This window comes from Colossoma macropomum, unplaced genomic scaffold (genome assembly GCF_904425465.1).
Source record: "Colossoma macropomum unplaced genomic scaffold, Colossoma_macropomum, whole genome shotgun sequence".
NCBI classification, from domain to species: Eukaryota; Metazoa; Chordata; class Actinopteri; order Characiformes; family Serrasalmidae; genus Colossoma; species Colossoma macropomum.
In genome coordinates this window covers 36,085,670-36,146,617 of record NW_023494805.1, presented here as the reverse complement: position 1 = coordinate 36,146,617, position 60,948 = coordinate 36,085,670, and the positions used below count along the sequence as shown (strand labels likewise).

The 60,948-nt window shown below is 39.8% G+C and overlaps 1 protein-coding gene across 2 annotated transcripts; it reads left to right on the top strand.

Annotated features, from left to right (window-relative positions):
- Positions 1–1,901: 1,901 nt before the first annotated feature.
- On the top strand, positions 1,902–54,425 carry uggt1 (UDP-glucose glycoprotein glucosyltransferase 1). Of its 2 annotated transcripts, none has more exons than XM_036596691.1 (40): positions 1,902–1,966; positions 3,052–3,184; positions 4,569–4,648; positions 4,802–4,932; positions 5,286–5,398; positions 6,301–6,475; positions 6,857–6,953; positions 7,038–7,116; positions 7,209–7,309; positions 10,859–10,958; positions 11,660–11,720; positions 13,740–13,831; positions 14,409–14,559; positions 15,469–15,588; positions 17,714–17,799; positions 19,823–19,958; positions 20,362–20,493; positions 21,155–21,319; positions 22,805–22,925; positions 23,397–23,495; positions 26,970–27,064; positions 27,919–28,125; positions 29,648–29,779; positions 29,883–30,013; positions 31,184–31,279; positions 31,399–31,501; positions 33,231–33,310; positions 33,627–33,816; positions 34,201–34,359; positions 34,484–34,569; positions 36,467–36,551; positions 37,648–37,736; positions 39,255–39,359; positions 39,915–39,999; positions 42,226–42,408; positions 43,841–44,001; positions 46,415–46,529; positions 47,531–47,647; positions 49,408–49,567; positions 52,050–54,425. In XM_036596691.1, exons 1-40 carry the CDS (start codon positions 1,924–1,926, stop codon positions 52,073–52,075), a joined length of 4,620 nt encoding a protein of 1,539 aa, XP_036452584.1. In that variant the 5' UTR covers positions 1,902–1,923; the 3' UTR covers positions 52,076–54,425. The 2 variants fall into 2 exon arrangements, with proteins under 2 accessions (XP_036452584.1, XP_036452585.1); XM_036596692.1 differs by lacking the exon at positions 1,902–1,966 and adding an exon at positions 2,755–2,938.
- The last annotated feature ends 6,523 nt before the right edge of the window (positions 54,426–60,948 follow it).

Genomic DNA, 60,948 nt, shown 5'->3' with positions numbered 1-60,948 from the left:
TTGCTCTGCAGTGATTCCTCCCTCTGTTTTAGGACGTTTCCTAGTATCCCAGTCTTGGTTTGAGTCCAGAAAAAGACATGCGGTTTGAATTTATCAAGTGACGGAAGTAGTAGTGAGTATTTTGCCAACTGAGACTCTATGGTACTGTATGGTGTTGCCATATGGCAACAGTGACTTTCTTTGCCTGAACACAAGTAATTTTTTTATTTTCCTTTGGGGAAACTGAAGGCTTTCCAAGTAGCATGGCATGCCTTCCTGTTGCAGTCCGTACTACAGTTTTCTCACTCACATTGCGTGTTGAGGGCGGCCTCTGAAGCCAACTCCAAATGTGCATACAATATTCATACACAGCAACTTGTGAAGAATGTAAACAGAAACTGCAGGAGGTTAAAATGACTTCATCAATAATAAAACCACTTTAGCTTGAAGGGGTTTTATACAAAACACTAAGATATAATTGAGCCCTTCCAATAAAAAACAAGTATTTACAACTATGTACAACTATTCTACCCTTTTTTGGATTGTCAGTTATGATAACCTTTTACATTAATATATACTTTATGTTTTAATGAAGCCTTTATTTTAAATACATGGCAGCAGACAATGCCACACCATGCTTATGGTATACTAGGCAGCTCCGTGAAGGAGCGCTATTGCAGATCCTTCCTTCCTGCTGCTTTTAGACTGTACTGCTTCCAGTAGAACACCCCCCATTAGGCCTCACACACCTACAGAACATTAACAATGAATTCATCACCATACCCATGTGAAATATAAACAAACCTCACGTGCAATAATTATACATATCCTTATAGTGTACAGATTATTTTGCTTTTTATTATTTATAATGTTTATATTGTTCATTTTTGTGAAGGATAGAGTTTTTTATCTTTAGTTATTTTTTATTTTTATATATATTCTATATACGGTAATAAGTAACAAACTGTACCCTTGTTAAGAAATTACCATGGTTAATATGTTGTTTGTTAATTCTCTTCTTGTTACTCTTTCTTGAGTGCCTTGCTGTCCCTTTGCTGCTGCAGCACTGTAAAATCCCCTGTGGTGGGACTAATAAAGGATTATCTTACCTTACATGATTTTTACAAAAAATGTCATGTAAATAGTTTTTCATGGCAAGGGCTCATTTGTTGCCATATGGCAACAGTATGCAACAATGGAACTTCAATCTACATTCCAAGTTGACGGTATTATCAACAACAATAACATAATAATAATAACAATAAAACTTTTACACATACTTTGCTGTTCTGCATTTATGCTTGGATGATGAAAGCTGATGCACGGCAGACTGCTGTTCCCATATGGCAACAAAATGGAAAATTTGTTTATATTTTGTAATTTTGTAATTGTTTTATTCTATATACTTACAGTATTTTCAATATGAATTATAATTAATGCTTAATTTGTGTGTATTTCATAATTCATAACATTAAAAAAGTTTTTGTATATATATTTATTTGTTTTTTTATCCTGACTGATTCAGTAGGTGAAAATTCATAAACTCCAGATTTGATCTGAACATTCAAAACATTATTTTTTTCATATGTTTTGTTTTTTTCCCTCAGAATTGTACACCCTAATCTGCCTGCATTCATTTCTGAATCTACTATATTTTTTTTAATTCACCAAAACACATCAGTAAAACTGCTACTGTCGCTCTTATTCTTTACATTGAGCCAACATGGACGTTCCCATTGAGCAGCCCGGTCAACTGCCTTTATAAATGCTATGACTAAGTTGACCCTCTGCCTTCTCAGGAATTGACCGAATAAAGCATATTTTACCATTTTCCCTTTACATTAATCACCTCTACAGCCATATAGACGTTGTTTGCCATGTGTAGTTGGATTTTTCTGACCGGCACAGCGGTCTGTCAGGGATTGTCGCTGTGAAGGACCAAACATGGCTCTTCACGGAGTGAGCTGTGAAGCCGGTGGTGGTGGAGGTAGGAAAAATAAGGTTGCTGGTTGTTAGTCATGTGTTTGAGTGGGGTATTTTGCCTATTTCACTCAATTTGACTGAAACCTGTCGCAGGTTTGTCCTGTTTTGAAGCAGTAATGAGCGGCTAGGGAGCGTTAGCTTAGGTCAGCTTCCTATTCGCCCGCTTCATGATCGAATTGTCCCGTTCCACCTTAAATGGAGCAGCAGTTACGTTCTGGCGCCTCAACCTGAGGCGCCAGAACGTAACTGCTGCTCCATTTAAGGTGGAACGGGCGAATTCGACTAGGAAGCCGACTTCAGCCTCGTCCAGAACTTACTGTCTGCAGCCTCCTCCTTTCTTCTTTCTCTCTATCCCAGAAGAAAGCAGAGAAATGTCTGGAAGAAATGAATTTAACAGTCAAATCGGTGATGAGGGGTGAGTGTTTACTCACCAGTAAACAAGTAAACAGTAAACAGCGTTTTGCTGTGTTTTAGCTAGTGAACGTTAGCCGGGCCGTAGCCGGACTCCACTTTTTCACCTGCCTTTAGAAAAGCACCGCCACGAAGACGTTAAAGATGTCGTATATGTGTCTTTTTCACTTTTCTGAACACATTTTCGATTCTTAAACCCGACATTAAGGTCGAAATCTTCGACTTCTGTCCGGCTCTATTTGAATGAACCGAAGCTGCTAAGCTAACTCCGGCTGAGCCGGATGTGCCGCTCGAGCTCACAGCTCATTGGATACCGGCTGCGCGGACGGCCACGCTGAGGCTTCTGATTGGCTGCAGCTCTCAGCCGAAGTGGTGCCGGCGAAAGCGAAAGTGCCAGCGATGTCGAGGAGTTGTTGACGGTGTTTGACGAGCTTAATCTTATATACAGTATCAGATCAGATCAGTTATATTGTGCGTTCAGAATCTTCTCCAGACTGAAGTTTATATGCAGAAAACCAAAAATCTTTAGTAGTGTTTACTGTTAAAGTCATTTAAACCGAACTGGGTCTGTATTTTTTTTTTAAAAAACTATCTGTGAACATCATCACTGTTTTGAAACTTCTTAATCATTCATTTGATTCCACGTATGTTGTGCTAAACGTGTTTTCTCTGCTGTAGGCGTTAAGATGTGGATGCTGTGCGCATCTCTGGTGGTCCTGCACTTTGTGGCCTCTGCTGACGGGAGCTCAAAAGCTGTGACCACAACGCTGACCACCAAATGGCCCTCCACACCTCTCCTGCTGGAAGCCAGGTAGGCAGTAGTAGAGTAGAGGCACGATACTAGTTTATCTTTTACAATACCGATATTGATCCACTACCTCTTCTTTAAAACTGCTAAGCTTTAAAATGAGCTGTTTTTAATGGAAGCACTTCGCTTCACTGGATTGGATCAGATTCATTATTTTCCCCTCCTATATGATACAACATGTTGTGCGTGTATCAGCCCGATACCCTTTGATACCAATATGCTGTCTCTATTTGTTAGTGTGATGGTTTTAACACTATTTAAAGGCCATGTTTACACCGATCACCTCCTTGTATCTACACTCATTGTCCATTTTATCAGCTCCACTTACTATATATGTGCACTTTAGTTGTGCAGTTACAGACTGTAGTCCATCTGTTTCTCTGCATACTTTGTTAGCAGGTATTATTTGGGTGGTGGGTCACTCATTGTCCACTCTATTAGACACTCCTACCTTGTTGGTCCATCTTGTAGATGTAAAGTCAGTGAGGATCTGGTGCACAGTTTGTGTTGGTCATCCTCTAGTCCTTCATCAGTGGTCACAGGACGCTGTTGGCTGGATGTTTTTGGTTGGTGGACTATTCTCAGTCCAGCAGCAACACTGAGATGTTTAAAAACTCCAGCAGCACTGCTGTGTCTGATCCACTCTGACCAGTGCAAAACACACTAACACACCACCACATCAGTATTACAGTATTACCACCCAAATAGTACCTGCTCTGTGGTGGTCCTGTGGGGGTCCTGACCATTGAAGAACAGGGTAACAAAGTATACAGAGAAACAGATGGACTACAGTCTGTAATTGTAGAACTACAAAGTGCACCTATCTGGTAAGTGGAGCTGATAAAATGGACAATGAGTGTAGAAACAAGGAGGTGATTTTAATCATAATGTCATGGCTGATTGGTGTATAAGGCTACATGAAACCTTCATAAGCCCTTCATAAGGCAGCCAGCCTAAACCTACAAAAGCAAGTATGAAGTCTGATTCTTTTGTCAGCTGTCATAAAGAGTGCTTTAGTCAATTCTAATGTCAAGTTGATTGTATACAATGTTGTTGACATAAGGTAGAGCTTGGCGTACACTTATTTGATGTACTTGATGGTAAGATTACATAGATGTTATGCAGCCTTATGAGCCCTGCATTTGGATAAAGTGTAAACACATAATGTTGCTGTCTCCTCATTAAGGTTGTTCTGGAATATTTGACTAATTATAGCAAGAGAGCCAGGGAATTTTCTTCTGTCACAGGCAAGATTAGTACTATAATACATGTGAAGGTTATTGGAGCAATATTAGTCATAAATGTTGATCTTTGAAAGCTAAGATTGTCAGAAGAAGTCATTTTGCCGTCATGCATAAGTCCTGATGATTAATTCTTTGTTTACCAGTGAATTCCTCGCTGAGGAGAGCCAAGATAAATTCTGGGACTTTGTGGAGGCTAACCAGGACATCACAAACGAGCATGATGGTAATGCCCTACCACCACAGCGTCATATTCCTGCTTTCAGTTTCTCTGTCTAGACTACAGCCACGCTAGTAGATCACAATATACATCTTTCGTGAAGATTGAGAGTGCAAAACCAGCAGAAAAAAAGCTTGCTTGATGTTTTGTTTCCTTCAGACACTGACTTGTCCTACTATGAGCTGATCCTGAAGAGAGCAGGCCAGCTCCTGAGTCCTCTGCAGCTAAGGATGCTCAAATTTGCCCTGTCGCTGCGCTCCTACTCGTCCACCGTCCACTCTTTCCAGCAGGTCAGAGCCCAGAACAGTAATGTATCTAGCAGTAAAAGTTAGTAGAGCCCACTTGGCATGTTTAAGTTAACCAAATGCTAACAATATTTTACTATTTTTTTTATTAGTTATTAGCAGTGCTCTAATTTCTGGTTGAAATGCTCTCTAAGACACACTGTGTGCTGGTGTTTACTGTGTTAAGGTCTACATATGCCTTTAGTCCTTGCTGGCTTGGAACTTATGAGTTGTAACATGTCAGTAGTTGTCATGATCTGCCAAAGAAGACCATTGAATAGCAAACCGCAGTTGGAGGAAACCTTCTCCTGCTATGTAATTACACTGCATTTAACTTTGTTGTTTCTCATGCTACATAGATTGCATCCAATGAGCCTCCTCCGCCTTGGTGCCAGGCTTTCTTCAGCGTTCATGGGGAAAAATCATGTGACCCAGAGAGTCTGAAGACCCTGATTGACACAGCGTCAGAACGGTAAATGCAAAAGCCTGTTCACCAGCATAAGTGTTACGTTACGGTTTTAAATTTCCGTAAGTACACAAAGTTCTTTGCTATAGTCAACTGCACACATACCCTTTTCTGTGGGAATTTAACAGTGATTAAATGGGAAGGCTTAGGAACCAAAATTGTTGAAGGGCTCAGGTCTGAACAGAAGCTGATACATTACTAGGAAAGTAGTGTAAAGTAATGTAAGTGACACAGCATCGCCGTAAAAACACGGGAAAGCTGTGTGTTTCTGTCTGGGGGAAAAAAAAAAACGTATTTTGCATATAAGTATTTAAATTAAGTATGCCAGTAACATACTGGATTTTGAGTGTGATGTCCTTTTTTTTATTATTTAAAAATTCTTATTATTTATTTTATCAACTTTTACTTTTACTGCCTAGGCATTGTTTTACATTTTCCATTTCTTTTATTTGTTTTATTATCAGCATTTTCATTATTTTTCCCCATTTGGATCGTTATTTATTATGTTGCAGCTTCATTGGTTTATTCAGACTTGGTTTGTTTTTTTACCTCCAATTATGCCATTATTATTTATTATATGTTTTTTAACATTTGATATGCTTTTACAGTTAATTTGATACAGTCTAATTTGTATCAGTCCCTTCTTTATGTATAGCTCGGTTATATTGTAAATGATGGTCACCCTCATTGTGCTCCAAGTTTAAATAAAGGTTGATTCATTAAATGATGGTGTCTTAGATAGCTTGATAACTTCTATGTTAGCTCATTTTCTAACCACAGCTGCATACAAATCACCCCATTGCTGCTGACCACACCAGTTATCTACATTATCTACAGTGTGCCCCACTACGTAAAAATTTCTCACAGTCGTCTAATTGTTACTTATCCTTTCTCCCCTGTTCTTACAGGCCAAAACCGTTCCTGTTCAAAGGCGATCACAAGTTTCCTTCAGCCAATACAGGGGCTCCTGTTGTTATTCTGTATGCTGAGATGGGCACCAAAGAGTTTGCCAGCTTCCATCAGCTTATGCTCTCCAAAGCAAACAAAGGGCTGGTTAACTACGTCCTGCGACATTACCTTCCAGTAAGAATAGAACATTTACTCTAGTCCCAAAGACATAAACATGATTTCTCTGAATCACATGAAATCATACCAATGTAATGTACCAATTTGAATGAAATCATTGATTCAGTTGAACAGCATTTATCTGCAAATATTAAATGTGTGTGATTTGATATACATTCAGTGGAACTTGTAGATGCCCTTGGGTGACACAGCCTATAGTGTGAACCATCACACCAGTACTGCTCTCAGAGCAGCTTAAAGGGACCTATAACTGCTTTGCTTGACTAGAATTTAGCCCTTCTGGGAGTGGTTTTGACTATTTTTCAGTGGTAGCTGAGAGATGTTGATTTTGGTTGTGTCTGTATGCTAGAAGCCTTTCATCATCTCTGTTTCCATCAGCATCCTAGTAACAGTAAAGTGTTCCTGTCCGGCTATGGGGTTGAGCTGGCCATCAAAAACCAGGAGTACAAGGCCAAAGATGACACACAAGTTCAAGGTTCGATAACACGACCAAATGAGCTCAGTATGATTTTTGGCTCTCAAAAACAGTGTCAGTTCAGAGTCTCCCTATAACCTGTAGGTGCTGATGTCAACGCTACCGTGATTGGTGAGAACGACCCAGTGGATGAAGTCCAGGGTTTCCTGTTTGGGAAGCTCAAGTGAGTTTGTGCAGTTCAGAAGTGATGGTGTTACAGATGGATTATTGTATGTAAGTGAATTAGCTGAAATGTCTGCTTGCTTTCTATCCCAGAACTATCTACCCTGAGCTGAAGGAACAGCTGAAGGAGCTGCGGAAGCATCTAGTCGAAAGCACCAATGAGATGGCCCCGCTCAAAGTCTGGCAGATGCAGGGTGAGTATGCTTGGATGCGTATCTGACAAACAGACAGGAAAATATCGCTGTTGTTGGAAGAAAGCCTTGTATCTCCATTATTGATGTTTTTTCATTTTTCTGACATAATATGAAAATTGTTGCCCTTTACGTTGTCTGTAAATTTCGTGATGAACGGACTAAAAGAAATGACCCAAAATGACTTGGAAGAAATGTCTGGTTCCATTGACTTACATTAAAAGTACGGTAGGTTTTTTCCTTCTCCTGTAAAGTTATCATTTTGGAGAGTTTTCTTCTGACAACAGCGATTCTCCATCAATCTGCATGTATGAACTGTATGTCCAAAAGTATCCAGACAGCCTCCCTCACTGAAGTATTCAGGTCACACAAAAGATGGTTCTTCAAGGGTGCTTTAGTAAGAAAAACGGTACTATATAGAATTATGAACACTCAAATAACTCGCGTGATTAAAGAGTTCTTTGCATCATGCAATGGTTCTTCAGATTGATGGAGAATGTGCTGTAGATGGTTCTGTGTAGAACCCTTTTGGAAAGGGTTTCATAAAGCACCAAAAAGTGTTCCTCAGTTGTTACAGGCTTGACATTGTGACAATAGCAGAACCCATTTGGGTGCTATATCGAACCCTTTCCAAGAAGTCTATAGAGCCATCTACAGCACATTCAACGATCAGTCTGAAGAACCATTTCATGATGCAAAGGGTTCTTTGAGGACTCATGGTTCTGTACAGTACCATTTTCCTTAGTAAAGCACTCTTGAAGAACCAGTGTACTTTAAGAAGAATACATTGCTTGCACAATCATTCAGTTGCACATACACAGAAAGCCGCACATGAGCCTAAGGACACCGTGTCTAATGTTAAACGTAGAACAGAGGGGCATAAAGCCCCCAGCATTAGGCTGTGAAGCAGTGGAACTGCATTCTCTGGAGGCATGGAGCTCCATCCAGTACCTGTGGGATGACCATGACCTCACCTGGCCGCATACTTCTTTAAACAAAAACTACGCAGTGGTTTGGGTTCGTATGGTGTGGTTTGCACGGCTTGCGGAACGGCGTGTTGTTTGTTCCGAGTTTGCCCAACTAGATTCACACTAAAATCATTTGCTAAATGGTTTGAATGAATAAATCTAAAGAAGAACTTTGAATTTCGGCAAGCTAGGAAAGTATGTTCTGCTAAAGTCTTGCACACTATGTGGCGAGTTCCTTTCTTTACTAGGATACCTTTAGGATATTCAAACAATGCTGTAACATTAATGCTGTACCAAGGGACACATGAGCTGATTCCTCTGTCCATGTTAACTGTGCCTACACCTCAACTCTATTCCCTTGCCTTTTATTAGCTATGTCTCTGTTGGCCTACTGTGTACAGATCACATCACCTGAAGCTCATTAGAGCTCTGTTTGGAGGAAATCATTGGAGACTTCATCCACACCTTCTGACTGTTGGAAATATGCGTACATATTGTCTCAGTCGTTGTTAAATACCACACAGCTGGAAAACCTGATGCTTAGTCTTAAATGAAATTTTACTGTCAGGGAGGATTCTCCATTAAATTTCTTTGTTTAGACTTAGAACTTCTAGCTTGTACTTTTACTTGTTTTGTGTAGTTCCGACTGTACGGGTAAGTGAATGGATGATCAGTTAACCACAGGGAAGTAAAACGGCACAAAAACAAATTTCGGCATACGCTAATGTAGGGCTGAGGGTGTCCCTTTTTAGATGGAACTAACTATGGTCTGCAAAAACTGACTGCTGATGAAGAGCTTGTGCATGAACAGATGGGCCATAGTCTCTAACTGTACACCAGCAAAGTGGAGCTTCTAGGTTGGGGTTTCTAATAAAGTGGCCGCTAAATGGATGTAATAGATATCAAAGCCAAAGCTGTTCCTAATCAGAGATGCTACGTGCAGTTCGGATTACACTGGCTGACTCTTTGTAGACGTGAACAATTTGGGGAAAACTGTAATTTGTTTGATGAATATCGTGCCTGTAATTTAAATTGTGATTATTTTCTATAAATTAAAGTCCTTTTTTTCACAAGGAAGACCAGAACATGCTAGTTTTCAGGCACTTACTTGAAGCTGTAGCACTGGGCTGCCAAGTTGGTGAGGTTGTATAAGGACTGAACAATTACTTGTTTTTATATGGGAATTGCAATTAGAAAGAGTGCAGTTTTAAATCCAAGAGCTGCAATTATACTCTGCCTTTTTTCAATATGGTGGGTAAAGTTAGTCTAATAACTTGGAGTTTAAGAACTGACAAGCAAAAAAATGGATGTGCTGGGCATTATGAAAGGACAAGGCCTTAATTTATAGAAAATAATCTAATTTAAATCACAGTATTTGCCAGAAAAATCGCAATTAGATGTTTTCCCCAAGTTCTTTGATCCTTCGCTGTAGAGGTTTGGATCATGAATTTGATGACTTGAGACTCGACAAAATCAAAAAGGACTTGTGACTCAAATTTGACTTAAACACCAGTGACTCGGACTTCGACTTGGACTTGAGCCTCATGACTCAGAAAGACTCTACACAGTTACTTTTCATGTGAATGGATTCGTCTCCTGACGTAAATTTGATGTACAGCAATGTCATCAAATGTCTTTTACTGTGTTTATGCTTGGTTTATTTTATTTTGGAAGACAAGTGAAGCTTTAGAGTTCAGGTTTGCCTTTATAAGCTAGAAACAAGTGAAGCATCAGTAGCACTAATAAGCCCAGCTCAGCGCTTACACTCCACTCATACTTACCAGAAACTTACTAGGAGAAACTCACCAAGTGAACTGACCGTTTTCCTCTCCGTGGTAAAACAAAAGAAACAAAGCTCTCACTGTTTGACTGATTTTAACAGCATCTGCAGTTTAAAACAAGCGCAACATTCACCACAAGGCTGAAGTTGACTTTGTATTCACCAGTTTGATGTTCAGATTTGCTGTTCCACCTGAAACCGAATTTGCATAAGAAGCCAACTATATTACGGTTACCATTGTTTTTGGCATCTAGTGTTGAAGTGACCTTAAATTAGCAGAAGAATGCATAATGACTTGTTCAGAACTTGAAGATTAGGACTTGGGACTTGACCTCAGAGTGGCCTGTATTGACTTGGGACTCAACTTGAGACGTGCCTCTAATGACTCAGGACTTGAATCAGGACTCTACTGTCTTGACTTGGGACTTGAATGTCAAGACTCGAGACTTACTTGTTACATGCAGCTCGTGACTTGTTCCCACCTCTGCTAGGTTGTGTTATGTACACAGCACATGATTGCTTTTCAGTGGTGTAACTACAGACAATTCAGAAGCTCCAGGTTATTTGGTTAATTTTCCTCAATTAAAACGTGAGACAAAGCTGTTGGAAATCTAGGCTATAGTTAACATTGCTGCTATTGCAATTTAAAAATGCAGTATTTGCTCATTTTTTGCTCAGAATAATCTATTCTACTTGTTTGGACAATCTATTGAGCTAAATTTAGATCCCGTGGACAGTTTCACTCTTTCAGGTTGTGATTTTGATATAAAAATGATTAAGCCCTAATTCTGTTTCTCTCTTTAGATCTGAGCTTCCAGACAGCAGCCCGTATCCTGGCAGCCCCCTCTGTAGATGCCCTCAACGTTATGAGGGATTTGAGTCAGAACTTTCCCACCAAAGCCAGGTACGCACACTTCCCACAATCACCAGGAGCGACATTTTTCAAAAGAGATCTGTTTGGTATTGGTGCTAAATGATCAGTATGGTGTCACTGGACCTAACTTATGGTTTATAGGCTCCAGAAACATGGAAAGAGTCTTCATAAAATGTGTAGCGCTTTATATGTTTTAAAAATACCGTGCTTAGTGCTGCGTACATTTCAAGTGCATATTTATCTGCTCTAAAATCAGAAAATGAGTGCTTGAACTTTTCATGTATTAATTAGAGCCTTATGTTGTATTTACTTTACTCCAGTATTTGAGAAGTTTTAGAACAAAATGACACGCAGCCTGATTTATGTCTGGTGCTTGTGGCATAATTGTTAAAAGGTTGATTTAATTAACGCTTTGGAAAATAGTACCCAGCAGCAGTTGTGAACAAAGATTGCACTGGTGTATTGGGAGCTAGAGAGGTTTAAAAGAATGCTTTCAAAGAATACTTTACATGTTATCCACAGTAAAGCAGTCCTTGTGAAGTACTGAATGATGAAATTTGTATTTAGTAGTGTCTGTCAGTTTGCTGCAAATATTGGCCGATACACGTTAAATGGGAAAAGCTTCCATTTATTAGTTGCATAATTCACCTAGAGTTTATGTGGAAATGGAAGATAATAAAAGAACCAACATTAATGTTATTCATTGTATCTAATTAAATTTTGCTTTTCAGGTCCATAACCAAAACGGTGGTGAACTCGGAGATCCGTAAGGAGATCGAAGAGAACCAGAAGGTAGAGTGTTTTTTTGTTTTTTTTTCACCTCTCCGCCATCGTTTTCTATGCTTTTAAGCCATTCTGCTAGTCTGTTCTCCAGAGCTGGAGTTCTAACTGAGTGCCATATTAGCAATGACTAAGCCCTTATGAGTCCCAGCGGTGCTGCTGCGCTGTGCTGCAAGGCTACGATAATAGCCGTGAAAAAGGGCCTCAGTCAAACCTTTGTTTACGCCACATAACTCACACAGAGAGAAACCGTTAAGACTCAAGTTTTTTTTTCCCCTTTTCATCTTCCTGCAAATTGTAAGCAGCGTCTGCAGTGAAAGGGGACCCGCGTCTTCAAACAGCGGCTTCGGTTGTGCGTGCTAATGAAATGAGTGATGACTCTTTTGCGCTTCTTCACCAGCAGCCCTTCCATTCCGGTTTTATTTTCGAATGCTTGGATGTACTTCGTGTTTGTCCTTGATCCAGAAGGGAGAAGAGAATAAATTAAGCAATTACGCTTTTCCTGATTCGTCCGAGGCCTCCGTCATTGTGCTCCTCGTTAAAGTCTTATTGATCCAGAGTCATTTCTTGGTTGCTTTAATGAAACCTTTGGTGCATCTGTTTCCCATCCCTCAGTGTAATTGCACACACTGAGACATGACAAACAGACATCTCTCAAAGGAAGCACACGTGTTTACAGGCTAGCGAGCATGAGTGGGAGGGGTAAACATGAATATGTATGCGAGCACAGCCTTAGCCCCCTAAAGACGCCATCTTTTTATGGATGTGGTTTGTTTTTGCTTCCACATTACATATGAAGTGAATGTAACTTTGGGGATTTAGGAAAATAAATTGGGCTTTTTAGTGTTATATACACAATTTCCCCCTTCCTCCAAATATAGTCGATCAACCAAGGTGGAGTCTGAAGTTTGCGTCTGAAGTTTGCTTCTGTAGGTTTGCTCTGGAACTACCAGGCTAATGTAGCTAACAAGTAATGAAGACGTAGATCCCAACAATTAGTAATGGGCAAAAAGTTTATACCATATTATAATAAAAATTTGTGGCAGCTTCAGTAAATATCACAGTGTACTCTGATCAGCCACTTCATTAAGTACACCTTCTTGTATCTACACTCCACTGTCCACTTTATCAGCTCCACTTACTATATAGGTGCACTTTGTAGTTTTAGTGTGACCATTGATGAATCACTAAAGGACCACCAACACAAACTGTGCAGCAGATGAGCTACTGTCTCTGTTGACACCCTAAACAAGGTAGGAGTGTCTAATAGAGTGGACAGTGAGTGGACACAGTGTTTAAAAACTCCAGCAGCACTGCTGTGTCTGATCCACTCGTACCACAACAGCACAACACACACTAACACACCACCACCACGTCAGTGTTACTGCAGCGCGAGAATGATCCACCACCCAAATACTACCTGCTCTGTGGTGGTCCTGTGGGGGTCCTGACCACGGAAGAACAGGGTAACAAAGTATGTAGAGGAACAGATGGACTACAGTCTGTAATTGTAGAACTACAATGTGCTCCTACATGGTCAGTGGTGCTGATGAAACGGATGAAGACTGTAGAAACGAGGTTTATTGAGTGAAGTGGCCAGTCAGTGCATATATTTTATGAAATAAAACAATTTTAGATATTTAAGTAAACTGAAAATATCTAAATACATAAGGTTAACAGTAGCTTATTGTTCTGTCGTCATGTTTTAAAAATGAACCTAAAATATTTTTAATGTACAGAATAGTAAAAACAGTTCAGTTTCAGGAACATCCCTGATTCAGGCGTGCAACTAAACAGGATAACGTTAGCATGGTTTGCCCTGTTTGCAAATCGCATTATCTGCACTATTTTGTGGCGTACTGCTAATGACTATGACACAACTCTCATACCTGAGAAGGAATTTCAACCACTGTTAGAGTACTTTGCATTTCACGGCATTGCTGTGTTTTGCCATAACCAGGCAGAGAGTGATTTGCTATTGGACTGTTGTGATTTTATACGTTAATCCATATACTGTTTTCTTTGCTGTAGTATTTTAAGGGGTCATTGGGCCTGCAGCCGGGAGACTCGGCTCTCTTCATTAACGGACTCCACATTGACCTGGATGTGCAGGACATCTTCAGGTGGGAAGCGTTTATATGTACATACCCATTTAAATAGTAACATACATATCCAGACATATTTTGGTGTCATATACAAAAATATCTGACTGTGCATGAAAAACAAGCAAGTCCCATTAACTTCTATTGTAAGTTAAGGATGCATTTTCGTTCTTCTGTAAAGTTACTATTTGGAGATGCAGTAATTGTTACCCATATCGGATTAAGGAACATAACAATATAGATACTGAAAAATTTTGATCATTAGCATTGTTTTTATTGTAAAAGACTAACAAGTATGCTACAAATATATCACACCTACTGTAAGCTATTAAAACATGTTACTTCAAATACAAAAACAATTTCACCCACCAAACTTACAAACTTAATTGCACTTACAAATTCCACGAATACAGTGAGAAGTAGAGAAGATGACTGAGTGAAAGACTTATTATGCCATGTTTTAATACCATAGCAAACACCTGCGTGACGTGGCAATTCATGAACTGTTCCATATGCAAAAAGACATAGTAATACACTAGATTCATAAGCATGCTGCAGAAGTGTGAGTGTTTCTCTCTAATTGGGCGTTGTGTTGTAGTGTGTTTGACGTGCTGAGGAACGAGGCGCGTGTTATGGAGGGCTTGCGCAGCCTGCTTATCGACTCGCCCTTCATTCACGACATCCTCAAACTCAACGTGCAGCCGGCCGACTCGGACTACGCCGTAGACATCCGCAGCCCCTCCATCTACGTAAGTATGCAAACTGTCTTTTGTTACCTCCAATTAAAATAATGCTAATAATGTTGGGCCAGATCATTTGGTAAATATTAACAAACAATGGTGATTTTCTTGTTTTACAAATTATGTATGTTATATGTAAACTATCTGCAACACTTTTACAGCCGGGAATCTAAAGTGAAAGCAGTTCAGTTTATATAAATACAAACATTTAAACATAAATTACCAACATTTTACTCTAGAATAGGCGATATTAGCCCATAATAACCTTAACAAACACTCATATGCACTAGAGAAGACAATATTAGTCCATAAACAATGTCAGTAAACACGCTTGTCCATCCTGCCTTGACGCCTCCATTTGTGACCATAGACCAGAGCACCTTTAAAGATTTTTTTTTTTTTATTTGGCCAAAAACAAACACCCCAAACAAAATATGAAGAATAAGATGAGCCAAAGACAAACCGAAATCTGAGAGCTACTCATACCAAGAACAAGAATAGCAACCACCTGGGAAAAGGAGGGTAACAAACTCCACATACTGTACTGTTAATATATTAATTAACGATGAATAACTGTAAACGCTATATTAGTTGAGAATTAGTCAATTATGTATTACATATATATATATATATATATATATATATATATATATATATATATAATGGCTGATGGATACATTTTACAACTACTGTTATTATTATTATTAAGTGTTATCCTTATATTTATGTTTATTTGCATTTGTATATAATATATATACGTTATGATGATATATATATGTGTTTACAAACAGGAACACTCTTACTGTGCATATAAATGGTTTATATGATGTGCCACAGACTTTTATACAGAACTGTATGTATGTATGTAAACGCAGATCCATACATATTTACACCATATCATGTTCTTTCTTTCTCCAGTGGATAAACAATCTGGAGACCGATGGCAGGTACGTCTCCTGGCCCTCCAATGTGCAGGAACTGTTGCGGCCCACCTTCCCAGGGGTCATCAGACAGATCCGCAAGAACTTCCACAACCTGGTGAGCACTGCGTCAATTTTCTGAATCCTCTGCGCAAATTCACACCGCGGTGGGGGCCGTTTCGAAAATTACATTGTCTTTACTGACATGTGAGAAATGAGTGCTTCATTGCTTCCACTCTGCATCAGTCGAGCTGTTGGCGGGATGATGTCGAGTGCCTCTGAAAAAGAACGTGTGTAGAAGTGCTAAAGACAAACAGTTGGCTGCGCGAGAGTGACAAATTGGCTATCTGTCCCAATATATCTGTGAGCGATGAGTCATCAGAGAAGATTGAAGCAGCTAATTCTCTGACTCTTGAGCAGTTGAGCCAGAAGGGATTTCGTCATCTGATTAGATTTGCCTTTTCCGCTAATGTCTTCCTCTGTCGCCCACTGCTATGGTAATAATTCACAAAGTTTCCTGTCACGCTTTAGTCTCACATCCAGATTTAGACTTCAGATGAAGCGTAGTAAGTAGGACTGCACAGTATATCGGCAGGAGAAGTGATATTTATCGATAAATAGGTAAATGTATTTATTACCAGTCCTATATTAGGATTACAGGCCTGATATTGTATTGTTAGCATCTTTGGGCTGGCAGTTTCAATACTGGGCTGTTGATAATAACAGTTTTGTCTGTTTATTGATGAATAATACATGTGCTGCTGATATATTATGCACTCTTATCCTGTGTGCACACTGACGACGTAATTGGCCCAACAGCAGGAAGTCATTCATTTTGATGTGAAGAAGTTCAGCTGTGCTCAGTCCAAATGATGCAAACGAGCAGTGACACAGTGCAGCGATAACCAATCGGAAAACATGTTATTACATCCTGTGGAGAACACTGCCGCTGAATATTTGTTGATGTTGTAATGATGACCATAACTATGAAGCCTTAGTATAGCTTCATTGTGAACTGGGCTTACATTATAGGCCAAGTTAACTATTTTGTTTAATGTATATTGAAAAACATATATAATCCACTTTCCGAGACAGTTGCAGGTCACTCGTGATCGTGTTAACCTTCCTGTTATGTTCAACTGTAAGGAACAGCAGCAATGTTCCTGGGTCAAATTGACCCGATGCATGTTCAACTATCCATAAGTAGTTCATATCTACGAATTAAACAGTATCTTTGGCTCAATTAATATCAATTTAATAGTGTTTTTGAATTTTTCACCCATTATAGATTGGGGTTTACTTGTAATAGTTCACTTGTTTTTCATTAAAAATAACTTTTTTTCTGTACATTGTCAAAGTAGACATTGGTTTTATTTATTCCTCTTTAGACTTTTTCAGCATTTTTGATATTTTCTGTCATGGGGCATTGAGTAATACAAGCATCTGTTCTGCGTCAAACTCACCCTTTCAATTCAAATCACACTAAATGAGCCGTAAGACCAGCAGAAAAGCTTACATGCTCCAAAAATTATTAAAAATATTTCTCCTGTATTTTAAAACTTTGAAACGGATCAGATTGACCTGCAAACTAACAGGAAGGCTAACACTGTGAGCGAAACGATTTAGCCTGCTGAGCATTTGTGCTTGGCTTGGGGTAGAAATTAAAAGAAAAAAACGCTAAGAAGCCAAATATTATGAATTTATTATCTTAATTTTGATATCCACTTTCAGTTCTTTTTAGTTAATTAACTAAAGTTAAGTTAGGTGACATTAGTTAATAATTATAGGCTATGCTGGGTAAGTATGTTACCGGCTCCCATGCTTTTAAAAATGTCAGTCAAACTCTGCCTGCTCTTGCTTCGGAAAGCCACCAGTGTCAAGTGGATGCTTTCATTGTCAGCAGTGCACCTGGAGGATTACTAACTGCGCTTCGTCCGGAGTCTTAATCTGGGGTGAGTTTCCTGAAAGTGTTGGTGAACAACTACCTTAGTTAAATGATAGAGAGACTATCATTTTGAACACTCTCTCTCCACAGTTACCATGTTGGTTGCTCAGTAATGCTTTTGGGAAACACCGTCCTGGATGCAAGACTAAAGGAGTAACTGCATAATTGAGAAAACATGATCAGTTCCTAGTGTCAGTATTGGCCACAGTGAGGTTAATTATTGGATGTTGTTGTTGTTGTTGTTGTTGTTGTTGTTGTTGTTGTCTGAAATTCCAGTATTTTGGGGTTCGTTTTGTAGGTACTCGTCTTGGACCCCACTCATGAGAACACAGCAGAGCTGCTGAGCGTGGCAGAAATGTTCTACAGCAACAACATCCCTCTCAGGTAAGTCATCATTTCACTTTGAGAACTGGTCCTCAACATACAAGGGCTTTCTGGCTTCATAAACAGCACCTGACCACAGGCTCTTATTTAATGGACTTTTAACTTGAAGTAATGGTGACACTTTATTTGGAGTGGTCCTTTTAGATGAAACAAACACTCAACAGACTCTCAGTAACATATCAAAAGGGTTAGGATTAGGTTTTGGGTTGAGGTTAAGGTTAGGATTAGGGCCAGGGTGGGGATTAGGTTTTAGGTAAGGTTAGATTTTGTAACATAAGTAACATATTAACAATACATCTACTTAATATAAGTAATGTATCAACAGAACATCTTCAAAGTATTCAGTGTATTCAGATGTTTCACTACTGCTACTTCAATGATATGTTGTTGATGTGTTACTGATAATCTGTTAAGAGTTTATTAATCATCTACAAAGGATCACTCCAAATAAAGTGTTACCAAAATAATAAGTTTTATTAATCCTACAATAGAGAAATTCCCCTCCGCATTTAACCCATCTGTGCAGTGAAACATGCACGCTAGTGAACACACACACGAGGGGGCATTGAGCACGCTTGCCCAGAGCAGCGGGCAGCCCGATCCACAGCGCCCAGGGAGCAGTTAGGGGTTAGGTGCCTTGCGCAAGGGCACTTCAGTCATGTCCTATCAGCTCAGGGGATCGAACCGGCGACCTTCCGGTCACAAGGCTGGTTCCCTAACCTCCAGCCCACGACCCCAAGAGATGACTGCATTGCCCGGGGAATCGAACCTGGGTCAAGTGCTTGGAAGGCAGCTATGCTAACCGCTATACCACCAACGCCTTTTAATAATTCAGCAACACTACATACCAAAAGCATAGAAGCAAGCAGTTTCAAGAATGTTTGGTTTATTATTAAGCCAGTTTGCCAACAACCAGCACACCACATATTTACAGTTATCTAGTTTGAAAGAATCATTCTGCGTAAAATCCAGTGTTCAGTTTTCCACTCACCGCAGATGTAGTCGATCAGCCAAGACATGTTTGGTGTTTAAATTCTGCTTCTTTAGTGTAGTGCTGGAGCTACGAGGCTGATGTTGCTAACATACTGGAAGTCAACAGTCACTCAAATCTTTTCTGTAAATACATCTCCAAATCATCTCTAATCCAGTGACAAATGCATCCAGGTCTTCATAAAGGTTGGGCTGAACTTTGTATGGTATAGGACAGTGTTTCTAAACCTCACTGCCCTACACATTTTAGTGCTGTTCCGGTTTAATGCAGCCACTTTAACTCAGTAATGGGCTGTTAATGAGCTGATTCGTTGTATTAGGTGTATTGGTAGCAGGGGAGACACTAAAAAGTGCAGGGCAGTGGGCCTCCGCTACCAGGCTTGAGAAACGCTGGTACAGGACACTATGAGCTATAAAACATTAGCCAAACTTGGCTGGACGCAGACTTTAGGCAATAGTTTTTGTGCCAGATTTCACTTCCTTCTTCTTCCCTTCTTGTTGACGTGGAAATATAGATACTAGATTTCACTTATGATGTCTGCTGTTTCTGTTTTTAAACATATAACATGAACATATATATTTAAACAGTAAGATTAACAGTTTAATGAATGTCGTCTGTGGCTTCAAAATGCCTGCATGATGGGAGACGAAATTCACACAACATCTGTTGTCTAAAGTGGCCGTTACTTTTGACCTAAATGTCAAAAGTAACGTTTTAGGGATGTATTTATGAAAAAGAAGCAACATTTGGACCCCAAGCATGTCATGACTGATTGAACACATTGGGCTAAGTGGAAGATTGTGTGAATTTGTGATTGTTTGCCTTATGGAAAGGAGATCATGCTTTTATTCATCGTGGGCATTGTTAGCATAATAGTTGAGTTCTCCTTTAACTGTCCAGTGCGTTTCATTGGCTTGTTTTGCTGTGTTGAACAAGGTTATGATGAGCTGATTGCACTAATCCCAGCAGTAGAACGTGTTGATGTATTACTCATTAACTACATGTCTACATTTGTTTTACTATCCCCTGCAGGATTGGGCTGGTGTTTGTGGTGAATGATGCGGATGACATTGACGGCATGCAGGACGCTGGAGTGGCGATGCTGCGAGCTTTCAACTACATCGCCGACGAGGTGGACAACCAGATGGCCTTCGACGCCATCCTATCAGTAAGTCGATTGCCGTTACTGTACACAGGCAAGTTTGCTATGAAGTGGTCGTCAATGTCAGTCTTTTAACCAAACATTGAACTGTTTGGGCTTCGTTTGGAACTGACAACTTTAATGAATATTATTTGTGCAACACTTTTATAAGTGTAATTTTATAAATGTTTGCTGTATAGTTATGTTGAAAGACACCTTCAGAAAGCCTTGTCAAAAAGTTTAATAGAAATAAAATACATTTAGCCAACAAGACAGCACGAAAAAATGAAGATATTTTGATGATCATGAAATAAACTACACATTTAGAAATATTGCAGGTCAGAAGTTCGGCAGCAACACTAAAAGGCATGAAAATGTCATGTAAAATATAATTGACAGCTTAAAACGTGAGCGTGTTTGTTTTAATCAGATGCTGAACCGAGTGCCCAGTGGAGGAAAGCTGAAGGTGGAGCATGTAGTGGGGGTTTTGGAGAAGCGCTATCCCTACGTGGAGGTCAGCAGTATCCTGGGAGCGGACTCGGCCTACGACAGCAACCGCAAGGTACGCAAAGACTTCTTTTTAGTTGTTGTCATGTTTTTTTTCTTTAATGACACCACTTCTCTGTCTGAATCATGCTTCACTATAAGAAGTTAGCCTTCTGAAAGTATATCTTCATGGCATCAGGAGCCCGACAGGCTTTTGAGTATAACAGAGTTGGTCCTGGTGATCAGCTGCCCTGGAGTGTTTTGTAACTGAGCTGCAACTGTTGACTATTTTCATTTTCAGATATTGTATCGAATATTACCTCGAATGTAAGGGATGTTGAAGATATGTCTCACTTTAATGATGAAGTTATTTTGTTAAATTACCTTTTATTAATCCCACAACAGGGAAATTCACCTCCGCATTTAACCCATCTGTGCAGTGAAACACCCACATACACACTAGTGAATGCACACACACTAGGGGGCAGTGAGCACACTTGCCCAGAGTGGTTGGCAGCCGTATCCGCAGCTCCCGGGGCGCAGTTGGGGGTTAGGTGCCTTGCTCAAGGGCACTTTAGTCATGTTCTGTCAGCTCGGGGGAACGAACCAGTGACCTTTCAATCACAAGCCTGGTTCCCTAACCTCCAGCCCACGACTTTTATCTTATTGTCATTTTTTGTATTATTACAATTATTAGTGAGATGTGATAGACTTTCGTGTTGTCTGTATTGGTGCAGGAAGGGAAGGCGTACTACGAGCAGACTGGAGTGGGGCCGCTGCCTGTGGTGATGTATAACGGCATGCCTCTGCAGCGCGAGCAGCTTGACCCCGATGAACTAGAGACCACTGTCATGCACAAGATCCTGGAGACCACCAGCTTCTTCCAGCGCGCTGTTTACTTGGTAAGAGCAGCTTCTACTTCTCCTGTTTTTCCATATCATTATAGATCGTTATCACTGCCAGCTCTTAGTGCACAACTTCAAGTCTGAATAAGATTTTGAATCCTAAAAAAAATTTAAATATTCTGTTGTAATTTACAAAATTACTTAATGAAGCATCAAATAAGGAAGAATAAATCAAATCTGAAAGGGAAGTTTGTAAACGTACTTTTAAGTTGGCGGACAGAGCCAGCTAACAATGCTTCAAAAGCAATGCGTTGCTATGGTATTACAGCTTGTTGTTAGGGCATTGCTTGATGATTACTAGGCTGGTGCTGTGGTATCCCAGGTGGCTGCTAAGGTGTTGCTAGGCTGTTGCTACAGTATCCCAGGTGGTTGCTAAGGTTTTCCTAGGCTGTTGCTACAGTATCCCACATGGTTGCTAAGGCATTGCCAGGCAGTTGATATGCCATCCTAGGTGGTTGCTAAGGTTTTGATAGGATGTTGCTGCGGTATCCCAGGTGGTTGCTAAGGTGTCGCTAGGCTGTTGCTACAGTATCACAGGTGGTTGCTAAGGTGTTGCTAGGCTATTGATATGCCGTCTCAGGTGGTTGCTAAGGTTTTCCTAGGCTGTTGCTACAGTATCCCAGGTGGTTGCTAAGGTGTTGCTAGGCTGTTGATATGCCATCCTAGGTGGTTGCTCAGGTGTTGCTAGGCTGTTGATATGCCATCCCAGGTGGTTGCTAAAGCGTCGCTAGGCTGTTAATATGCTATCCCAGGTGGTTGCTAAGGTGTCACTAGGCTGTTGATACGCTACCCCAGGTGGTTGCTAAGGTTTTGCTAGGCTGTTGATATGCCATCCCAGGTGGTCGGCAAGGTGTTGCTAGGCTGTTAATATGCTATCCCAGGTGGTTGCTAAGGTGTCACTAGGCTGTTGATATGCAATCCCAGGTGGTTGCTAAGGTGTCGCTAGGCTGTTGATATGCCATCCCAGGTGGTCGCTAAGGTGTTGCTAGGCTGTTGATATGCCATCCCAGGTGGTCGCCAAGGTGTTGCTAGGCTGTTGATATGCCATCCCAGGTGGTTACTAAGGTGTTGATAGGCTGTTGCTACAGTATCCCAGGTGGTTGCTAAGGTGTTGCTAGGCTATTGATATGCCATCCCAGGTGGTTGCTAAGGTGTTGATAGAAAAAGGTGCCACTGAAGTAGCAGGAATTGAAAGTGCAAGTCTTTACTGCTGATACTGAATCAGGCAATGGAAACAAAATGCCTCAAAATGTTTGATTCTACAATTAGCGTTAACTTTTTATTACCCAGGCCTGCTATGATGTAATGCGTTCTACTGTTCAAAGACAACATAGTCAGGAAAGAGCTTTAGCTCAGTGGTGATTTTGCAGATATAACAGAGGACACAGTTACTCCTGTGTTTCTTCTACATGTATGTAATGGAGGTCCCCACTAATTGTCAAGACTGTAGCTGATGACCTGGTGTTCTAACTACTTTCTCAGGGAGAGCTGGCAACCGACCACGACGTGTTGGACTTCATCATGAATCAGCCCAATGTGGTGCCACGGATCAACTCCAGGATCCTGACCACAACCAGGACCTACCTGGACCTGTCCAGCACCAGTCAGTTCACTTTTCAGTTCACAATTTAACAATTCAAATGAGACCAGGCTGCTTATCTCACTTCCAACCATCTATTTTCTGTTCGTGAAAAGCATTGCCCTGCTAGTCTGAGCCGTCGCCTGGTGCTTGGCTGGCGCTGGGGAGTGCCGCCTCATTCTTAATTCCATGCTAAATGTCTTGTTTGTTCTTGAAAATCCATTTATGTACAAAGAGTGGGAGAAAATGAGGCGCTGGCAATGATATTCATAACCCATTTTGTTTCCTCAAGGAGATGAATTTTGATCAAGTTTGCGAGTGCGTGTTTGCACGCTCTGGGAGGCTGAAGTAGGAACATGAACTCAAACAGTCGATGTTCTGAATACAAAACTGCATCAGTTTGATTTGAAGCGTGTTAAAAAAAGGACGTGTACTACTTCTGTAAGCTGTTTTAACTATGTAATCACTTTATTTCTGTTATGTTTCTCCCTCTAGACAACCATTTCATTGATGAATACTCCCGCTTTCTCTTCCTGGACACCAAAGAGAAGAACACAGCTGTGGCTAACAGCATGAACTACATGACGAAGAAAGGTAAGGCGATAGCTGTCATTAACCTGTGAAGTGGGAAAGGCACCTAATTACATTTGGCTCACGTAAGGAGTGACATGTGCGAGACTGGTCATTATCGGCTAATATCAGGAAATAGCCTGTCACCACTGAGCTGTAGCCAGTATAGGAGCTTCAGCATATTTTCAGCCTCCCTCATTTTCCTGCTCTCTTAAAGTCTGAAGCTGCTGCTGTTCAAAAAGCTTCCGATTGGTCAGGAGATGTGCTTCCACTCACTCGCCACTTTACGAGCTCCACCTACTTTTGTAGGTCTGCTGTACTGGACACACTGTAGCCCATCTGTTCATGCACAGCTTGTCAGCCATCCTTCAGCCCATTCATCACTGGTCAGGCTTACTATTGACCAGATATTATTTGGGTGGTGGACCATTTTCAGCTCTGACACTGACATGGTGGTGTGTGTGGTGCTGGTATGAATGCTGCTGGGTTACTCAAAAATACCCAGCCAAACTGTCCATTGATTAAGGGCTAGAGGATGGCCAACACAAACTGTGCACGGGTTGGTTACAGTCCAGTCAGGAGGAGTTACAAGGTAGGTATTGTTGGTGTATAGTACTGTGCAAAAGTCCACACCTTCATTCATTTAATTTCCAGGCAAAACAGCCATTAAATACAAGTTATTCATTTTTCAGGAGCTATTTCTGAGGAGATTCGATATAAGAAAAAGTAAGGAAAGGGCGAGTTAAAGGAAAGTAAGCGAAAAAAAAAACAAGAAAATGGGACTCCTAACAATCATGCAGGTCCTGGTAGACCACTGAAGCTGTCACCATCAGATAAACAATGCTTAAAGTTTTGAGAGATAGGAGAAAACGTCTGTGAGAACTCAGCGCTGTGGGTCTGGAAAGATGTGTAGATGTCAAAAAGCTGTTTATATAAGAAAAAGCACAAGAAAAGAAGAAATACAACAAAGAAGCTGTTGGTGTTTCTATTCTCAGAGCAATGGACTGACCACCCCAGAGTCCAGATTGAATGTGTTTGGATCGTGAGAAGAGAATAATGCAAAACCAACGTCTGAGGCCAGATTCACACATGCTGCGTCTGTCATGCTTTTCATTTCGGCGCCCATGTTAACTGGTCAGCGCTTTCGCACAGGCTGCGTGTGTGAAGTGGCAGAGAGTCCCAGACGGCGCACTGAAGCACCGCTGTGTTTAGAGAATAGATCCCAGCGCCGATTTTTTTTCCTCTGCACGCCGTGCGCGTCACACAGCAAAATACACTGAAATAAGCCACGAAACTGAGTGAAAATTAAACAGAAAACTGTATGTTAACTTAAAATCGCTGTCTTTTTTCCATTTTATGTAATTCATGACAAAATGTTAGTTAAACGTTTTGTGTTTCCCGGTTGGTCTACCAGGCCTCAAACTTTTGCCTAATCACGTCAGAATGCTTTCGAGGATAAACAAACATACTGTGTACTTTTATAAATTATAATTTTATTGAGCAGAGTCCTGACGTGACCATTTATCCATCTGGAAACAGAAATGTCTGTATAACTTTCTTGCTGCTCCGCTCCACAGCACAAACGCTGTATGTATGTATGTATGTATGATTTCTTTGGAAAACTAAAGCAAGTCTCCTGAAAAGAATGGACACTGTAAGAAAGGCAAAAAGTGAATGCGCTAAATACTGAAAAATATGCAAATGCCTTATGCTAATTTGTACAGCATAATAACCTGTACTTAATGGCCGTTTTGACTGAAAAGTGAATGAAGAGTGCTCTTTGACCTTTGCACAGTACTGTATACTGTATATCTAACCTCAATTTTTTTACCTTTTAAGGCCAAATAAGTCAAATGATGCCCATAGTGCACTGATTCCAGATCAGGATGCAGATACATATCCTAATGTTTTTTCACTCTTTTGCACTTTTGCATGTTTCTTTCCTCCCGACTGTCTGTGTTCCTACATTTTCTCTCTTTCCCTGTTTTTCTGTTTGTTCACATTGGTGGCTGCTGTAGGAATGCAGTCCGGTGACGCCTCTGGTAATTGTCTTTGTTTGCACTGTGAAATTTGGTTGGACTGCGCCAGATTTGTTTCATCTTAATAATGCTAATTGTCATAAATCTCATCCCAGCATCTTGAACATCTTGTGTTGGAGGGAAAGCTTAATGTCTTGCATCATCTACATTAGCATGCGTCTGCTCCTGCTGCAGTTGTATTTATTTATTTTTTTTCTTTTTTGGTCTCAGGCTGAACTGAACTGCAATTTCCAGTTTTCAGTTTTGTCTTTTGTGCATGTGTATATGTGTGTGAAGGGCTTTGTTGGCTTCATGTATGGATTTGAACACAGCAACACATTTGTCATCAGTCAGAATGTCAGTGTTAGATGGATGAGCGGCAGCGTCTCGATATTCCCCCCTCCTCTTTTCTGTTTCTCTCTCACCACACAAACGGTCTCTTCTCAGTTGTTGTCTTAGTTGACGGAGGTTCTTTCAGGGCCAGGTTTTAAACTGATAATGGTATTTATGAGAATCAGGTATCAGCAAAAAGGCTTGAACTTTGAACAGTTTCTACTGCAGCACTTTGTGAGATACACTTTTACTTGCTCTGTGGGGTGGGAGAAGTCTAGCCATTCACTGATAACAGCAAAAACCAGCAGCCTCTTCCGAAAGGCTGGCTAGCCCTACCGTCGTTCTCTACACTTGAACAATTGATGACAGCGTGACTGCTAGTGCACCGATTTGGACAGTGCTTTAGGAGTGTTAGCTGTCCAGCTTTTCTTAGGCCGTTATTCTCTTTTTGTGTGTCTAGTAATGCAGTTTTAAATGTAAAAACCCAGTAAAAAGCGTATATACTGAACGAAATACTGGAATACTCAGTGCAACCCTTAACAGTAATATTTACATTTCATTTCAGAAATGTTCATTAGTTCATGTTATGTAGTTCGTTTTGTAATCCAAATATTCCGGTTTTTGATTTGTAACAAAGAGTTACTCATTTACACATCCCTAAATGTAATGTCAGATGAGGAAACAGATATGTCTGGCTGGATTTCTGCTTACCTAGTCAGCAGAGATGACGCAGAGCTAAGTTCAAGACATACGTTGTTTAAAATCTTTGTGATTTTAAGTACTGACGATATCCATGATACTTTAAAAAAGCAAACTGTGATGTAATTTTTCATGATAGTAATAAATATTATCATATCGTCCAGCCCTAAGCCCTGCTTACTTATTTTATATTCTGTAATTAGGAAATGCATGTAATAATTATCAATACTGTATGGTATGTAAAAAGATATCATACCATTTTTGGCCACCCAAGCCTGGGTGTTTTTCTATGTGAACTACCATTGCTGAAGGCTTTTGGCCTGCAATGCCCAACATAACTAATGGTGTCTCTTGATTTTGACTGCTGGTTTGCATGGAGAAGGCCTCCATGTTGTCTCTGCCAGGTAACGGCCCTCATATACACACTCTGCGGCTCTCTGATTTACAGATGATGGCGTGATTCGTCCTGTGACGTTCTGGGTTGTAGGAGACTTTGACCACCCCTCGGGCCGACAACTGCTGTATGATGCCATCAGACACATGGTAACTATTACTGCAACAGTCTTTCAGACCCCGTTAAAGAAATGTCTTGGTTCAAAATTGATTTGTTGCACTCTTTTTCTCTTATGCCAAATAGCAGATGGGATTAGGAAGTTTGCTTCTTGTTTTGTGCTGGTGATATGAGGCAAATGCCGGTAACAAGTAATGTAAGCTTATACTTGCATGCCTAAATCATCTCACGCTTGTTACAAAGCATATGAAGGTATCTCATATAGGCTCATGTGGTTTCTGATACTGTGTGAAATGCTATCAAAGTAGATTAAAGTACAGACAAAATTAAAGCTACAAAAAGGCTGCTGCTACTGTTAAAGAAGCAGTTTCACCAGAAAGACAAGCCTAGTGTTAAGTGTCAACCAACTGGACCAGTTACCATTATGTACATATGAATATCGCTGTTGTCGTGACAAAACCTCATATCTCCAAAATGGTAGCTTTACAGGCGAAGGAAAAAACATACTTTACTTTTAATGTAAGTCAATGGAACCAGCCTTTTTTTTTCCCAAGTGATTTTGAGCCATTTGTTTTGGTCCGTTTATCATAAAATTTACATACAACAGAAAGGGCAACTGGCATTTTCAAATCATGTCAAAAACTGAAAAACGACAGCAGCGATATGATAACTGTCCCAGTTGGGTTTTGCACTTTGTTAGTAGCATTAGAGTGTTTTTGGTAAGTCTCATACTTAGAGAGTGCAGGATTGGACCGGTTGTTGAGTTGGATATGGAAGTGCGTTATGGCTTTGTTACTTAGAAAATGCCTGTGCTTAATTATCTAAAGTCAATCGTTCGTTTTGTAATTCAACATGTTAATTATTCATATGTGTCTCTCTTGTTCAGAAAACCAGTAATAATGTGCGCTTGGGGATGATCAGTAACCCGACTGAGAGCCCCTCCAGTGCAACCACCCTGATTGCCCGGGCCATCTGGGCAGCCATGCAGACGCAAACGGCCAACAACGCCAAGAACTTCATCACCAAGTTGGCCAAGGAGGAGACGGCCCAGGCGCTTTACGATGGGACCAACATCGCTGAGTTCGCTGTTGGGGTAAAGAAAACAGCTGTACCAGTTGAAAGTTTGAACACGCCTGAATAAATATAAAAAGGAAACAAGTATTCAGAGCGAATAATACGGCAGTAACACGTTTGCTCATTCTTAAACAAGGATTACGGGCGTGTTTTAATGCTTACGTGATGTGTGTTCACACAGTTACTTAATTTACATATGATTGTAGTGATTCATTACACAACATAGTCCCACAAAAAATGTACACGTGATTTAGCCTGATGTAAATTTTTCCAGTAAGAAGCTGATGTGGATTAAATTGTATTTGACAGTGTTTCCAAACATGTTTGTTCACACAAGCAACAAATCACAAATACACACACAAAAGACACTATTTAGTCTGTTTGGACTGAACATTATGATAGACCTTCTAACTTCTGTTATAATAGAACACGAGGAGAAAAATAGAAAAATAGGGATTGTGTCGTGTAATGAGATAAAAGCTGAACAGTTTGCCGCAGTAATTAAAAGAATTTCAGTTTAATTTTGAATGGTAAGAAAAAATACTAAATGTTGAAGTTTTATTATTAGTAGTATAATCATTACTTACAATATTATTATTAGTATTATTATTAGAAAAAATACTAAATGTTAAACTTCATAATAGCAAAAATTATTATTGTATAATGAATTGGAAAAGGCTTGAAATTATTATTATTATTATTATTATTATTATTACTATTAGTAGTAGTAGTAGTAGTAGTAGTAGGAATAGTAGGAGTAGTAAAAGTAGTAGTACTAGTAGTATTATAAAAAAATGCTAAATGTTAGACTTCATAATAGTAATAATTATTACTGTATAATGAATTGGAAAAGGCTTGAAATGATAGTATTATTATTATTATTTAATTACTTAATTAAAAAGCGTACACGCTAAAATATAATTTCTACAGATAATTTTAAGATTTAATAGTTCTTTGTAGATACTCTTTCGGATAAGGAGCTTTGTTTCTTTATTAAAAGTTAACAGCATGTTTACCAAACAATTTCCTATTATTTCTCAGCAGTTCTTCCCTTAAAATTTGTAGCTCTGTTTCTGAGAATTTAGATTTTAATGTATGACCTCATTTACATACTGGAGGTATATAAAATAATCAGAAAAGTCTGAATATTTGTTTCCTTTTAACGTATGTGAGGTAGGGTGGGTCTAAATTAGGACTGGGTATCATTAAAATGTTTTGTACAGCTACAAATAGCACTAATTTAAGCACTAATAGCACTAATCTAAGCTATACATTTCAGTTTGAAATGTGGTATTGAATGACCTGTTGTTGGGACTGTATCATTGAATTAATTCAGAAAAAATGGTATCATAAAAATCCTGAATTCCTGTACACAGCCCTAGTAGCAAAAGTAATGCACAACCCTTTTCATGAGGTTATGCTGCATATGTGAACATATTTTATATGATATTCTTATTAGTAATATCTGCAGATCTTGCATCATGAGCTGCAGAATGAGTAATATTCTGGTTGTAAAGTGCTTCTCTTGTGCTCTTCCACAGGGCATGGATGTACCTTTGTTTAAGAGTGCGTACGAGTCGCCTAAAGTGGACTTCCTTTTGGCTCACGCTGCTTATTGCCGGGACGTCCTCAAGCTGCGCAAAGGCCAGAGGGCTGTCATCAGTAATGGACGGGTGGGTTTAACTTAATCGATTTAAGGAGGCCCTCAGGGTTACTGACATGCATGACTTTGCATACTCATCATAGTTTTTACTCTTCTATCTTTTACCCTTGCAGATCATTGGTCCACTGGAGGATGGGGAGGTCTTTAACCAGGACGATTTCCTGCTTCTCGAGAGCATTATTCTGAAGACCTCTGGAGAAAGAATCAAAAACAAAGTGCAGCAGCTTGGTGTGGAGGAGGACAGGTATGGCAGCTATGGCTTCATTCCTGATGGCTCCGCCTCCTCAGACGTACTCTCTGGTTCTTATTTTATCAAAGTTGCAGACGGTTTAAAACCGTTTGAGTTTAAGTCATTCAATCTTTAGGCAAAACTCGGATTCACACAGTTTTGTTCTTATTCATAACTTCGGTATGTGAAGTTTGCTTTTCTTATTTTGCACTGGAGCTGATGTAGCTAAGGCAAAAGTAGCTAGTATGACATTAATTTGACAATTTTTGTAGATAAGATAAAAATGTAAGTGCGTTTCTGAATAAAGTTTCACTTTATTTATCGTTTCTGCATCTATAACATAGCAAAAACAGCAGAAAAATATAATTATTAAATTAAATCATTTCAACCATCCGAAACCTGAAAAAAAAAATAAAAATTTCGGTCACAATTTTTTTCACTGCTGTTTGAAAAAATATATTGGGTAACAATTAATACGTTACACCAGGGGTCACAAGTCGAGACATTAGGTATACTGGTTGTCCCCTTACACAATTGACAGTTCACTGATTATAAATAAAAAGAGCCAGTGGGCTTTCTGGTAAAGACGTAAGTGGAAAAAGCCCAGCCCCTTGTTGTGGAGATGCAGTAGCAGAACAACTTATAAAAGCTTATAAAACTTTTTTTGTGCATTATTTGAGCCAAATGCTACAAACTGTTTCTATGATTTTCAGATTTTAACAGTGATTTCATATTTCTGGAATGTTAATCCTTTAAGACCAGTTTAAAAATGGCCGTTTCTTCAGTTTTATTGATTCTTTTTTGTTAATGACGTAATTTCTGAATGCCATTGTTGCGTTCTTTTAACGTGGAAGGAGCAACGTGAGCTACCAAAACTAATATTTTTCTTTAGTTTATGCCACAAACTACCTTGTTAAACAAGAAAACACATTTATCAGTGCACACTTTATCAGTACTCTGATTAAACAAATCAGTAATAAGCGTTAAATGGTCTGATCTGTGCTCTGAATGCGATCTCATTGCAGTGCATCAAGACTTTAAGGCTTGTGCTTCTTTTAATCTTTTACAGTGATAGAGAAATAGCTCCAGTTCTGCGTGCTGAAATTGCTAAAGTGCTGTTTCTGTAGAAGTGCAACTGCAATATGTCTTATAACATTTACGTCTTTGCTTGTGTGGCTTTTTCAGAGCCAGTGATTTGGTCATGAAGGTGGACGCGCTGCTGTCCTCGCAGCCCAAAGGCGAGGCGCGGATTGAGTACGGCTTCGTGGCGGACAGATACAGGTAATTCATTCTTTCTCTCATATTGTGGGAACAAATGAATTGAAGCATTGACTATTGGAAGTGGTTTCATCATCTCCAGGTGGTCCATTCTGTCAGTAATTTGTTTCTCATCTCCACAGCGCCGTGAAGATCCGGCCCAAGGAGGAGGAGGTGTATTTTGACGTGGTGGCCGTGGTGGACCCCGTGACCAGAGATGCACAGAAACTGGCCCCTCTACTCTTGGTAAGAGCAACAGCACTGTGACTTATTTGGCAGTCTTACATGTCCCTAATGACTTGGCTTGTATTGAGAAGTCTGAAAAATATAGGATATTAAAATATATAGTGCTGCACTATATTAAATATATAGTATAGTACAGCAATGGTTCCCAAACTTTTTACAGTCTTGTACCCCCTCAGATATTAAGGCTCCTCCTGTGTACCCTCTCTCACTCCTTAGGCCACACTTATGGGCATATTTGCCATAATGCATATCATTAATGCCAAAAAAGACATGTATATCCATTTGTGTTGATTTTTTTTATTTTTCTGTGCTATTTGAACGTGGCAGCTCGTTTACATGGTGGGCCAATAGAAATGCACCAAAATCACTTAAAATAAAACTTTATTACATTATTTTACATGCATTTTTTTTTGCATACTATACATTAATCAGTTAATTCTACTTTCATTAGATTCTGCTGAACTGAGAAGGTTCTGGAGTGAAATGCTGGATGTTAATCATATCAAGTTCACTCATCACTCATGCAGAGTACATTCCAGAAATGAAGATGTAACATGTAATATGTTTTGATGTACCCCCATTGGGCGTACCCCTGGGGATACATGCACCCAGTGTGGGAGCCACTGTAGGATAATGTATGAAGGCATTGATAAGTTAGTATAATCTAAAAACAGCAGTAATGCCACAATTAAAAATTGTACTAGGAGCTAAAAGTACGATGATTTTATTATTTATTTTCCCGACAGTATTTATTTCCATACAGCTTAGCACTGCACCCACTTAGCCTCTCATGACCTTCTGGCATCATAGGGATTTGAACAGGGCCAAACTACCACACTGGAGAGCCTCTTCTAAATCTCTTTGTAATGAACTTGAACATGAAATGAACTGCACAATTTGGAAGCTATGAAGCTGCATTTTACTAGTATTGTTCTGAAATCATAAGTGTTTTGAATATATAGCCAAAAAATAGTCTGCTTATCTTGACCTAATAACAATAATGGAAATTTATAGCTTGTTGTCCATACCTAGTGTGTGCACATTTGAATGAAATATAAATAATTCTGTACACAAAGGTTTGGGGACAGCCTACATTCTTTTGATTTTTTTTTTTAAATAATGTTGGATTTTAGTGTTACTTTTGTAAGAATTATGTAAGAAAACAGAGTTTTAATGCTACATAAAATGTCGATTTCTTATTAGGTGTATTTTATAACACTCACCTTCAGATTAATAATAGCAACAGCAGCAATAATAATAATAATAATAATATCAAAATACATTATTTATGTAGCACCTTTCACACATTTAAAAGGCACAAAAGGCTCAAAGTGCTTCCCAAGAGGAAGGCAATGCATGTAAGAGCCAGCAAGGCAGCAAGGAGATGAACAGAAAGTAGAAAATAAAAGCATTGAAGGAGTGAAAAGAACTCCAAAACTAAAGCCATTCTAGCATTAATAATAAAAGTAACAAGCATCAAATAATAAAATAGAAGTAATAAAAAAAGAAGCTCAACACATTTATTATATATATATGCATCAAAGTGTCTTCCCTGGTTTGAACAGCGGGATAAACACTGTGAGACTTCTGATCTAGGATGAAATCGTAGTCCATTCAGTGATACTGACTGATATAAAAGGCGAAGCCTGATCTTCACTCAGCACTTTCTCTCTACTCTAAGGCTTTAAAGCTCTGTGTCATCTGTTGCCTCACTCTGTGTGCCCTTCAGGTCTTGAAGCAGCTGGTCAACGTCAACCTGCGAGTCTTCATGAACTGCCAGTCCAAGCTCTCTGACATGCCACTGAAAAGGTGAGCATCTGGCAACCCAGGACTCCACGGGAGCACACTCAGAGGCAGCTCACGCTTTATTTAGCCACTGCACATGTTGCAGCATCTCCACAGCGTAAAGAATCAAAGTCTAGCACAATGGAAGTTAGTGATGTATGTAGTGACGTATATACATATTTATCACACACACACACACACTAGTAGTGGTTGAATTAGACCCTTTACATTACATGTTAAGTGCTTAGAAATTACTACAATTACTACCATCCGTTCATTCGCCCTTATGCTCCAAGTTGTTGGAAGTAACACTCGAGTTTTTGTCTGTCCTTTTTTCTAGCTTCTACCGGTACGTGCTGGAGCCAGAAGTGTCCTTCATGACCGATAACAGTTTTGCTCCAGGCCCGATGGCCAAGTTCCTGGACATGCCGCAGTCTCCTCTCTTCACCTTGAACCTGAACACCCCTGAGAGCTGGATGGTAGAGTCTGTTCACACACGTTACGACCTGGACAACATCTACCTAGAGGAGGTATGGCATTCTTTGTGGTTTGATCATTGAGTTGTCTAAATATTGTCCAGTGCAGTTCATGATTACATTAAGCTGAGCCCAGACTCAGCTCATTAATACATGAATAATACTTAATTACCTGTAAAATAATGAGTAACATAACCTCTTTCGATTTCTCATCTCACCTGACTTTCTAAACTGTTTACAATGAATGCATTTCAGTGAAAGTATAGAAGAACTGCTAGAATTTTGGGGCTGAAGCACTTACTGTAAAGCCAAGAGTAATTGCTGTACTTATAGAACTGAACTGTTCACTAAAAGAATAAACAGATGGATGGGTTAAGTACATTGAGGCTTCACGCTGCTGTTCACACTCTGAGCTTTGTGCTCTTGGATGTCCTTCAGGTGGACAGTGTTGTGCCTGCTGAGTACGAGTTGGAGTATCTCCTGCTGGAGGGTCACTGCTTTGACGTGAGCACGGGTCAGCCGCCTCGCGGCCTGCAGTTCACTCTGGGCACCGCTTCTGAACCCGTTATAGTGGACACCATCGTCATGGCCAACCTGGTGAGGAGCATGTCCATATGGAGGGACCTTCTGATCTAATGAATGCATACACTTGAACTGCCACAGAGCTGTGGCATAATGATTTGGCTGTTGATTCTGATTGCTTTTTTTCTTTCTTCATCAGGGCTACTTCCAGCTGAAGGCCAACCCAGGAGCTTGGATTCTCCGCCTGAGGAAAGGACGATCGGATGACATCTACAAGATCTACAGGTAAATGTGTGGTTGCAGGTTGTGTGCAAAAGTCTGGTATTGCTGTTTTCAGTAATATAGAGACAATTTTGAACATGAGTCATTTGATGTCAGTATGACATGAAACTGAAAAATCAAGACATTTTAGTATATTGAGAAAGCAGTAGAGCATTTAGAATTAAATTATAATAATAATCAATATCCGGATTGCCCCATATTCCAAGCATTGTGATCAGAAATCATTGCTTGGCATATAACTTGGCAAGCAATTACTATAAATATCTATCTTCCGAGAAAACGACTGCCCACCTGTCCAGTCGGACACTGCTGGATGATTGTCTGTAGAGCTCTCCGGCTACCCGCTTCAGACCAGTTGCCCACACCCCAGTCACTGCCACCTGCCTTGGACTGGCTGCCCTCTCTACACTGAAGTGGACTCCTAACTACTACTACTACTACTGTTAATATTAGTAGTATATTAATTTTGTAGGTAGTTTGACCAGAGGAGGATGGGTCCCCCCTTGTGAGCCTTGGTTCCTCCCAAGGTTTCTTCCTCAGCTCTGAGGGAGTTTTTCCCTGCCACTGTCGCCCCTGGCTTGCTCACCTGGAGGATTTACGTTTCATGTTAAAACTTTGTCCTAAATGGATTTCTGTGAAGCTGCTTTGTGACGACATCAGTTGTAAAAAGCGCTATACAAATAAATTTGACTTGACTTTGACTTTGACTATAAATAGATAACTGCACTGTTATTTAACATTTATGTTATATATTAATTAACCCTTTAGAACTGGCATGACAAAATACCTTGCTATCTTTAAAGCATCACTGCTCCTCAGTAGTGTGAGTTAGATGTGTTTTTTCCCTTTGAAACTAAAGAAATATTGTTAAAATACAAGGCCAAGTTTGTCATTGTGGGTCATTTACTTAAACCTAAAGAATACATTTTTGGAAAGCATGCAAACCCTTGCCATGCAGTTGGCACGATGCTTGTATAATCGTTTTATATACAGGTCAGTCTCAATGCACCATCTTTATTTGTGATGTCATATGATGTATTGTCCACATTCTGCTTTAGAATGGCTCTGGTTAGAGAGCCACAGGCAAAGTAAGTAATCTGGAGCGCCGGGAAACGGGTGCACTGATTGGTGTTGGACAATTAGAGTTTCTGGTTCACAGGAAGTTGTAGTGGGTGTGCCTTTGGGCAACTTTGAGCAAGAGGAAGGAGAAAAGCAAGTAATGTAACCCAAAACCAAAACTATGACGAAGAGGATGTGTTGTACAGACAAGGCTCTAGAGCTGCTGTTCCAACACGGAATCATGCACAGTGTGAGAACTCTTCAGATTTTGGTATCGTGATGCAGAAGATACAGACTGTGTAAAAAATACAAAAACTGATCTCTGAAAAGAAACTCTGAAGAGAACTTTCATATAAAATCACAGGCCAGAAAAAAGGGTGCTTGAAAACAAAAAGAAGTAAAAATTTTTTTGGTTAAAACTGTTCTTTCAATACCATAGTTTTAAACTTATATTCAGAAAAGAACTTTAAAAATTAAGCTCTTTTTTGTTCTACTGTGGTTTTATGGGGTAATAATATTTATAACAAAGATAGTGTGTTGAAATATTGAATGAATGACGCATATTAGCTGAGGTGCTGAATCCAAGGATATATATATATATTGCTTTTTGGATCTATCCAAAAAAAAAAACCTAAATAAAAGTGTAAAACACAAAAGTGTAGAAAGGCAGAAGAGTCTTAAAGCTTTATAACTAGAATATTGAACACAGGTTCAGAAATACCTTTAGACATTCGGTTCATATTTCAGTCTAGATTATAAACCATTATTGAACCAAGTAACAAAATTATTAACATGATCAGTGATTCCAGACTTGTGTCTCCGATTTTTCTTTCTCTCGCAGTCACGACGGTACGGACTCTCCAGCAGACGCGGAGGACTTGATAGTCGTGCTGAATAACTTCAAGAGCAAGATTATTAAAGTGAAGGTCAGTGATGGATTGAAAATGTCACTCCGGTGTCCGAAGTTAGGTATTGTAGCTCACTGAGGCTGTGAGGCTTGAACACAGACTGGCACAGTGTTTCTTTTTTGGGGAATGTTTTGTTTACTGTTATCTCAAAACATTGAAAGATCAGTGACAATTTATTTGGAAGCTACCTTTATTGGGACCACATATCACATATATAAGCATTGAATAACATATTTATAAAGCAAGACTGTAGTATTTATGAGCAGTTTATGCCATTTTTATGCAAATTTTATGAAGTACAACGCTGAGGAACGTCGTTTTTAAGCTGTTGGATTATTTGCTGATGCATTGTTTGCAAAAAGGTGAGCATTTTACAATGGTCTTAGTCTTTAATTGGTCCTTTGCTATTTTTTTGGAACGTGTTGCTGGCATCAGTCACAGAATGAGCTTATATTTACAAAAAACAACGAAGTTGATAAGTTAAAACATTCTTTGTGCTGTTTTCATTCATATGCATGTCAAAGTCGATTTACAAATCACTGCTTTCTGTTCTCACACATTTTCACGACTTTTTTGGAATTGAAGTATATACTGATTAACCGCTGAAGCTGAATGGATTACGGAAACACTGAAAACTAAGAGCGTGAAAGTAGTAAATATGTTTATGTGTGTAGCTTTTTAAAAGCAAGGAGCTTCAATCACTCACTCACTCATGTTTTGCAGGCTAAAACCTCTCCACAGGGGGGCGCTGTTAGCAGTCATGTAGCCGCGCTTTACATTAGTAACATTGTGTGTTTATGTTAATTAAGGAGCTCAGGTGAATTTAGTTCAAATCTACAGTCACTGATCACGTATCACATTCAGAGCCTCATCCAACAAGTGCTTTATCTTTTTTTCTTTACTTTGTCAGTGTAAATGGAGGCAAAATCAACAGAATACTTGCATGTTTGTTTTGCTGTCTGCGTCTGCCAGTAAAAGGAGAGAATACATGTTTGCGCGTGTTCGGTTCCACAAAAGATCGCAAGTTGTTGAGTGAGCAGTACCTAACATCAGTTGTTTAAGTTGTGTAGTGTATCTAAGGCTTTAAACTGCTGTTGTTGTTGTGTTGATGCAGGTGCAGAAAAAGCCAGACATGATGAATGAGGAGCTGCTCAGTGATGGCACTGATGAGAACGACTCGGGATTCTGGCATTCTCTAACCAGGTACAGATTAACCAAGCCATTATTGCTGCAGCTGGCTTCTGTGGACGGGTGTGCTTACTTAGATATGCGAAAATCTTAAGTCAGTACTTGTTTACTTTAACAATTCAGATAAGGCAAGTGTAGTTTCTACAGTTCTGTAATTTAGAATATCATCATCTTCTTTTTTACTGACTTACAAAAAAATCATGCAGTCCAAACCATGAGTTGTACAGACACGGAACTTGGTTAAAAGGTAGCAGTCTCTACCACTACGCATGTGCATGAGCTCAGTCCAGTCAGCCAAATGGTGGTAGTAGCGATGCATTAAGCATTTTGGTCCATACCTTCAGAAGATTGTCTGATTGACATGAAATTGTGCATGCTGTTAATGTGTCCTCTCCTGGTTCAGTTTCAAGAGATTGAGGTCATATCTAGAGAAACATGGCTTATTAGAGTTCATTAGGGGTTTGGTTTACTGGCATGTACTCCTAGTGGGGGTCATAGCCATAGTAGCAATGTTAAGACCTGAGATCTGGCTGTCCTAGTTATGTGCACTTAGTAGGAATTTTCATTTGGAATCTGTCGCTGTTAATCCTCAATATGGAGTCCAAAGAGATGTCACTGCCAATGACACGAGTCATCATTAGGCTGAAAAATCCAAACAAACCAATAAGAGAGATTGTGAAAACATGTGTGGCCATGTCAACTGTTTGGTACATTCTTAAAAAGACCACACTGGTGAGCTCAAACCAGCACTAAAAGGTCCAAAAGACCAGTGAGAACTGCTGGGGGATGACAGAATAATTCTTTCCCTGGTGAAGAAAAACGTCTTCACAACATTTGGCAGATCAAAAACACCCTCTAGGAGGTAGGCATATCAGTGTCAACAGTCAAGAGGAGACTTCACCAGAGTAAACACAGAGGATTTACCCCAAGATGTAAACCATTGGTAAGCCTCAAAAACAGGAACACCATGACTGACCAAAAAAACATCTAATAGAAACAAAGCCTGTAAAGTTCTAGAACATCTGATAGACAGATGAGTCAACAATCAACTTGTGCCCGAACGATGGGAAGAGAAGAGTTCGGAGAAGGGAAGCAACTGCTCTTGATCCAAAGCATTCCACCTCCTCTGTGAAGCATGGTGGAGGTAGTTTTATAGTGTGGGTATGTACGGTTGCCATTGAAACTGGTTCTCTTGTGTTTATTGATGATTTGACTGCTGATGAAAGCAGCTGGATGAATCCTGAAGTGTAGAGAGTAAAATTATCTGCTTTAATTCAGCCAGATGTCTCATTGGATAGCATTTAACAGTGCAAATGGACAGTGAATGCTCTGTAATGACTAAGACAATGCATTCAAGCATGCGTCTCACTTCTGCAATAAAGGCCTGGCACAGCATCACCAGTGAAGAAACCCAGCATCTGGTGACGCCCCACATCTCAGGCCAATCCTATTATGCACTATTTACAGCCTTTGAGAGTCGCTGTGAAGGCATTCACCATTCTCTCTCTCCCTCTCTCCTTCTGTCTTTTTCAGGGGATTCACTGGAGGTTCCAAAGTGGAGGAGACCAAGCAGGAGAAAGATGACGTCATCAACATTTTCTCAGTGGCCTCTGGTCACCTGTACGAGAGGTTCCTGAGGTACAGATCATCACCACCTGCGTTGTGTTGACCCACTGATTTTACTGTGTCGATCGCTCTTGAAGTTTATAATTTAGGAAGACAAGTGTCTTCCTGCGTGTGGCATTTGGAAATGGCACCGTCTGAACGTTTTTGATATTAAAGAAAATGACGGTAGCTTTGCATGACCAACCGACTTTGGCTTTGGCTGACATTTTACTTTTGTGTATATTGCATCTCTCTCTGTTTTTTAATGTAGAATTTTTTTCCAAAGGATGAACCCTTTTTCTATCAGTGATCTTTAGACATGCCATATCTTATTAGCGCTGGCATTATTCCTCTACCAGTAGATCTCAGTTTTTAAGGTCATTCGCATATTTCTTCCATGGCCTGTGACTGCAGGCAGTATTAGCTGGGTTGAACAGACGAACCCAATATCCTGATCTGGGATCATGTTCTGGGTTTCATGTTTGATCTATTACAGGTAGAAGAACTAGAAGAAAGTGATCTCAGATCAGTTACTCTGAGAAACACGCTGTCGATGCTAGAAGGTTGAGCTGCTTCTTTTCTTTGCAGGATAATGATGCTGTCTGTACTGAAACATACCAAAACGCCGGTCAAGTTCTGGTTTCTGAAGAACTTCCTGTCTCCAACCTTTAAGGTGTGTATATGGGAGTGGATGTGAGGCCCTTTCTCACTCATCAGTTTACCTCTTTTTGTTTTCAGTTACATGTTTTCCCTTTTTGCTTATCTGTTTATATTTTTGGTTTTGTATTTTAGCTTGGCTTATTCTGTGTACCAGGGTGTTTTATTGTTTTTGCTCTTCACCTTCATGTCAACATTTCATTGTAAATATTTATCAGTTTATGAATTATGCCAAATGAATATTCTAATTTCACATGTTCTCATGTAAAAAGTCAAAATTTAACCGAGTTGATTCAAAGTAAGAGACTAAGAGTCAAAGACTTTTAACTGGCTTGGACTTCAGACTAAAATATGTTTGCTTTGAGTGACCCTATACCTTTTATTTGTGTTTATTTTGTCAAAACAAATGATTAAATATTCCTTTTTTTCACTACCAAAACAATCATAACACTGCCAAAACTTTACTAAGTGTTTGGGCAGTGACTGTTTCAGTGCTGACAATTTTAGCTAATTTTGAACAGAACTTAAAAACCTCGCCAGTACATAGCTGACAAATGCAGCTTTGAACAGTTGTACACACATGAAATCATGATATTTTTCCTTAAAATACAAAGTTTACTTAATCACAGACAATTTGTTTCGGTAGTGACAATTCTGAATGTTCCACACTGATTTTCACCATTTGGGACACCTTTACTTCAATACAATAAGATCTGACTGCTCACCTTGTGGCTATGAGGGACAGGGATGCAGCCTCACTTCCTGCTCTAAAATGTGGACTACAACTCTGCGTTTCGGTAGTGACATGAAAATGTGGGGAATAAAGGTTTTTTTTTATTTTAAAAATGAAATTCTCGATAAATCTAAATCAGCTTCACTCTAAAAAAATGTTGTTTTTTTTTTCAAATTTATTTAGTTTTTTTAAAGAAGTGAATTTGCTAACCTGCAGTTCTCAGTAAAACATTTTGTGAACTTGTTTTAAAAGGATTTTTATTCCAGGCTTTCCACTTTTTTCAAAGAGGGCCAGATTGTATCATGTCAAAATACCTGAGGGCCAAAATTTTATTCACAAATGGTTTAACATATTATTTTTTTTAAATATGGAAACCACAACGATGTAGAACAGTTAACAGAAATGAACTTGCTGGTGATCCATTGTGAGAAATTAGCAATGACCTCTTAAACGCACATAAATCTTCCACCGGAGGGGTTACGGTGCATGCATGGTTTGTGTGAAATGCATCAGCACGTACAATCTAAGCTTTCTGTGAGCTACCGTGTTTCCTCTTACTGTATAAAAGATGCACAAGGCTTCTTTTATTGTTAGATGGCTTATTTGGTGCAGTCTGGATCGATAAGCATGTATAACAAATTATGAAATTGTTTGAGTAGCAATAAAACATGACTAATGTATTTAGTATATTCTGATTAAGTGTTTACTTTTTCAAAAATTTGAGACAAACTTAACAAAAATCTGTACATCTTCAGGTTCGATTATGTTCTTCATATATGAAATAAAAGCAGCAACCACATTCAGAAATCACGTGTTAAATCAGAAGAGCAGATCAAACAGCATAAACAGCCACATTGTTGTTCGGCCTTAAAGGGTTTAATATTTACCGAACTCTGAATTTGCTCTGATAAGAAGTTGGTGCTGTGAGACTCTGGTAGCTGCAGTTGCTTTAGTTTCTCCCCTGAATATTTATTAAAACGTCTATGCTTTGTTTAATGTCTATTGATATTAAATTCATTACAGTCTTTTGACACACGAGGCTCACGCATTTGCTGTGGCTCTTGATGAAAAAGTATTTAAATTTCCATCTCACCAAAATCTCAAAGCTAACCTGCCCTCAGTGTTAAGTAATTGACAGTACTACAGCCCCCATCAGGTGAATGGAAAGAACTGTAATGTATTGACCAGCCACTTACAACACACTCTAACAGAAGCCTCTGGCCAATTAAAATCTGCCCGCGGGCCACATTTGTTCTTTTGTAAAATATTCATTTATTTATGATCATTATCTCCCTATACGTGGAGAAGGAGACGTCAACCATTATTATTCAGTTGTGATATTTAAATTTTCAAAAGTTTTGCTGAATGGGGGATGGATGGTGGATGGAAAATTAGGAGGAGCTTTATGCATTACAGATGAAGAAGGCTTATTTGAATTTCAAATGATTGAGAAGTGATCATCTGTAATCTTCTAGGTACTTGAATGTCCTCTGTCTCTCTCTCTGGCAGGAATGGATCCCGTACATGGCTAAGGAATATGGTTTCCAGTATGAGTTGGTTCAGTACAAGTGGCCTCGCTGGCTGCATCAGCAGACGGAGAAGCAGAGGATTATCTGGGGCTACAAAATCCTCTTCTTGGACGTGCTCTTCCCGCTGGCCGTCGACAAGATCATCTTTGTGGACGCTGATCAGGTACATTGCTACCACTTCCATCAAAGCACAAACAACAGTGCTTCAATCTCAGTCTGGCTCTATCTGTCTTCAAAGGAATACTTCATTCGTTTCATTGTGGCATCGAGACATTTGTATCTGAGGTTGGGCCTGGAAATGATTTGTTTCTACAAGTATATACAATAGAACATACAGAGGAGACTGGGGGAGCTTTTACACCTCTGATTTTAACAGAAGCCTGCAGAGAGTTCAGAGATGCAGGTGGAGGATGCAGTTCAAATGAACTGCCTATACCCTGCTGCCCCCTTCAGGTAGAACTGTGTAATACCTTGAGAGACTGTATATACAGTGTCATGAAAAATCTTTGATTGATGTTTCAGATCATCCAACTAATTTTAATATACGACCACACTAGTAAACACAAAATGCAGCTTTGAAATGATCATTCCATGTATGGAAGACAAAGATTTATTCAAAACCTATATCACCCATGTGAAAAAGTAATTGCCCCCGTAAACCTAGTAGCTGGTTGTGCCATCCTTGGCAGTATCAGCTGAAATCAAACATTTGCATTTTTGCTTTTACATCACTGTGGAGTAATTTTAGACCACTCTTCTTTGCAAACTTGTTTTCATCCGGCTACATTGGAGGGTTATCGCGCATGAATTGCCCATTTAAGGTCTCGCCACAGCATCTCAGTGGGGTTCAAGTCAGGACTTTGACTCGGCCACTCCAAAACCTTAATTTTGTTATTTTGAGCCATTCAGAGGTGGACTTGTGACCTCCTGAATGAGCCATTGATGCGCTCTTGGTGAAGTTTTGGTAGGTCCACCACTCCTGGGAAAGTTCACCACTGTTCCATATTTTCTCCATTTGTGGATAATAGTTCTCACTGTGGTTTACTGGAGTCCCAGAGCCCTTTATAGACTGGTAGATTTCAAGATGACTTTATTTTGCATCTGTATTTTGCATATAATTGTATATAAATATATTTGTATACATGACCTGGGGAGTGAACAACAAAAAGTTATTAAATGATGAATTATTTACTGTAATTATCTATCTACAGTAATTCTGTGGTAAGTTATCTGCCTCGAACTTCATCACCACTTTTCAAATGTGACGCATTCTGGACACTACTTTTATTATAACTTCATCAAATCGTCTGCAGTTCTGTTCATCATTCTGGACACATCTAACATTTCTTCATTTTGTACAGCTTCCTGCTTAATACTTGATACTTATGAAAGTTCTCAAGTTGTAGCATTATAATACATTTTTATGCATCTTCAACAAAATTAGTTTCCTGTTATTAAAAACAGTAATTCTGAGCTTTTGGTTGGACGTGTAGCTACAGCCATAAAGACACAACCTGATCCACTCGAGGCACTGTGCGTTTGTTATTTGTTATTTGTTAAGTCTCATTTGAATATATGGTTCCTTCTCTCTCCAGATAGTGCGCACGGACCTGAAGGAGCTGAGGGACTTTGACCTGGAGGGGGCGCCATACGGCTACACTCCGTTCTGCGAGAGCCGGAGAGAGATGGACGGATACCGCTTCTGGAAGTCGGGCTACTGGGCGAGTCACCTGGCCGGCCGCAAATACCACATCAGGTGAGGCTCGGGAGTCGGAGTTTCAGAGGTCTGACTCCGACACAATGGGTCCTGCTCATGTGTTACATTGCATTGTAGGAGCTGGCCTTTTGAGATTGACCTTCTAGACTCTGGTTAGTTCCTGACCTCTGTTCTCTTGCCATTGTTTGAGTGTGTGTGAAGAAGACAGGTACTTGAGAGAGATGAGAAGACAAATGGGCGTCTGCTCTGACATTTAGCTCTCAGAAGCAAAGCTGAACAGGGGTCTGTCTCACGAATCAGGGTTTGTGTTTAGCCAGCTAACTTCAGCCTTACCTGGGTATCTCATGATGGTGAATCATTTTTTGCTGGGTTACATCATGATGACAACTAATACTACACGCCTGTCATTTACAGAGCAGCTTAAGTGTTGAATTACAGGGTTTTTTTCTTTGATTTGGGTTATCATAAAAAGAACATGGGTTAACAGAGAAAGATGTTACCCACTGTCATAAAAAGAGTTTGCGTTTGTTAGGTTTTGTGTAGCTGAAGCTTATTCAGGATCCTTGTTTAAGTTGAATGTGGTCCATAAGACAGGCCTAAGAATCTGTGCTGCATTCCTGACCCGTTCTGAGGCTGGTTAGGTTTGGGATTTTGGATCATCAACAGCTCTTTGGACCAATCAGTGGAAACCTTCTGACGAAGATGGAACCCTTTTTCTTTGCTTTTATAATATTTGTGGCAACAGTCACCTGAGAATGATCACTTTTAAGTGTAGCAAACAAATTATTTTTACATAGTGCTTATCAGAGAAATAATTTATATTCCTGATATCTAACACAGTTTATTTTCATTACGATTGTAAATGCTTTACTTTCTACGTATTTAAATAGTATGACTTCTCATTGCTGCTTTATCGTTGTAAAAGTCATGTTTTCTTGTGCACACACACGAGTATTAAACCAAGCTTGGATTAAACCTGGATTAACAGAGAAAATTGTTGTCCGTTGTTCTAAACTGAGTTAACTACAATTGTGTTGGTTGTGTTTTGTGAAACTGAAACTTAAGCCAAGTTAAACTACAAATCGCTGTAAACTCAGACTGTGTTCCCTTAAAATTATTATATATTCATTTTAGAATATTTCTTTAGTATACAGTAGTTAACAATTAACATTTGATTTATCAACATTTAAAGCTGCTTTTAGAATAAAAATAGAGCAAGATCATCCTCACTGTGCCCTGGAAAATCATCGCTGTGCCCTGGAAAATCATCGCTGTGCCCTGGGCTTGAAAGAGTAAAATACCTGGGCACTGTACCGGCCTGTACTACCATATTCTAGAGATCCTAGTGAAACTGTAAAACTCCAATGAAGTTACTTACTTAAAGGCTTTAATTGTCCATGTTTAAGGCAGAGCTAAAAACATGAACAGACATAATTGTTAGCTTGATGCCAATATTGCATAGGAATTCCCTTTGACAGGCCAATGGATAATAGCATTATACTCGCACTAGGAATTTGATGGAAAAATGCTACTTTCAAAGTGAATTTAAAACTGGATTAAACTTCACTATATTTAGGGTGGGCATGGCTGGCACATTGATTTTATGACTGTTTTACAGACATGAAGTGTTTATAGTACCAAAACAATTTAAACATCACCCTGTACACTATTTTCATTGCCCCCAGGATGATGGGCCTGCATTAGTCTGGTGTCCTGTTTATGCCTGCTGTAGCTCTTCATTGTTGCAACCCTCAGAAAGCAGGTTGCAGTTGACACATTTTAGAACACAACAACACATGAAATTAGGTTTATGTAACTCCAGGCATTTATTGTGCATGAGGTACATTTCTGACTCCTCATTCTGATTTGCTCAGTTTTTCTACTCTGATTATAAGTGGACTGTTTAAGCTGCTGATCTTGGCTGGGGTTATAAACAGCCTCTTGACAGAACTTCCACACTAAAAAAATTCTAGGTTCAAAGTTATCCTAATTGTGCTTTAGAGGGTCCATATCCTGCATTTTCTCCTGAGATCCTCTTATAACGTTTTTGAGGTTTATGCTCCAAAAATGAGTCATAATTGATTTTTACATGACCATTTACCAACTTTTCTTTATCCTTTAGAATTAAGCAGGCTGTTTTTGTGCCCTTAAGACTGACAAATGTGTATTACCTCTGCTCTGATTGGCTGCTCTGCATTGTGCCTCATTTAAAAAGCAGTCCAGGCTGAAACCCTCCTTATAACTTCAGTGTAAATGGCCGGGGCTAAAGTGCTGCAGGCTGAATAAGTATATGTATGTAAATGCACTGCTTTTCATCATACATAAAATAGTTAGTTTTGTGGTCAGAAACAATTTTCCCTCATATGGTCCCTTTATACTTCAGGTGTTAAATGACGCCTCTTTAATCCTGTGCTGCAGTTCCTCACACATCTTGCTCTGTCTCTGTCTCCAGTGCTCTGTACGTGGTGGATCTGAAGAAGTTCAGGAAGATCGCTGCAGGAGACAGACTGAGGGGACAGTACCAGGGTCTGAGCCAGGACCCCAACAGCTTGTCCAACCTGGATCAGGTGCGTGACCCGATGAATGCGACTTGTAGATGGAGCTCGATTGACGTCACGGCACTCGTTTAAAATGTCCTAATAGATAAAATATAGCCATGGTGAGCTGCGCGGTTCATGGTTGTAGTAACAATAGCAACAAAAAATGGCATCCTGGCTGTCCAACACTGGGGGCATAAACAGGCTGCAGAGCCGAGCCAGCAAAGGAGAAATCTTTGGGTAGCGAAAATAAACAGGAAAAACTGTGTATGTTTTCATCAGTCTGTCATAGATAGACAGTTAGGTAAAGGATGAGTTCTGTAGTTTTCCCATTGATCATTTTCAAGTGTTGACACTGATGATTGACTTTTGGAATCAGACTATTTATATCTAGAGCTCTTCCGCTTAGTTAGACAATGAATGCAGTCGGGAGAACGGTAAAACGTTACATATAGATTCCTAGGCAATGTCAGCCATTACTCACTTTTCTGTTCACAGTGAAGTTTGATGGTGTTGTTGATGATAGACAGAATATCGCTGACCTAATAATTACACAATTCTAACAATTTGTATGCTTTAAGCTCCTGTAGGCTTATACTGTATTTACAAAGTAGTTATAGATGTCTATAAATAGGATTCAAAGATAACTTATTGATCTGTTACGCATCAACACTTTCGATCAAACTGACTTTCTCTTGATATCTTGATTAGGAAGCCATAGCTGGCACTGACTGCTCATACACATCATTCTGATGGAATATTAACAATATTGCTGTAGGACGCTTTTTTCTGAGTTTTGCAAATACAATCCCCAGTGGCTCACGTGTTCTATGAGCTTCTGTTAATTGCTAGCCATGTTAGCATACTTTTGTAAGGAAGCGTTCCAGTGCAAGATCACGAAGCTAGACTGAAAGTCAAAACTCTATACATGGACAAAAATGGGTTAAATGTTTATGGATTACATTTTTACTATGAATTGTGCTGGTGTGTCGTTGTTGAAATTAGGTGTTTTCTCCATCTCTACCTTTTAGGATCTCCCAAACAACATGATCCATCAGGTGCCCATCAAGTCCCTGCCGCAGGAGTGGCTGTGGTGCGAGACCTGGTGTGATGACACCTCTAAAAAGAGTGCCAAGACTATTGACCTGGTAATGACTGCAAATTTACAAGCATTTTTCAGAATTCTACACGTCCTGTCATGCACAGTCTGAATCAGCCAAAACTGGATTCGGCGTTCTGGATTGATTTTATTGTGACTGATCTGGGTTGGTATTTTTTGTGTTAAATAAGGTGAGGCAGGTAAATGCAGTCACACTGGATTTAACCACAGTGTTGTAGAATAATTCTACAATTCATTGTGCTAAATAACCAGTTTAGCACATTATTTGATTCATGATTTTTAAATGGCCAACTGTTATTATTATTATTATTATTTTAAAATCCAGTTTGGACCATTAAAGACTCAATTATGCTGTTTATATTGTGACAGTGATTAATAGTTGGGACGCATCTGTACCGATACTGATATCGGGTATCCGGCTGATACACTGCTCATTTACTTGTACTCATAAATGAGCTCTGATACCAACATCTCATACTGATACCATGTGACATAAGCCTAGTGTATGCTGCCACGCTAATGAACAGACCCGAGCCGACAGTGAATGAGGGTCTGCTCCCACAGCGAAGTGCTGCTGATGCCATGGCAGTCATACGCAAAGTTGTTTAAAGTCGTCACTTTAAACATTCGGCCTATTCCCGTCAGGCGTACAGTGTGATTTTAGCCTGTTTTTAAATACACACAAATGCAATCAGAACCACTTCCCCAGTATGGCCGAACACATGTAGGCTAACAGTGCAGAGGCAAAAAAGTCAACATTTACGGAACCAGAGTCCGTAGATGCCGACTTTGCTCTGTTTGCCTGAATAGAATTGAGAGGCATAAACATTAATACGCTGATTTTTTTTAATTGTCTTGTAAAACAGGCTGTAGAGAGACCGTATTGTCCTACCCATGTCCAACACCGCCTGGTTTTAGTTTCAGTTTGTTTCAGTAACTTCTACGTTTTAATGTTCCACGTTGCACACTTGAGGTAGGACCGTATGTATCAGTTTGATTTCAGCCATAGAGAACGCGAGTAAATGCTTTTTTGAGTGCCTCCACATTTAAGAAACTCCTTTTTTACTGATATGCTGATTCGCAGATTAATATAACCTTGATTTATTTCTATGGCTCGTTTAATGGAAGGTAAAAGGTGCTAGAATCTTTACTGACAGTCTGTAAAAATGACTGACATTTCACGTTCGAAAGGCACTAAGATCACTGAGAAACAGTAATTAAAATTACATTACCCTACCTCTTCATGTTAAAACGGTTGAAACATGACTTTTACAAGAGTTCTATGTAAGACTATTGTGTTTATATATCTGTTTACATGCACTTCTGAATGAAGTTTATCCTCTGATTTCTGGCTATTTTAAAATAGATTCTTTTTTCCTTTTTCTGTTTAAATATCTGTTGGTATCTATTTCTGACCAATCATAATCATTTTAATATCCGTTTCCCTTTTGTGACTCATGTTTGTTTAGATGTCATAAAGCTGTAAGCTGTAGTGCAAGTAGTACTGCAGAAAAAGCCACAAAGTGTTAGAAAAACTATGCTGTTTACATTCTAATATCTTAGACCAGCAGTCTCAGTCAAAACAGTATCAACCCATGGCCTGTAATTGCTGCACTTTCTGGCTGAAATTCACCAAAACTCATTTGGCATGTGCCAGGTGGAAACCACGTGGCCAGCTCAGAGCAGTTCTCCAACACAGGTGACTCAGTAATAGTTTTCAGATGACCAGTTGTATGCAGAGGTTGTTTTCGTTGACCTGGGTTGCCCCTTTTGCCTCTTGTGTTCCAGTGCAATAACCCCCAAACGAAAGAACCCAAGCTGCAGGCTGCTGTGCGGATCGTGGCGGAATGGACCGACTATGACCAGGAGGTCAAGAGGATCTACAATAAGTTCCTGGAGGAGAGAGAGAAGGGAAGCAACAAGACAAACAAAGGGAAAACACAGAAAGGTGTGACCATCAGTGGGCTACTGTCATTTGCCTAAAGCAAAAAGCAGATGTTTATTTGGGGGGTGTAAAAAAAAAATGTACACACTTTTTTCCCTTTCCCTCAAATATAGTCGATCAGCCCAAGACACTGATTCGCACTGGAACTATGAGGCTAATGTAGTTAATGAGTAGCATCATGCAAACTGCATCACCACGTCACCACACCTCAGTGGAGCTGTTAAAGGGGATTTCCACCAATTTTTCAAAATTTCTGTATAATTAAATGGTTGGGATGTAAACAGTCATTTAGAGTGAAATGCTCTGTTCTGTTGAGTCAGAATTGTTCATAATGATGGTGATACGAACCAGACCTCTGACAGCTTCTAAAACAGGCATGTCAAACTGAGCACCTTCCCGGCCGAAGTGCTGCAGAGAAGGCCTTGCTAATTAGCTGATGAGCTGAATCAGATGCGTTTAATGAGGCCACTTGCTGAAGTCTGCAGTATTTTGACCTGCAAGGACTGGAGCCAGACACATGCTCTAACAGCTGACTCACAAAGTTATTACATGAAATGGTTCCAAATATGTCGCCTGATGCCCGAGACCTTGTTTTATGATATGGTTTATGGTGGGTTTGGTCTAAAATGTTTTAATTTTTTTAAAAACCATTCATTCATCCATCCATTGTAAGGCAGAGGTACTGCTATTTTACCCTCATCAGCATCGCATATAAAAACTCACCACAGTGTTTATGTGGCGATTTTGTTCATTTGTTCAGTCCTGTTCGTCTGTTTAAGTTTATTTAGTTAGTTTTTTGATGTTGCTTTTGTTTAGGTTTAATTTATTATTAATTTTTATTAAATATAATTTTAAGTTGACGTTTTAATTGTTCAAGTAAATGAAGTTACCTTCTTTAAACAGTAGAATTTTAAAGGACTCTTATTGTGAAATCAGTCGTGCTCCTGCTTAAGCAAAGTGGACTTATCCACTAACACTATCAGCCAAATGAAGATTTACATGCTGATTTAGCTGGCAATGCTAAGATTGAATTTTACAAGCATAAGTGGCCTCATTAACACTCAGTAGCCTTAACAGGAAGTCAAAGTCTTAGCCCATTGTGCTGAGCCAAACCAGAGATGTCGACCAGTGACAGAACACAGTTTAAGTCAAACTTTGGCCGTTTTTAATTGGTACCTACATAATCCTTGTAGTATAGTTGGGCAAAATGATGGGCAAAATGATGATCATTATAGTAATAATTTACATCAAAATATGTCACAGTTTGGTTTTCTGAGCATATCGTGGATGTTGTCAGTACTTAAAAACATTTACCGACTGGATGTTTGATTAAATAGAGCATAATTAGTCTTGTTTAATTGGATTTAGTGCAGCACAGTGTGTGAAATGTTGAATACAAGTAATCGGCTCTCTAGTTTTGGCACTACTTTGTCTGTTCTAACTTATCACGTCAGAAAAAAATAGGCCACATTAATAAAATAAAATATCACTTTAAAATAAGACTACCTTTATAGAGTGTTGAACAATGGTTTAAAATGAGCTGGTTAATGGTTATTAGTTAGGTCATAAACACTTTAAAAGTTATTAATAAACAGTTATAACACATTAATAAAAAGGGCAAAAGTGAGCTGTTATATCTGATGAACATGAATGTGATAAAGCTGACTGATGAAGACGACAAAGTAAGTTCAGTAAACATCAAAACCTGAGGTTTAACAGTATAAATGAGTGAGTGTTCACTATTAGGCAAATAGCAGTTCACTGTTGCCCTTTTATTTATGTGCTGTAACTGCATATTATTGATTTAATTTATTAATTAATAACCATTAATAAACTCATGTTAAATCATTCATAAACGATTTATAAGGGATAGTTTTATTTGAAAGTGGTACCAAAATAAATATTGTGACGCATCGTGTACGTAGAAAACTTCCTGATGTTAATCATGATATTAATCGTGCCATACCATTCAGCTCGACAGTGTAGCTCTAAAACTAAAGAAGCAGACTTTCTACACTAAACATGTCTTAGCTGATCGTCCACCTTTGGGTGAGGGGAAAATTGATTACACTGGTTTTTTGCCTATGAAAAAAATTGACATTGTCTGTCTGTCTGTCTGTCTCTGTCTCTCTCTCTCTCTCTCTCTCTCTCTCTCTCTCTCTCTCTCTCTCTCTCTCTCTCTTTCTCATTGGCAACTTAGTGGTTAGAGCCCTGTTCGATTGATCATAGGGTTGTGGGTGTAATACCCTGGTCTGCTAAGTCGCCACTATTGGGCCCTTTAGCAAAGCACCAAACCCTGTCTGCTCCAGCGGTGCCGTATCACAGCTGACCCTGTGCTCTGACCCCGGCTTTCTAAGTTGGGACATGCGAAGAGAAGAATTTTGTTGTACTGTGCAAGTATAATGACAGTGAAGGTACTTAACTCACTCTCCCTCTCTCTCTCTCTCTCTCTCTCTCTCTCTCTCTCTCTCTCTCTCTCTCTCAGATGGCGAGAAGCACACAGAGCTGTAGGCGGACGCCCTTCAGCAGAGGAACGGCTGACTCTGTTTAAAGAGTCGTCTTTTTTTTTTTTTCTTTTTTAAACCAAGCCTATTCTCCTGGAGCGGGGTCCACGTTGGCGCTGTGAAACTTGAATGGAAATAATGCAACCTCTATTGCTTGTATTTGACTGGTTGGGTGGTTGGGGCGTAGGGCAGGACGACGAGGGTTCTGGGGCAGAGAGGGGTATGTTTCCGTCCCATTGTAAACTGAAGCACTTGGCTGAATGCCCCCTGCAGGACTGCTGTGGAATTATGCGAGATAGTACATTTGCAAGTGCTGCAGGTTAGAAGGTGCTGGTCTGGTAAATGTACAGTAGACACGTTAATCATGCTAATCATGGCATAGTCACTGCTGGGCTGTTCATGTCTGAAACTGGATATGCCTTTCCTCTTTCCGAGTCCCTCCAAACCGTGTCCAAGTGTGCGTATGCGTGTGTGAGAGGAGAGAAAAGGCCAGTGAAAATGAGCGGATGTGTTTGTGTGAATGTGCATCCTCTGCTCATCCAATACAGCAGTGCTGCTTATCCTCAATGATTGCATTCTAAAGGCAGAGCTATGATTATTGCTTTAATGCTGTTTTGTTACAGGAATGGTTTGGCGAAAAAATCAGATGCACACAATTTTCCACTTACCGCAAATGCAGTTGATCAGGTAGGAAATGTTTGGTGCCCAAATTTTTTTTTTTTTTTTGGTTTAGAGATGGAGATGCAAGGCTGACAAACACTAGAAGTCAACAGTCACTCAAATCTTTCATCCCGAAAACGTCTCTAAAATGCATTCAAACTCCATCCAGGTCTTCATTAAAGTAGTGCAAACTGGTCAGTGTGGTTTATGAAGCAGTGATTTATAGCGACCCTCAAAAAGGATCTAAACCGTGTAGCCGAACTCAACCAGTTTAGACAATGGTGTTGTGCTGAATTCCATACAGGTATATATGGGCTCTAGATTACATTTTAGATTAAGCTCTAGATTGTACGTTTTCTTTTGTTTCTGTTTTTAAACATACAGCTGTGTGCAAAAGTTTTGGCACCCTCCGGTCAAATAATGTTTTGTTGATTTTCTTAATTAAAAAATGAACACATCCTCTACAGAGAGCACACTTCTGCACATTTTAATGCACAGTTTATGCACAAAATATAAAATGTGGCCTGTGAAAAAGTTATGGCACATTTTATATTATACGTTTTGTTTTTTTTTCCTCAGTATGTTAAACTCAACGGAAATTCAGCATTAAACGTTGCATATTTTGCGTATTTTTTCCTTAAAAATGTCATTTGACCAAGGGTTAGCAGAGATGAAGAGCTTGTTGGATTTCTAAAATCTTGGCTGCATACAGTGGTCAGCTTCATAGTTCATTTTTTTTTATAGTTCACAGTATGTCATACTGTGTCCGAAACCACATCGAGAAGCTCGTGCAACCTTAATAAAGGCCTGTATGAAGCTTGAGAGAAATTTCAGGAATGTATTTACAAAAAAATGTTTGGGTGACTATTGACTTCTAGTGTTTGTTAGCAGTATTAGCCTTGCAGCTCCAATTTAAAACTAAAAAAGTTTGGCTGTTCGACTTCTGAAGTGAGCATAACATTGTGTACATTTGATTTTTTGCCAAACCCTTTCTTTAAAAGTGAGACTGTCGCATGCTGTCGTTGAGAACGTCGCAACGAAATCACATTGAATCTTGGTCCTGCTTGAGTGGTGATCGCCTGTGTGTTTTTTGTTTCTTATCTCCAACATGAGCGTGTAATTTATTGGATTTCTGTGCTCATAGAAAAGCTGTTGGGCTGCTTTCATAGGCTGATTTGTTCATGGAGTTTTCTGTACCCAAAGATGAACTTTCTCTACTTTTGGTCCCTTATTTTACCAAAAAGAGTCTCTGCCATTAGGAACCTCGTATTGAATTTAAATGAAAGTGAATAAAAGATGTACCGCAGTTTATTTCCTCACGCTATTTTTGGTTGTATTGGTTGTCTTATCGAGCTTAGTGCGGCATTGTTGTGGCCCTACGTTTGAGAATAGTTTCAGTTGTGACCGCGTGGCTCTGACCACTAGAACACTTGAGCGCTAAACAAGCCGCTGGTTCCCAACAGGAAGCACAAACGTGGCGGAACCGAACTTTTCCAGCGGTTGCGTTTCGTGCCTTTCGCTCGGCCACGTCTCCGAGGCACGCCTGAGGCCGCCTCGTCTTCTCTGCATCTACTGTACTGTTTTACGCCCAATCAGGGAAGGGCGAGGACAGATTCAGTCACTTTGGTAATTTTGTTTTGGGGTTAATGTGATTAATTGTGGGGTAATGGCTATTTTTTAATAAAAATAAAGTACCAAATCCATCTCTTGTTGTGATTTCTGGTGATTTGTTTATGTTCACAGGTTTTCTGGTACATTTGCTGAAAAATAGGAGGTGTGTCCACAAGATGGCAGCATAGCTGAACAAATAGTCAAGCCTGAAAGTTGTCAGGTAACAGAAAACGAGCTCAGCACCACTTTTAGTGCAGTAATCTTTCAAAAGAATAAGAGTGGCACTAGTTACTGCAGCGTTTTGGATTTTCAATACTAGCACTTTACGTTTTCATATTGGACCTGTGAGATCTAGTTGAACTATTGCAGGCATGGCAGTATTGAATCAGGCTGTTTGACCCTTTCAGACCTACATAAAGGCTTTTGTTTTGCATGATAATGTCACAATTATAAAGTATTACAACTAAATCCTCAAATTTAGCACTTCAGTTAATGAGGTGTTGCTCAGTTCAGTGGCATCTGATGTGTATTCAGATGTAAACAGAGTCATTCAGAGTGGTTTGATATGAAATGCTCCATTCTAAAGAAACATATCGACTCGCAGTTGTTCACAGTGGTGGTGATAGGAACCACATATCTGAAGAGTTTAATGCCTCTGAAAGTTCCCTCACAGAAAGTTATTACACATAACGGTTATGAATACATTTCCTGATACCTGCTTTGTTTTTTCTGATGGCTTTGAAAAGCTTTTTGCCTAAAACCAGATTAAGATTTATTCAGAATATTAAAATGAAATGAAGAGAGGAAATTTACTTGTATTTCTTTGTAAATGATTATATTAGTCAATGATTATACTTGATATACACTGAACGGCCTCTTCAAAGTACACCTCCTTGTATCTACACTCATTGTCCATTTTATCAGCTCCACTTACCGTATAGGAGCACGTTAAAGTTCTGAAGTTACAGACTGTAGTCCATCTGTTTCTCTGCATACGTAGCCCCCTTATATTAACATACTTGGCCCCCTTTCAGCCTGTTCTTCAATGGTCAGGACCCCCAGAGGACCAGTATTATTAGCATATTGAGACTGAGACGAGACCGAGACCGGACTTGAATACTACAATGCTTTAGCCAAAGGTCAGCAGCCCAAGTATTAACGAGCCATTTTGTGCTTTCAGCAAAAATCTGACCACCTTGGGCGCCACAATATTTTATGTCCATTTTACCATCTTGGCTGTAGATATGTTTCAGTATGTGCTAATTTACTAGTATAGGATAAAAAAAAATATAAAGAAAAAACACAGACTTTGCTCTGCTTTAAGCTTTAGCTCAGCTATAGCTGCTTTTCTCACATCTCAAGCAGGAAACCTTTCCGCAAAAGTAAAATAGTTTCTTTGAAAATGTCTCCCAACGTCCGATTTTTTACGAGGCTCAAGTCGCTTCTCATTCGCCAACTTTTTGTTCAAATTTTCACGTTCCACCTTAAATGGTGCCTGAGGCACCAGAATGTAACTGCTGTACCGTTTAAGGTGGAATGGAAAAATTTTAATGAGAAGCTTTGTGACTTAAAGGGTGAGCAGTTCTACATTAGCTCCAGCGTTTAAGACCATTTATTGTTAAACTGTGTTGAACGATCAGCAGAGCTTTATTTTACTGCAAAGGAAGATTATTTTATTTTTATTTTAACAATCTAATTCTGCTGTGGAGCCACAACAGGGCAGTAAAAGAGCCGCATATTGCCGAGCCCTGGACTAGTGCAAGGTGCAAACTTCAAACACCCAGCATGTCTGGACTGATTAACTACATTTGAAGCAAGGTGGGCTTTTGAATTGAAATATTGAAATGCTGATTTAACTCGTTTTTGTCCTCTGAAATGCTGCAGTGGAGAGAGCCAGTCTCAGCAGAATTGGTCCTGATTGTGGCGAGTCCGAGTCTTCAGGCCGATGGTCTCACGGATACACTAGTTTTCCCCGCATGAGTGGAGTATTAACACAGAAGTGCTATCGACTCGGAGTTAGTGAAGAGTTAACCGATTCTATTCTAGGGAGAAATTAGAGGAGGAGGAAAAAAGAGAAAAGTTTGTCAATATCAATTGAGAGCAGTGCAGTGGAGCCAGAAAGAGGGTCATTTACATGTAGATGATAGTTTTAGCCCGAATCCATTCTTTCTATCTCCCTCTACGTCTCTCTCGCTCTCTCTCTCTCTCCCTCCCCATAGCTCCATAGTTACCATGACGACGCTCCTGCCATTTATTTCTGTACATTAGAGGCAGGCTGCTCGTCCTTTGCCTCAACTGTTTTTTTTTGTTTTTTTTTCTTTTTTGGATGGGATGAATTTGCATGTAAATAAGTTTGTGCTGTCTGTCTTTCTCTTTTTTCTTCTGTCTGTTTCCCTTTGTTTCCCTTCTTTCTCTCTAAAGAAAGAAGAGCACACTGACAAAACAAACCAGCATGAGATTGGAGGAGAGAGAGAGAGAGAGAGAGACTTGTTGGAGAGAAAGTGGGCATCCCTCCTGTTTCTGGGGAAGACGCTATAGCTCGATTGTTGGTGTGTGTCCGTCCGTCTGTCTCCCTCCGTCCAGATGGCAGTGGTCAGCCATCCCTCACTCGGCGGACAGATTAAACAGAGCGCTGATAATAATGACCAGTGGCTACATCTGCCATCTCTTATTCTCTCTCTCTGTCCCTCACTTTTAAAGTCGCCAGCCCCTCAGTGCTGGTGCAGCTTTAATCTCTCTAAACCAGTGTGGGACTGGACCGGGAGTTTCCGTCTGCTTCCATCTGGACGGAGGGAGACAGACGGACGGCCACACTAGCTGGGACGCTGCTGATCTGTGCTGTGTGGCATTTGCCTCACTACACCGTCTGCCTGTATCGTGAACACAAACACACCACACTTTCAAACAAGAAAGTTCATCAAAATGACGTCACGGATGCTACATTTCAAAAACGCTGCAAATACAGAAAAACACATGCAACTCCAGAAACACTGATAAGGCAGTCACAACACAACGGAGGTGTTTCTGGAGGGCACTCAGAGAGGACTCGGCCATTCAGACTTTTAAAGTCTATGCAGCACAAACATTCACCGGTAAAAGTATGTTAACTTTTATTTGAGCAGATTTACTGACATCACTGTATTTTAATGAGAATTAGCTGTAGAGTGTAGCTGTAAAAGTTGGACTAGTAACACCAGATTAACTATCACAGCACAGCTGTGACATACCAGATAGCAAACTAGCCAGCCAGGTTAACCGTGAACTTGGGATGTGGGTGTCTGAGTGTCTGTGGTCTTATCTACATATTCCATCCCCTTTAAGTCTTCCAGAGACTTTTCCATTGTGTCGTGTCTCACTTCCATTGTGTTGTGACTGGCTTTGCAGCGTTTCTGAAGTTGCACGTGTTTTCTTTATTTGCAGTGTTTCCTGTGTTCGCAGCGCATTTATGACAAAGTGTTTTTAATTGTACTATGATTAGGATCTTGTTGGCCACCGTAATATCTTTCTCCAGTAGACGTAAAATTGCACATAACTCCCTTTCATTGTTGACAAAGCCCCCACCGATGTGTTCCTGGCCAAGTTAGCAGAGTGGATACCTGCAAAACCATGTTTTCCATCGGAGAGATTAAAACTGGTCCACATGGACGTGCAGATAGCCAGTCAGAATGCAAATCACCAAATCCTGATAGTTATAGCCAGCCTACATTCCATAGATATCAGAAAGTCCATAGCCTCTGTAGGTGGAGCTCCTCAGACTAGCACTATTATTAGCATATGTGTAATTTGGTACGTTTTCAGAATGTCTGTTGGTCCACTGGTGGTGGAATGCTCACTTCTTCAACTGAACAATAGAAAAGAAACTGATAAAGTTGTCTATGCAAGGGTTTACAGGCTGTGGAGGGCCCACTATTCTTTATATAGTTCTCTTGTGCTTTGGATTTTCACCTGATCTCACCCAACCTTACGCATATCCTTTTGTCTTTCACCCAAATTGGCATCCCTACCTGTCTACCTTTGCCCACAACTTCAGAAAGCAGAGGAGCTGCCAATCGATTACAGCAGATTGCAGGTGCCCTCCTCCACAGCCACTCTCCTTGCCCATCTTTTCCTTTTTTACTACTACTTCCCGTTTTCCGCCAACTGCCTTCTTGCTCAAAAAGAAAAGAAGTCTATTTCAAGGGTGAGGATCTTCGCTTAAAGAAGCAAGAGCATAAAAGGTCATAAAATGCCACCCTTTTCTTGCTTCCTCCATGTCTAAAGAAGAAGGGTCCTGCAGTATCTTGTATGAGATTGTCGATAACTCCCTTTCATTGTTGACAAAGCCCCCACGATGTATTCCTGTCCGAGATACGTTTCGACTCCCTCCCAGACTGCCTCCCAGATCACACAGATGACCTCCCTGACGTTTTTGGACATGCTTCAGTCAAATAATCTCTCAAAGGATGTTGAACAATTGGTCATGCATATGCTGTGGTGTTTGTCACAGTGATAGCCAGTGGCCACCAGGTGGCAGCAGGTGACTAGGATCTGGCTGCTGCCAATGCAAGTGTGTTTTGATTGTGTCTCTCATGTCTTCCACCAGGAGTTGCAGAGTGACTTTGAAGGGAAAAAAGAGATGTTTTCTGATTTTGCCCTACCTTGCCAGGTAGTGAGAGTCTCAGATTTGCTGGCACTGCTGCTAAACTTGCAGTAACCCCCTTGGCATGTCCACGTTTAGACGTACTGGGCTTGTCTCTCTCTTGTTTTGTGTCGCCGCTTTTTTCATGATGTATTTTCACAGATTGCCCGTCTGTCGCCTGAGCTGTCGGACTTCTAGGTTTTGTCGTTGGGGAGCATGATCTCTCTGCACAGCAGGAACCTCTTGCTAGCCAGATCCCCAGGCCAAATGCTGAGTCCATGACCCTAACACTTAATTAGCCCATACTAGCACTCAGTGCTCGAATCCATGAGTGTGCGCACTCGATCAGAGCGGTCTAATGAATCATTGTTCACTCGATTAACCAGGCCTACTGGTCAATCAGCATTTCTGCTTGATAAGCTGCAATTCAAAGGTTGAAAGTAGGTGAGTGTGCTGTTTTGCAACAAACAGTGTAATGCTTATATGGTCTTGATTAACCAGGCATTATCAAGAAGAGATCGTTGTGTATTCTCATGCTCAATTAGCCAGACCTAGCACCATTTGAATGGTCTGTGATTTTCGTTTTGGTTAATCAGGCTTTTCCAGCAAAGGATCATTCTCCTGCCCGATGGCCCAAAACTTTGTCCAGCAATGTTTTGATTAAGTAGGCTTTTCTAGTGTGGTTAGTGGTTGTCCCTTGTGCTGAGCTGGTCCCCCCCGACATCATTTGATCTAGGCTATGTCATAAGGTGCTATTTAGCTACTGCAATGATAGCCTCTCATTGTAAGCTTATTTAGCTCTTTATTTTATGCCTTATTTACTTCATTTCGTTGTTATAGTACCCAAGTTCCAAGTTAGCTATTTAGCTTTTTTATGAACATTTTAACAATTTTTCCCTCTTATCGCATGATTCTACCAGGACAGGAGGGTAAAGGCTAGCACAGGGGTCAGCAACCCAAATGTTAAGAAGAGTCATTTTGTCCTTGCAACTAAAATCAAACTACCTTGGGAGCCACAACATTTCATGTCCATATTATTGAAGTAAATTTTTACCATCTTGGCTGAAAATATGACTTAATTTGTGCTAATGTTCTAGTATAGACTAAAAAATATAAATGAAAACACGGACTTACTTTGCTCTGCTTTAAGCTTTAGCTCAGCTAAAGCCACTTTTCCTGCATCTCTAGCAGGAAACTTTAACTCAACAGTAGAACAGTTTCTTGTAAAATGTCTCTGAACGTTCGACTTTTTACAGGGCTGAAGTCGCTTCTCATTCGCCAGCTTCTTGTTAGAATTTTTCCGTTCCACCTTAAATGGCACCTGAAGCGGCACAATGCAGCTGCGGCACCATTTAAGGTGGAATGGCGAATTCATATCCAAATTATTGATGTTTCATCTGAAATCTTTTCTCTTTACCTTTTCGTTAGCTATTAGCTAGGCAAATTGTTGTCTGCTTTGCTATGGTGACCAGCAGTCTATGTGCCAACTTTCAGGGTCAAAGGGTGAATTAGCAGTTATAGGTTACACAAACTCCAGTGACCATTTAGTGTTAAAACCAGCAGAGCTTTATTTTACTGCAAAGGAGGATTATTTTATTTTTAATCAAAAAAATCTAATTCTGGAGCCGAAACAAGGCAGTAAAAGGGCCGACCCAACACAATGTTAGTGTCATTTTATTTATGCCTGCTGTTATATGTAATGCTGCTATGGAAAACAGTCAAGCACACAAGCTGCTTGTCTAGCTAAGTTTTACTCCAATTATACCTTGCCTACTTGAAATGAATAAGCCCTTGGCCCTGTCACAATCTTGTTTGACAAGCTAGCTAACTGTTTCTACCTTTGCAGTCATCAAGATTTGGTAGCTGCTAATTAAAGCTATATAGCATTTTATGAATAGCAGCAAAAAATAGTTAGCAAAAAAGCAATTTCTTAGTAATTCTCAAATGTTTATCAATCCATTCCATCTGTGACACCCATGTAAGCAATGTAG

Bases quoted from the DNA above. Each gene is read 5' to 3' on its own strand.
- uggt1 (XM_036596691.1), top strand. From the start codon at position 1,924: ATGGCTCTTCACGGAGTGAGCTGTGAAGCCGGTGGTGGTGGAG. The intron at 30,014-31,183 runs GTATGGCAGCTA...TGGCTTTTTCAG, and splicing joins CTTGGTGTGGAGGAGGACAG to AGCCAGTGATTTGGTCATGA. The intron at 49,568-52,049 runs GTGTGACCATCA...TCTCTCTCTCAG, and splicing joins CAAAGGGAAAACACAGAAAG to ATGGCGAGAAGCACACAGAG.